The sequence below is a fragment of the Narcine bancroftii genome, chromosome 4, assembly GCF_036971445.1.
Source record: "Narcine bancroftii isolate sNarBan1 chromosome 4, sNarBan1.hap1, whole genome shotgun sequence".
Taxonomy (NCBI): Eukaryota; Metazoa; Chordata; class Chondrichthyes; order Torpediniformes; family Narcinidae; genus Narcine; species Narcine bancroftii.
This window is the reverse complement of record NC_091472.1, coordinates 133032404-133104492: the sequence shown is the minus strand read 5'-3', so window position 1 is coordinate 133104492 and position 72089 is coordinate 133032404. Positions and strand designations below refer to the sequence as shown.

General features: G+C 42.2%; 1 protein-coding gene across 1 annotated transcript; it reads right to left on the bottom strand.

The window, feature by feature from the left end:
• Positions 1-30820: 30820 nt before the first annotated feature.
• LOC138761172 (proline dehydrogenase 1, mitochondrial-like) lies at positions 30821-66876 on the bottom strand. The gene is made up of 14 exons (XM_069932880.1): positions 66472-66876; positions 64348-64556; positions 53973-54007; positions 46381-46530; positions 45121-45185; positions 44363-44479; positions 42848-42927; positions 42083-42164; positions 38629-38721; positions 38200-38346; positions 36020-36195; positions 35124-35222; positions 33807-33895; positions 30821-33204 (listed from the first exon to the last, which is right to left on the bottom strand). The coding sequence occupies exons 1-14, from the start codon at positions 66796-66798 to the stop codon at positions 33017-33019; spliced, it is 1857 nt and encodes a 618-aa protein (XP_069788981.1). The 5' UTR covers positions 66799-66876; the 3' UTR covers positions 30821-33016.
• Between the last annotated feature and the right edge of the window lie 5213 nt (positions 66877-72089).

Below are 72089 nucleotides of genomic sequence, written 5' to 3'. Positions count from 1 at the left end.
TTAAATATCAATTAAAGGTGTAATCCCTTCAAGGTGGTCCATCCTCTCAAATGGATCGTGTGGACCTGCTATCTCTATGGAGGTTGTAAACCAACAAGCCAAATCAAATTTAATTTTTTTATTTTGTACCTAATGATGTCAACTTTCATCTTTTGAAGCTATTTTTACGTGCCTGATCTAGAAGCTCTGCAATGTTGCAAGGTCCCTGTTGTTTTCATTTACTCCCAGCTTTTGACTTTTGTGTCAAATGTATAGATCTTCGTAACCTCTCTAAACGAGTGAAATACTCTCTAAATGATCTCCAGGTACAAAGTGAGTACCCAGAGCTAGTAAGAAAGTGAGTGCACAATACAGTCAATGTCCATTATGTAAATCATATTCCTTTCCTATACCTCCACACTGCTGCATTCAATAGCTACACATTCTCAGCATACTCGTGGGTCAAGTATATTATTGGCTTTCAGAAACATAGTCACCCTTTTTGTATGCAACACATGAGGATTTTCAAACTTGATAAACATCCAAATTTTACTTTATAAAGTGCCTTGCACCACCTTAAGAATGAGTTCTGCTGTGCCATCGGGGAAAGCAGTTGGAAAAAAATAGCATGCTGCTGCGCAGTCGCTCTGGCAGCACTGCCGCTGGTGCAGAGCCATGGAGAGCGAGGAGAGGAGACTCGGCGCTTTTCCACAGGGTTCTACCGCTCAGTCCAACTACCGACAGCTCCCTACAGGCTTTAAATGGCCTGTTAAAGAAGCCAACGGGGGTTCATTTAAATATCCTGCGACTGGTGGCATCCGTGTTTGGCAGCAGCTTCGAGGAGTTGTAGACTCTGGGGAACAGGGAGACCAACCCTCATTTGAGAAGGGGAAGCAGAGGAGACGACCCATGGGATGGTGCGGATCAGTAAGGAGCTCTGTGGCTGGAAGAGGCAGAGGGCTGCTGGCAACTGCAATCAAAGGAATCATACCAGGTTGTGGACTGACAGAGACTGGCTCGAGACTGGCAAAAGGAAAGTCAGGCATTGGAAATGGGTTGCAAAATGGTGCTGAGGGTACTGAAGGGTTCCTGATATAATTGAAGGTTCAGATCTGGAACTCGGGTTGTTAATGGTTTGGACTGAAGTCTGAGTGGCTGCAGAAGCTGCAAGAGGTCTGGAGATGAATCTACGGCACAGTGACTGTGAAGAGAGCTCTCTTTTGCTTCTCTTTCTCTGAGTGTAAGAGGCGCCTGGCAATTTCTGCTGATGGTGAATCTGTTCTGCATTACTGCAGACCAAAGCAGATTTTACATAATATTGAACCTGCTTTATTACTTGACATTCAAGGAATCTTGAATCTATTTTTCCCATGTTTGCCTTTGATCTGAAGCCATGGTCAAGGACTTCATGCACTTGCAGAAGGGAGAATGTGCTGCCGGGTCCAGATTTCTGCTGCTTTTGGTCATTTTGTCTGGGTGTCCTAAGTTTTCACAGAGTCCATGAAGAGTATTTCTTTTGCAGCAACAATACGGACTTCTTATTAACTTACCCATCCTTATTCTCAATTGTTATGTATTCTACGCTTGGACACTGCCACAGTTCAGGAGAATATTGCAATAATAGCTACAAGTCACAGGAGCCTTGGACACAGTGTTTACTCCAACACAAACAGTAAATACTTTTTATTGCATGTGGGCCAAACACAGGATGTCACCCCATCCTCTGATCACATGGCTTTGTTACATAATCCTTGGCAGTTTTCACAATAGGTTTTGCATAAGTCAACATTTCCACCCTGCCCAATTTGATTAAGTAATTCAAAAGTATTCCTTCTTTTGAACTCTTCTTTCATATTTTATTTCTCTTAACATTACAATAAAAAAATATTATTTAGTGAGCTTTATTTCTACAGCTTCTCCTTCAGAAAGTATTGGCCAGAAATTAAACAGAATATTTCAACTGTAGCCTAAGCAATGGCTTCATTTACACAGCCAGAATTGCTGGCAAGACCAGCATTTATTGTTCATTCCTTGTAAAGATGGTGAACAACCATTGTGAGAGTTTCCTGTTCCAAAGCAGTTACGATTTAACTATATTAATATAAAATGTTTGGCCATGTGAGCTTTCTCCACCATTCATCAAGATCTTGGTTGATTTTTTTTTACTTCAAAGCCATTTTCCTCCACTAAGTTTTATATTTGTTTACTTCTTATAAAATACCTATGCAGTGAGAAAGGTTCTGCCTGCAGGTTATCTATAACATTCATACAGCTGTGTAAAAAGCACAATTATATAATTAAGTGTGGAAAGAAAGATCAACTAAGGGCAGATGCCCACATTACATATCACACCATATCCAGAAATCTATCTCTGTTTTGAACGAAACCCATGACTGACTCACCACAGTCCTGTAGGTAGAATATTTCAAATGTTCATCAATGTCTGCGTGAAGATTTTTTTTTCACACAGTAGGTGCAAATGGCCTTTCCCTAATTCTGAAACTATTAGTTCTCGACTCATCACCTTGGGAGAATGTCTTCTCAGTTTCCACCATGTTTAACCATGTAAACATTTTTCAGGTTTTAACAAAATTTCTTCCCATTCATCTAATCTCCAGAGAATACAATTCCAGATTATAAAACCAGTGTAGTGATCCTTGGCTTCATGCGCTCTGTGGCAACTGTATCTTTTTTTTTGGTTGGGAAACCAAAATTCTAAATAGTATTCCATCTGTCATCTGTTGCACCTGCATTTTAGTTTTTAGTGACTTGTGACATGCAGGCTTTTTTGAATGTCAATATTTCTCAAACTCTTGTTAAACCATCTAAATTAATACTCTGCTTTTCTGCTTTGTGCCCCAAAGAGGACTTGGCATTTTCCATATTATGTTGCATGGGGCAAGTTTTTGCCCACTCACTCAGTTTTTCCATATCTACTTGAGGCATCCATACGCCTTCTACCCTATTCACATTAGTGTCCTGTTTCTGTGTCAGCTTGCAAGTAAGATGTTGACTCCCTTCAGTCACATTGTTGAGATAGATTGTGTATAGGTGGGTTCAAGCACCAATCCTTATAGAACTCACTTGTCACAGCCTGTCAGCCTGATAATTGTCCACTGATTCGCATTCTTCACTCAAGTTTAAGTTTATTATCATCTGGCTGTACACACACAATCAGATGAAACTGTGTCACGGTACATTCACACACACAACACACAAAAATCACACATATACACACACCTATGAAATATATATGTGCAAATATTTCAAAATACTTTACTTGTTTCATGTATAAGAGATGCTGTTCATCAATCTCATAGCCTGTATGAAGAATCTCCCAGCCTGGCAGTCCTGAGTTTGATGTTCCTTTAAATTGTGCTCTTTACACATCTGTATGAATGTAGCCAATAACTTGTTAGACTGCTTGCTTCTCACTGTACTAGGTATTTTGTAACAAATAAACTTAAAAGTGTGATGATAGAATGCTAGTGATCCTCCTGACCACTAGAGGGAGTTGAAGACTTGTTGTTGCAGCTTCAGTTGGATTCAAGACGGATGCCTCCACATGATAATGAATGAGTTCTATAGCTAATAAAGAATAGTTGTTTTAAAATAACCCGTTTCTTTTTTTACAATAAAAGTAACATCACAAGGTACTAGAAATGTGCATTGTATCGGAAGTGTACATTAATTGTTAGCAGCAGAGAAATAGAAAGTGTGATGCTGTAAATTGGACTGGAAATGTTGAGCACAAGTAGAGGTTGTTCAAACAAAGATTCATGCAAGCATTGGACTCGATAGCAAACCTGATGCACAGAAGATTGCACTGCTGCTTACCATGGTGGGACCTCAAGCACTAGAGGTTTTCAATAGATTTGTTTTGCAAAGGCAGAAGACTGGGACAAGTTCGACAAGCTTAATGAGATGTTTGATGGAACGTTTGAGAGGCACTTGTTTCATTCGGAAGTGAGCTTTGATACTTATTTAGTAGACATGAAATTAAAAACAAGAGCATGCAATTTTGGATCACTGCAAGATTTAATGATCCATGATTAAAGTGTGTTTGGGATTATTGATAAGAAAGTGAGAGAGAAGTTGCTGCAAGAGACAGAGCTTAGCTGGAGCTGTGAAGATATGCCACACCAGTGAATTAGCTCTGGAGCACACGAAAAATGTTTGGTGAGCGTGCAAAAACCAGTGAAAGCAAAGGCATAGCATAGCCACAGTGTGAATCAGCATACATAAAAAAATGAGATGTAGGAAATGACAAAAAGGTGGAGAGACATTCAATTGTAAATGATGTGGCACTCAACATGCACCAAAACAATGCCTAGCCTATGGAAAAGTCTATAATAAGTGCAAAGGGCAGAATCACAGTGTATAGCAATGTTTTTCCAAAGGGAAACAAAACAGAAATGAAAGCATGCACACTATAGAAGAAACCGCTCTCAGTGATACACTCTTCGAGGGCTTAGTAGTGCAGAAAGATTCTAAACCATCAGAACAGCCAAGCATGAACAGAGTTCAGCAGGATAAATGGACTGTGCCATTTCATACAAATGGAGCAAATACTCCTTTCAAGCTGGACGCAGGGGAAAAGGTCATTTTGATCTGTGAGTATGACCTCAGGGCAATGAAGATAAAGCCATACATCCATGCAAATCCTGCACTGTTCAAAGCCTACAATGTACAGAGCATCGATATGAAAAGTACATGTAAATTTAAGGTCAAAGTTAAAGAGTACCACCTCAGGTTCATAGTAGTCCCAGATGGACATGAATCACTGCTAATAAAGCATGTGAAAACTTAAGCCTAATGAAGAGGGTGCATTATATTAACAGTGCCAATCCACGGAGAAGCGAAGAGGAAATACTGAATCCATTTCCATACATCTTCAAGGGGTTTGGAGTTCTACCAATCACCTATAAGATATTGTTAAAGGAGGACACACATGTCCCGAGGCAGGTTCCAGCTCCATTAAAAGAAAAGCTTAAGCAGAAACTCGACCAAATGAGTCACTAAGGGTCATAAAGAAAGTGGAAGAGCCCACAGAATGTGTGAATTCAATGGTGGGTGTCAAAAAGAATGGCGACCCCTGTGTGTGCATGGACCCAAAAGACTTGAATGCCAAAATAAAAAGGTAACATTATTAGATTCCAACCAGGAATGAAACTACAAATGAGATGGCCGGTGCAAAGTTTTTCACTAAATTGGATGCATCCCCCCAGGGCTTCTGTTAAATGAAACTGCATGAAGATAACACAAAATACTGTATATTTGGCTGATATTACTGTCTGAGAATGCCTTTCAGAATTTCCTCAGCTCTGGAAGTGTTCCACAGGACAATGGCACACACTATAGTAGACATTAATGGGGTTCGGGTGTACATGGATGATGTGACCCTATAGGGATCCACACCTATTATCAAAGCACATGTCAGGCCAAATCTCTAAAAAGAAAAAGAACTGCACACTTAAAAAGTCTGTGCAGCTAATGTTGTGTTTATGCTTGTGTTGAACTTTAAATTAAAATGAATACTGTATTAGTGTGTCATGTTGTTAGATTAAAGATCTCAAGGAAAGGGGATATATTTAAAGGGTGTGAGTGATTCTCCTGACCACTAGAGGGAATCAGAGACTAGTTGTTGGAGCTTCAGCTGAATTCAGGATAGATGCCTCCACATGGCAGTGAATGATTTCGGTAGCTAATTAAAGTATAGTTGTTTGAAAAGAACCCAAGTTTCTTTATTACAATAAAAGGAAACTTAAATCCTTGCTGAGTCTGTCCATCATTTTATTTCTTTCAAGATGTAATATTCATTTTAACTCCATCTCCTTTTATAGATTGGATGCTGTCTGACCCAATGAGTCCCTCAGGCTTCTCTCTTTTAACTCAAGATTCCAGCACTTGCAGTCTTTACTGTTAGTATTTCTGACTTCTGATTTCCTCTATGGCATTCCTGGAATTCAAATGACCTCTCAATATTCCTAAATATCTCAGTTTCTGTTTTCCGTGAGGTAACTAGTCTGTGTGTGTTTTTTTTTTGTATTGCAATATCTCCTAATTTCATGACTTGGAATAATCACTAGGAAAAAAAAACCCAAGATTCTCATCCTCCACATCATTTGTGAACAGCAGGTGACCTCAAACAGACCTTGCAAAACTCTATAATTCACAACCCTGGAGAATACTAATTTATCACCATCATCTGACTGCTATTGCTTTCAGTCCATCAGCTAATTTGCCATTAATTCTATGAGCTTTAACCTTTAGAAGCTCCAGGCAGACAAATTTCATATGCCTTCTGAATAGCCAATTATATCAATTGGATGAACGGTCCTCATCCATTGCTTTAGTACCTCTTCAAAAGGTTGAAGTAGATTACTAAAGCATGACACATGGTGCTTCTAAATCCATGGTGAAACCCTCATGAAGGGTTTAAGAAGTGTTCCATTGCTGAGATTGAACTTGCTTTTCACTTATTTCACAGCCCTTGCTCCTTTTAACAAATCTGCATTTCTAATTCCTTACAACCATTTCCTTGAGTTCTGATGTTCAGGAGTTCTGCTCACTTTTGTCACTCACATTACTCATTTTACAAATAATGTAATCAGATTGCCTTCAGATGAAATTCAACGGGATTAAATTCATCTCGCACAACCTTTAGTTTTGGGTACTATTTCACATCCATTTGAAGTAAGATTAAAGGGATCATATTCAAAATTGGAAGTCCTAAACACTTGGGCCACACCAGACTTGCCATATAGAACAAACATGGGATAATAGTTGGATTCTTTCAGTAATAGCAGTGAGGAAATTCTACCACAGTGCACCAATGGAAATGTGTCTGGACCAAGATGTCGTGAAGACTCACACGAGACTGCAGAACACACAAGAAGTCAAGAGCAGAGGGCTAATACACGCAGATTTCCCAGCATCCAGCACCTGTGCTGGGAAGTGCAAGGTGTTTTCTCGGGGGGGGGGGGGGGGTGAGGGGAATACTCCTTGGGCAGCATGCAAAGAAATCATGTCAGAAAAATAGTAAGTGGGTGTAATGGAAGATTCTAAGACATTTTTTAACCTGCTTTTCTTAATTTCCAGCTCTTGGTTCTGCAGAGCTAAGAAACTTTTTTTTAAACTTGCAGCTTTGGGTTCTGCAAGGCTGAGAACCTAATTGTTTTTAGAATCAGCAGACATAAGCAAAATTCCACCGAGGGGCCAGAGATGCTGTTATCTGAAGAAAGGACATCTGTGTACCAAGAACATTTAATCTTCCTGCTTGTTTTGGTCACAGACTGTCAGAGGCCTAGTGTTGATGCAAAATAAACCATTGTATTCAAAGTGATAAGCTGAAAATTATGTTATTCAATAGAAGCCTAGCACGCTAGCTTGCTTGCTTATCTTTCTTGCTGTGCTGGGAATAGGTGCTTGGGTAAGCAGTTTTTGGGTAATATAAGCCATGGACCCGCTGCTGAAGTTTGAGACTCTCCGAGAGGTGGCAACATCTCTCAGCAAGAAGAACTTCTAGAGTTCAGCCAACGTCCCGGTCGGGGGAGGTGGAGAAGCTGCTACCAGCGCCCTGACAACCTACTACAAGTGTGCAGTCGTTGCCTCGCTTCGGCAGTTGGGACCAGTCCAAGCGTTGATAAGTATAGTTGGGAAGGGCTTGCATATTGTAGTGAGAAATCAGCTTTTGAATTTGTAATAAACATTTGTATAATCTGAACTGCTCTCGGTGTGTGTGTCTATTTTCTTTCGGTAGCTCAAACACTGCGACCAATCTAAAACGAACAAAGTGAGAGGTACAAAGTTTACCCAGAACAATGGGGGATGATTTATTTTGATTTAATTTGGATAATTTAAATGCATTGCTCAATTTTCTTTTTGATGCTTTAGGAATTCCCAAGAGTGTCAAAGCAACCTATCCTTTAATACATAGCCAGGATTGTTAGGGCTATCCCTGGAGGGAGTGGAAATGGAACCAATTCAGAGCACCTCTAGTTTACCTTCTGATTATGTGCAGGAACATCAATGCAGCTCCTCAAAGTTCTTACAGCTTCAATAACCAGCACTGTTCCTGATATTACCTAATATGAGTACTAACATCCATAATACAGTCTCCAGTAATCAGCCACATACCCGATAAAGTCTCTAGTAACTATTCAGATCCTTGACACCATTCTTGGTAACTAATAGTATTCTCATTATAGCCCCTAGTAACCAGCAGGGTCATCAGATACAGCACCAAGTAATTCAGTAGCTATCAGTAACTTTGGATGAGCCCCTAGAAAATAGCAAGACCCCTGCAAAGCTTCAGAGCAACACTCTGAATGAGAGGCTGAGAGATCCTCAACAGCTCTAATGCTTAGAGATTCAGGTGATTTTATTTTAAGCCATAAATTTGAAGAACAACGTAAGAATATAAAAAATAGGAGCAGGCGTAGTCCATCTGGCCCATCGAGCCTGCTCCGCCATTCAATAAGATCATGGCTGATCTGATGACAGGCTTTTCTCCCCCTACCTGCCTTTACCCCCAGATCCCTTATTCCCCTACTATGTAAAAGTCTATGTTTATTGAGGTACCCTGCATTGCATCAATGAGCAGTGAACTCCATAGATTCACCACCATCTGGGAAAAGGAATTCCTCATCTTCATCCTAAATCTACTTTCCTGAATCTTGAGGCTATATCTCTTGTTCTAGTCTCCCCCACCAATCTTACCTACCTCTATCTCTACCTCTAAGATCAGCATATTATATTCCTCCTACAGGGCCTTGATCATAGGGGTTTCCAATTTAGGAAATCCCCAAGTCGACCTGTTCCACTGTTTTCATCTGTCATTTACCTACTCCTTTTCTACCTTTTCTCAACAATCTAGAACCCCCCCCCATCCCTCTCATGTTTCCTACCCCCACCATTTTACAATAGCTATCTCCCCTTCATCTCGACAAAGGCTCCTGACTTAGACTGTTGACAGGCCATTTCTCTCCATGGATGCTGCCTGACCCAATGAGTCCCTCAGGCTTCTCTCTTTTAACTCAAGATTCCAGCACTTGCAGTTCTTGTGCTTCTCTGAAGGGGGTCAGAGAATGTTATCCAAGATTCATTAAAGATATGACACCGAGGAGGTTTAAAAAAAAACTTTCATGTTGAGTCTTGCATGCATCGACAAGATCCCAAAGCATTTCTGGGCAGATATCATGATGTGAAGAGTTTGAATGTAATGACATTAGGCTGTGGAGTCAGTACTTTTGACCATGTGGAAACTGGCTCTTCAGCCCATCTTGTCCATGCTGACCCAGCTAGTCCAAGTTGCCTCCATCAAGCCTATATCCCACAAATCTTCCCTATCCAATTTTCCCCACCTCCACCACTTCCTCCAGTCCAATGGTTTTCAGACTTTTATTTTCTACTATGCCATCGGTGCTCTGTGATTAGTAAGGGATTAATTAAGGTGGTATGTGGGTGGGAAAGGAAGGTTGAGAATCACTGCTCTAGACCCAATTGTTACTGAAATAATTTACTTGAGAAAAATTGTCATTGGCCCATTTCCTTTGGAGTTATGGAACCGTGCACATAACGAGTCAATTAGGTATGATTAAAATAGTGGTTTTCAAACATTTTCTTTCCACCTACATACCATCTTAATCAATTCCTTACTAATCACAGAGCACCTATGTCATTACTTAAGGTGGTATGTGTTTTCACCTTAAATCTAGGCTGTCTGGTTTCAGACTCTCCTCCCCTGAGAGAAATAGTGACATCTATACCCCTTCATGATTTTATAAAGCTCTGTAGAGTCCCCCATAGGTTCTAATGCTCCAGGGAGAAACGTCCCACCTATTCAGCCTTTCCTTGTAATTGAAGCCTCCCATCCCAGTCTCGGCCTCTTGAATCTTTCTTGCATTCTTTCAAGCTTAATGGTATCTTTCCTTTAGTTGGGTAACCAAAACTTCACACAATTCTTCAAGTACTGTCTCACTAACTTCCTGTAAAGTTGTAACATAATCAGTGCTCTCACTGATGAATGCAATCATCTACTTGCATTGTAATTCATGGAACCTGCTCCTTCAAGTCTCATTGTTTTACAACACTCCCCATATCCCTGCCAGTTACTGTGCAAGTCCTGCCGTGATTTCACCTACCAAAGTGCAACTCCGTGCACTTGTCTGTGTTAAATTCCATTTGCCATTCCTTCGCCCTTTTTGCCAGTTCATAGAGGTCCAACTGAAATTTTAGATAACCTTCTCCGCTGTCCAATGACTCTGATTAAGGAAAGTTGCCGATAACCAGAAAGAAATCAATAGGAACCCTTGTGGATCCAAGAAAGGTTAATTTTTGAAATGCTTCAGTGGTGCACCCAGTGAGACAGGCAGGGTTAATTTTGGATAAAAATGGGCAAAGTGCAGTACCTAATTGGCTTTGTGTGTCGAGATGTTTCTACCCCAGAGGCAGAACTGAGTTAAAATAAACATAGATTTTTCAGGAGACTCAAGCCAGCTGCGAGATGGAATGAAAACACCTTAGAGCTCAAGAATAAATGACCAAACTGATGGAAAACTCTCTTGGCCGTCAAACCACATTGGAGAAGGAAGAAAAAAATGTGCAGAGAGACAGCACACAGAGTACTGAGTAAAGTGAACACCAGGGGCACACAGGATAAAATATCAGATCAGCAATGGGTTCAGCGCGGATGAAGCTGATGCATTGCATTGGCAATGGACGACGGGGAACCTGGGGAGCATCCTTGGAGTACAACAGCAACTGACCAGCCACAGTGGATTCTTGTTAAGGAGGTGAATAACTCGAGCTGAAATGCACGTCGTCCCTCTCCAATCATTCCCACTGAATGGTCGGTAGTTTTATGCTTCTCCCCCCTACTTTCACAGAATATACTCCAAGCGCTCCTAAAACATATAACCCTGCTCCTATAATGGCAGGTGCAGATCAGCACCACCTTAAGTTTCCCCTTTAAGGACAACCACGTCAATAGACAAAGATGCAAGCGGAAATATATTCCAAGGTTGATAAAGATTAAACAAAGGTTTGAAACTGTTACTCAGACTCATTACATTGGAAGGAAAATAAGAACAAAATGCAGATGTTGGAAATCTGAAGTTAAAACAGAAAATGATCAGGCAGGTTTCATGGAAAGAGAAACAGAGTTGATGTTTTATCTCAAACCCTTTGATGATGCTCTTTGGTCTGATAAAGTGCATTCGGATATCCCTGAAACTGCTTGGAAACGCCACGCTGTTACAGCGCCAGTGACCCGGGTTCGAGTCCGGCAGTGTCTGTAAGGAGTTTGTACATTCTCCTCATTTCTACATGGGTTTCCTCTTGGGGTGGGGGGGGGGGGTTTCAGTCTCCTCCCTCCTTCGAAAAACATTAGGGGGTTGTAGGTTCATTAGGGTAGTTGTATGGCACAGACTTTTGAGCTGAAGGGCCTGAAACTGTGCAGTATGTTTAAATTAAAAATTGGCGAACTGGAAAAATACCTTTAAAAATTGCTCTTTTGGATTTCTGCCTTTCTAGATTCAGGCAGGGTGCAAGTTCCACTGATGTCCCAATCGGGCTTCCTGATGTTCCTTTCTACAACTGTGAAACTTCCCCTTTTTGACCACACCTGCTTGGTATCACCTGACCACTGCAAAACCCCTGTTGATGTACCTGATGGCTTGTTCCTGCTTTCCATGAACAGAATTCACCTGTGTCACACCTCAATCTCCTGTTGTTCTAATGTTATTTCTAGCCACATCTGACAAAAGTTCTTTTTTTGCTATCTATTAAGTTTGTTTACTATCTTACAGGTAAAAGCATTCACTTCAGGGAATTCATCAGCCAGTTTTAGATAGTCTGGAAATGTGTTATTGTTTTAAAAGAGAAGATGGTTTTGGTGATTTATTCCTGAATCTCAGGATTTTGGGATAGTTGAGTGCACTCTACTAATGAAATATTATATAACAGTATTCTATAAAAATATAAGACATGGAAACAGGAGAAAGCCATTAGACTGCCAGTCAATATGATTGTGGCTGATGTGTTATCTCAGCACCACCTGCTGGTGCTAAAACTGTTTACCTTAATGCCTTTAATTCCCCAGAATCCATTGATCTTTACTGGTTTCGAACACTCCCAATGACTGAGCCTTCTCAGCTCCTGTAGGTAGATAGGTCCGCAGATTCAGAATCCTCCGGATACATTTTAAAAAATTCTTCTCACTTATAACCATATGACAATTACAGTACGGAAACAGGCCATCTCGACCCCTCTAGTCCACACCGATTTAAGAGAATGCCACTAGTCCCACCTACCTGCTCCCTGTCCATAAACCTCCAACCCCCTCACATCCATGCACTCATCCAACCTTCTCTTAAATGACAAAATTAACCCTGTTGCAATCATCTCTTCTGGAAAGTCATTTCACTCAGCCACCACTCTCTGAGTGAAGAAGCTTCCTCTCATATGGGATCCTGAATGGCCTACCCCACGTTCTGGGATTGTGAATCTGAGTCATAAGTGGGAAAACAGGTCCTTTGGCCTGACTCGCCCATGATGACAAAAGTCTTCCACCTACACTCGTCCTGAGGCAACCCAGCCAAACCCATCATCATTCCTGTCAATATGCTCTGTCAATCCCCTCGACCACCCCACCCCAGGAACATTTCAATAATTCCACCTCTCATTCTTCAGCATTCCCCCAAGTTAGGCCTAATCGGCTGAATCTCTCCTTGTAGGACAAGCCTCCAATTCAGAGATCATGACTAAAACTGTCAATAAATCTTTATCAGCAAATCAAATTTCAGAAGTCAAAAGAAGATCTCAGTACATCCTGCCCAAAATAAGGAAAAAGGCAGAGAGCTAGTCCATCAATAATTTAACCCAAAAATAGATTTGTCTTCAGTAAAAACTTCCATGACAGTGGTGTGATTGTCCAGTCTTTTATCAGACTATGTAAAAGAGTGGAAAAAAACTGTCACGCTAACACACTAACAAAGTAATGCCTATTCAACTTATTTCTCAATATTCCCAGCAGAAACAAGATTGATTTTACTTTTCTAATTGGAGATAAGTTAAATCAATATAAATTGATGTCTGTAAATCGATGAAATATTGACGGAAAGGGTGGTGAAAGGAGATTTAACAGTAACTTTCAAAAAAAATTAACTATGGACCAGAAGCCAAAAAAAAGGGGATAAGATAAGGGAAGAGGTATAGCTTTGTAAATAACTGGCATGGAGACTTCTGTGCTGGATGCTTAAAATGGATACAGTATCTAGACCACTCTTTGGTGGGCTAAATAGATGCAATAAAATCATGAAGTTGGGCAAAAATACATTAAAATGGTACCATAGTGTACAGCAGGAAAATGGGAAGTGTACAGCACCCAACATAAGACATGTCAAGAACTCAGAATTACCACATGCTGACCCACTTCTGGGAGGCGTGCTGGAGTTTAAAGTTCTCTCCATAGGCCTGGTGTGAATTAGCTGCCGGATGGGGGTGCAGTAGAGGTGTGAGGAAAGGAGGACAGGGCAATCACCTGTCTAGGCACCCCCCCCCCAACACACACGTGTTATGGAACTGTTGTCCCTCCACCTCCTTTGAGACTCACTGTTCCCCAATCCCCTGAGTCTCTCTGCTCCACATATTCCCCCGAAACTCACTGGTCCCCACACCCCCTGAGCTTCACTGGTCCCCACATTCTCAGTGACTCACCGGTCTCCACACCCCTTTAGTCTCACCGATCCCACTCTCCCCAGACTCAACAGTCCCCACCCCCCCCCCGAGACTCACCAATTCCCAGTCCCGCAATCCCTGAGACTCACTGGTCCTCACTCCCATGCTCCCCGAGTCTTGCTGGTCTCAATACCTGTACTCCCTGAGTCTCACTGGTCTCCAGACCCACTCTGCCCATGACTGACTAGTCCCTGCAATCTCCTTATATTTTACCCAGCTTCCCAGAGAATTTATTGTAATTCTGCACAACTTATTAAAAACAATAATTAAAATTTTGTGTGGAATTAACAAGAATAAATTCCAATGATCCAGAAAAAATGCTCATTCAGCATGGTCAAAGTCCTGAGTCTTACAGATTATTGGACACTATTTGGATGTAATTGGGAGGCATTGTAAATGCACATTCTGGCCACTTAAACCCATTACACCCAAATTTAACCTACATTTTGAAGGGCGAGAGGAAACTGCAACCCCCGGGGGACCCCACGCAGACACGAGGAGAATGTACAAACTCCTTACAGACAGCGTGGGCTTCGAACTTGGGTCGCTGGTGCTGTAATAGCATTGCATATGTACTCCAGACACAATTCAAATCTTTTTTTTACAATCACCATCTATCCAAGAGAAATCCACTTTTATACACAATTTTTGCTTTTAAGAACATGGACAATCAATTTAGTGTCCTGGCCACAGGTTGGTGTGAATCAGAAGCCCTGCTAATAGCAAACAATAATGAAATTCTGTAATTCATCTGAATATTTCTTGCTGACCATTGGACCAAATGGTTTACCTTGTATTTCCGATGTTGATGTCAGAGATATACCATGGAGCTATTTAGATGAGGTGAAACATGAAAGTATACAGACACTGTGATTGTAGCAAAAACACAGAGGAACGCAGCAGCTACTGCAGTGTCCACAGGTCCTAAGTATCTACAGAGCCAATGTTTCAGCCCTGGGCACTCCTTCAAGGTATGAGGAAAAAAGCAAGTGGGCCCCTGAATTATAAGGCTGGGAAGAAGGAAAGAAAGGCAGGGAGAGGAGTGCAGACCAACAGATGAGGGTATAAGGGAGTGTGATGACAACAGTAGCCAGGGGTGGAGAGTGGTTGGCCACAGTCTCAGGGACCCCTAAGGTAGCAAAGGAGTGAAGTGTCTGTTGGTGGTCAGTGGTGATCGGTGGGGTACCTGAGGGGGCCAGATCCTGTATCGAGACTGTGTCCTTGCACCCATCAGGGAAGACAACGTAGGTGTACTGGGGGTTAGTGTGGAGGAGGCAGACACTTTCGACCAGTGCATCAGCCTTAGATTGCCTGACCTGCTTTGGAAGTAGGACGTGTTCTGGGGAGGTAAGCCTGGTGGGCAGCATTGTCCCTGATGCAGACTTCCTAAGGAAAGCAAACGTTTGTTAATGAGATATGTTGCTGGTGGCCGCACATAAAAATGACCAGACGGAGTGGAGTGCGTCTGGGAGGACTTCGTGCCATTGGGAAATGGGGAAGCCCCATGACCTCAGTGCCAGGAGGATGGTTTTCCAGACTGTGACATTTTCCCTTTCCACTTGCCTATTTTCTCTAGGTTTGTAGCTGGTAGCCCTGCTCGTGGCGATGGTCCTGGCCAGCAGGTACTGCCGCAGCTCATCACTCATGAATGAGGTGATCCGATTGCTGTGGATGAAGCTGGGGTACCCAAAGAGCATGAAGATATTGTGGAGGGCCTTGATAACTGTGATCATGGTCATGTCCAGCCATGGGATGGTGAAAAGTTAGTGGGAGTATTTGTCGATCATTGGAAGGAAGTAGACATTCCGATTGGAGGAGGGGAGAGGCCCTTTGAAATCAACGCTTAGGTGCTTGAAGGTGCAGGTAGCTTTGATCAGGTGCGCCCTGTCCGATCAGTAGAATTGCAGTTTGCGTTTTGTGCGGACCTAGCAGTTTTTAGTCATTGTCCTAACTTCCTCAATGGAGTATGGTAGGTTCTGGGCTTTGATAAAATAGAAAAGCCCTGTTACTCCGGGGTGACAGAGGTTATTATGGAGGGTCTACAGTCTGTCCACTTCAAAGTCCCACTGGCTAGAGCATCTGGGGACTCGTTTAGTTTGCCAGGCTGATAGAGGATGTCGTGGTTGTAAGTGATCAGTTCAATTCTCCACATGAGGATTTTATTGTTCTTGATTTTTTACCCTCTGTTTATTATTATCCTCGCTGATCCGTGAGGAGAGTGAATCATTTTACAGTGAGGTAGTGGTTCCAGTGGTGTACTGCCTCCACGATAGCCTGGGCCTCCTTCTCGACTGAGGAGTGGCAAATTTCAGGACCCTGGAGGGTGTCTGAGAAAACGGCGATAGGTCTGTGGACTCATCTGTAGCATGCATGGTTGCCTTGGAGATGCAGTCCTTGATACGGTCAAATGCATCTTGGGCCTCTGCTGGTAGGGGAAATGGTGGCTTTGACTTGTTTGAATATTTGAATCTTGTCTGCATTGTTGGGGACCCATTGAGTGTAATATGACAAGAACCCACGGCATTTATTCAGTACTTTGAGGGTATGTGGGAGAGGTAGCTCCAGCAACAGGGTCAGGGCCAAAGACGCCATTCTCAACCACGCAGCCAAGGATGGCTAGTCGTGCTGTCCAGAACACACATTTGTCCTTGTTATAAGTAAAGTTCAGGAATTTTGCTGCCTGGAGGAATTTATGGAGATTTTCATCATGATCTTGCAGGTCGTGGCTGCAGATGGTCATATTATCAAGGTATAGAAAGGTGGACTGCAGCTTATAGTGGTCCATCATGCATTCATCTCCTGCTGGAAGACAGAGACCCCTTGGTGATGCCATAAGGGACCGGGAGGAAGTGGTAGAGGTGGCCATCTGCCTCGAATGCAGTATACAGCCAGTCCTCTGGACGGATCAGGAGCTGGTGGTACCCCAACTTCAGGTCGATCATGGAGAATGTCCAATATTGTGCGATCTGATTGACCATATCAGATAAGTGGGGAAGGGGGTACACATCAAGCTGCGTGTACCGGTTTATGGTCTAGCTGTAGTCTATGACCATACTATTCTTTTTTCCATTCTTTACCACAACCACCTGGGCCCTCCAAGGGCTATTGCTGGCCTCGATGATACCCTCACCCAACAAGCACTGAACCTCCGACTTAATGAACACCTTCTCTGCCTCACAGTACTCTATACTCCTGGTTGCCATAGGCTTGCAGTTGGGGGTGAGGTTAATGAAAAGAGGGGGGGTGTCGAACTTGAGGGTTGGGAGGCCACAGGTTGGACACATTGCAAATGGTGAGGGGGGTATGGGGCTCATCGAACTTCACTGTAACTTTCTGAAGTTGGCACTGGAAGTCCAGTCCCAGTAGCAAGGGGGCACAGAGCTGTGGCATGACGAGTAGCCTGAAATGTTTGTAAACTAGGTCTCCAATGGTTAGGCTCACTATGCAGGACCCATGGATGGCTGCCTTATGGGATTTGGACACAAGTGTTATCTTGTGTTTGGTAGGCTGTGGTTTAAGGGATAGGCACTTAGTGGTATTAGGGTGAATAAAATACTCTGTACTCCCACTATTGAATAAACAGTTGGTAATGCACCCATTTAATTGGACGTCCATCATGGACCTGTCGAGTTCGTGTAGTGCCTTTTGGTTCAGGGTGATGGAGGCCAGTATAGATGACCGCTCTCGATCCCAAGATGGCCATCCTCACTGTTCTCCCTTGGTGTCATTCATCTTGTTGTACATTCATCTTGTGGAATGTGCAACCAGGATTTCTGTTCATAATCGGAGAGTGGCATTTGCCTCACCGTCCGTGATGGCAGCCCCCATGACTCGCACATGGTGTCACTGGTTTGTAGACGAGATGGTGCTGATCACGCTGTCCGGAGTAGCGACTGTCTGCACACAGCACTGCTAGGTATCGCAGATGGTTTTGACTGACAAACTTCATCCCTTTTTTCTGCACCTAGTGTGTACCACCTCCTTGGCAGGGCAGCGTTTCCTCAGGTGCTTACCCTGTCCTTAGAAGTAACAATTGGGGTGATCACCCGCCATGTTGGCTGAGGTCAGGTCACTAGAGGACTGGGACGATGTCAGCGACCAGTTACTTATAGTGCGGGATGATCCCTTGTCCCAAGGTAGTGGCACCTGTGATGACCAAGTGGCAGCCGTGTAATCATCCAAGTTTTGGAGGGCCACCTCCAGTGTCTCTGTCAGCTCAACCACCCTTTGTAAATGAAGTACCTTTTGTTTCAGGTATCTCTGCCTTATGTACCTGGAGCAGATACCGGCCACTTAAGCATCCCAGATGAGGTCCTCAGCGTTCTGGGTGGCCATCATGGCCTTATAGTCACCTGCTCTGCATAGGTTTCGAATGGCCCTCAGGTACTTGACTCACCAGGTTGCTGCTTTCTGGTGGCCAGGAGGTGCCAGGCATAGAGCTCATTTACTTTCATAGAATACTGGGCCTTCAGGATCTCCATGGCCACCGGCTTCAAACTGTCATCGCTGATTATTGGGAATACTTAGGGCCAAACTGCAAGAAGAGTAGACTCAGTCAGTGATCATCCAGTGATCACATCCATGGCCGCAGACAGAAAGTCTTCAAAACAGCGCAGCCGGAGTTTAAATGTGTTCAGAGCATCAGATGATCGAGGGTCGATGTTGAGCTTCTCAGGTTTCAGGTACTGTTCCATCTTTCTTAAAGTTAGTAAAATTGGCTCGCCATCAATAATCACAAAAGACCGAAGTTGTGAAACTGATTGGCATTTATTAATTATAGACTGGAACAGCTGTCAATCTCATTGACTGATCAAGGCAGAGTGGAAAGGGGAGCATGCAAAGGGCTATGGGTAGGATCGGTCTCAGGAGATGCGTCCAGCCGGCAGCAGCCAATCATAGCACAACAGTTGTTTTCCACAGTCTGTTGGTCTGTGCTCCTCTCACCACCCTTTCATCCCATCCTCCTAGCTCTTTTAATCAGACACTTCCCTGTCTTTTGCTCATAAGTTGAAGAAGGGCTCAGGCCTGAAACATTGGTTATATATCTTTTCCTCCAATGGCTGCTGCAAGATCAGCTGAGTTCCTCCAGCATTTTTCTGCTTATGCCATGTAACAGACCCTACCAGCCCGCTGGCCCGTGTCACCCAGTTACACTCAATTAACCTATGAACCCTTTATGTATTTAGATGACTATCAAAAATGTTTTCTCTGGAACTCAGGCAATATTTATTCTACCATTTCATTAATATAACAACATTGTTTGTATAATGTTTCTGTATATAAATAGGCTGCACATTTGTCACTGTACTTCAAAAGTAGAGTAAAATCCCCGTCATCAGGAATTCAAGCAAACCTCCCCCCCACCCAACCGAGGAAATATATAAATAAATAAATAGAAATTACAAAAAAGTAAAACTTGACATAAAATTTTAAATTGTATAAGTAAATGATGGAGGAAAACATTCAGTCAGTGGAGCGCCCATTTGTGCCCCACCCACAGCAGCTGTTTCATCAAAGATAAAGGTTCCATTATTGCCACATAATGCTACATTTAGAATGTAACATACATGAAATTCTTTAACTTTTGTCTACCATAAAGCAGACAGAGTCGTCACTTCATCCAGCGCCCCCTCACAGAAACCTACAACACCAGTACTAGTCTCCCCTCCAAGTACTGACCAGTCCTGAGCCTGCTTGGCTTTCAAGATCAGACAATCTCAGGCATATTCAGGCTATTAACTTGCTGCAAAGTTGTGTTTGAATAAAATGGTGGTGCTCGGGATGAAGAGCCGGTTGATGTCAATTGCCTTTCGGCAACCGTCCCAAAGTGTCTCTCTATCCCTGCCCATTAAGATTTTTATTGGTACATTATTAAGTATATTGCTAAGGCTTTACCTGTAAACTTGGCTTGGGTGGGTGGTGGTAGGGGGGGGGGTGTGGGCGGGGAGACACAGTTACCATAGTTGTTAGCGCAATTGTTTACAGCAACCTGGGTTCAAATTTAAATTTAAATTTTATAAGTTGTGGGAATTACCTTTTTAAAGTGAACTGTACATAATTAAGGATGAAAATACAGGTACGCAATCCTTTATCCAGAACCCTTGGGGGACAGTGTGTTCCAAATTTCGAGTTTTTCTGGATTTTGGAAAGCCCACCCAAATTGTGCTGCTGTATCCACCCCCACCCTCTTCCAGTCGCCCGGCCATCTCCCCCACCCATGGTCCCCACTTGCCGGATTTTGGAGCTTTCTGGATTTTAGATGTCCGGATAAATGATCGTGTACCCAAACTGACTTTTTTTTCCCAAATTACTTTACATTTTGCACTTTCCCTTTGACTTTTAAACTGTTTACTCTTAATGCAGGTATATTAGTTAGGCATTGTAAAAGAGAGTCTCAAACATCCAGAAAATTTACATATCCGGCATTCACAATCTCCATGGGTGCCAGACATTGTATTTAATTGTGTGGAATGTACTTTTCCTTTTCCAGCAGTAATTGCTTCACAGTAACACATGGTGGCGCCACAGACCATTAGTGAATGTGAAATGACTCAACATATGGGAACCAACCCATCATGGAATAAAGTGGAAAAGAGCTGCCCATTTGCTCTTTATTCATTGGGATTATCACAGTGAGAAACTGCCAAGAAATTGTGGACATGTTAGAGGCATGGCCACCACGATGCACACCCCGAAATGTGATGAAGGCACAGAAATACTCTTCTAAAAATCTGATCCAGATCCTGACTAACAGTAGTTCTCCAGAAGTACCATGGGATGTTTTACATGAAGTACATAAATACATTTTGTATACATATTAGTTAGTTGCATATGAGTATTGCTTACGATTTGAGAGATGAACCAAACATGAATATAAGAATGCAAGAAACAACCGCATGAATAAATAGGCCATTTAGTTCTAAGTCTTTTATAATATTCAGTGAGATAATATCTGATATCATTGTGTCTTTTCGCATTTTTAGAATCTGAAATCTGATTTACCTCCCTGTTGAAAATACTGTAATGAGACAGAAAATTCCAAAACTCATAAACACTTGTGCAAAGACTTTTTTTCTTCATCTTATTTTTAAAAAATTTACTGATACATCACAATAACAACCCATGTGACAAACAAGCCCACATCGCACTGCATGACCAATGAACATATACATCTTCGGAGAGTGGGAGGAAACTGGATCCCCTGCAGGAAACCCACTGGGATGTGCAAATACCTTACAGACAGCACCGGATTCGAGCTCAGCTCACTGGTGGTGTAATAGTGTCGCAATGACCGCTATGTTAACCATGCCACCCTTAAATGCCCAAAATGACTTCAAGATGAGGAAACCAGAATGATTAGGAAGCCAGGAATACAAATTGAGAGAAGGAGAAGTGGGGTATTGGGACAAGGGCGGAAAACTTTGTCACAGGTCAGGGTTATTACAGTTTTGGGGCAAATACTTTTATTTCTGATTCTGCAGCAAGGAATTCAGATACAGCACAGTAACTGGCCAGTGTCAGTGTATGGAATAACTCCCTCTGATGATAAAAGAACCTAGTGTGGGAGATAGAGTGGTCAGATAGCACATTCCAGGGAGGAACGAATTATATGGGTGAAGCTAGAAATGAGGTTTTCTCTGCAGCAAAAATTAAATTACTGAACCTCACAGTTAGCAATCCCTGATTTAACCAAATGGAAGGTTAAATGTTTGGCTGGATAAATGATGAGGAGGTGCTTTCTGAATCACTGGGCCGTACCACAGGAACTTTCCTCACATGGCATACAACAGTGTGAAGAACAATTTCATCAAATAATTTTTCAAGTCAGTTTGTTAAGAATCCTACAGCCAGCAAACTACTATGGATTACTAGCATTCAATGATAGGATTAACCAATAAATATGTAGTATAAGTGTCTCTGGAGAACAGTGAGTGAATTTTTTTATGTCCACATCTGAGATTTTGAAGCATAATGCAGATTCTGAACAAGGGACATTACTCCACTGAGTTCTCGTCACTTGACCATGACTAAATTCTCCTTCTCCATCTGATGGTGTAGCATTACGTGGCAATAATGGAACCTTTATCTTTGTGGAAGCATGTGCTGACCATGAGATCATTCAGAACCCTAATAGTCTGAATACACCTGATATTGTCTGATCTTGGAAGCTAAGCAGGCACAGGCCTGGACAGTCCTTGGAGGGAGACCCCATGAGAACACCAGGTGCTGTAGGTTTCTGTGAGGGGTACTGGATAAAGTGGTGACTCTTGGTCTGCCTTACAGAGGACAAAAGTTTAAAGAATTTCATGTATGTTACATTCTAAATGGAGTATTGCATGACAATAATGGGAACTTTTACCATTCTTGTGGGCTGAATGGGTCGCTTTCACTGTGTCCACTGCACCATCTTGAGTTCCATTTGGTCCATAAGAGACCTGGACATTGCTTTTTGAGACTGCCCCGTCCTTTTCAGGCCCAATCGCAGCCAATCTCTTATTCAACATTCGTCCCTAACTACTGTCGATTGGAGTGGAGAAGTGGGGTTGTGCCCTGGCATCTTCTGTCACCACCTTCCAGTTAAGCAGTCAATCTGGTTAACTTTTGGACAGGATCCCACCCATAATAAACCCTCCCCTGCAGATCTATGGTTCTGGATCTACTGAGCTCCACTGGCCCAACATGTACCCAGCTAATCAGACCATTAGCACAGGGGCCCCCACTACAGTCGCCACCATCACGAGCCTTAAATGTCAAAGAGAATGGTGCAGAATTGAAAATGGTGTGTGTGCAAAACCCAGAGCTCTGAAAGGCAAATTCAAAAGCTGAAAACTATTTCTGATCTTGCAGAGTTTCCTCCTCCGCAAAATATCATATCGGCATAGTTGGGCCATTAAATCTGTGCCATTTCCATGTGGAGCAATCTGTGCATCAAGTTAATGGGTCAAACCTGTTCAAAAGACATAAAAACTGCCTAATGAGGCTTGAAGCAATCTCTGCAATTCTAGGCACCAGCTAGATCATCACTGATTGTCGGTAATTGGGGCGCACTCAATGAGTGCCAGAGTCCAAAGTGGGTGTGATTGAAATATAACAACAGCTTCTATGTAGGATGTTCTAACTGCTGCACTGACGACCAGTGCTCCTTAACACTGTGAGCTTGGACGGTGCAGGATGTATTTGTGTTACTGATGTAGCAGCAGGTTCCATCTGCAGGACTCTCGTTACTGAGAGACGAAGCAACAGCAGGACGTGCACTCCACGTAGTGAATTCTTCTGATGTTTGTGTGGATGCTCCAGGGATTCCCTGCCTGGTGTCTGGGGTCGTTATTTGATTCATATTTAATACAGGCATATATAGATAGAGGGAGGGGGTAGATTAGAAGGGAGAATTTTTTTTTTCCCTTTTCATTATTAAGACTCATAAGTAAAATGAAGTTTAACTACAGATTACGGATCATATAACAGGAAAACATGATCACATCTTAGAAGTTTAAAATATCTTATGTAAGGGAATCTTATATGTATTATTTTGTATAATTTTAATATTCAAAATTATTTTTGCAACAGTACGAGTTGTTTAATTATTATAATTATAGAATTTGATGTCTTGAATGAAATAAGTTGCAGTTATGGTTCTAATTTACAATTGATATGTGATATGTATATGATATGATTTGATGTTTGTTATCATTAGTATATCTTGTGTAAAGGATTTCTGTTAAACTCAATAAAATATTTTAAAAAGAAAGAAGTTTGTGTGCTCTGAAGAAACCTGGGGTGGTGCATTAATAAGACCATGTTTCACACAAACAACTTGATGGGGTTATTAAACAACCCCTTGATAACACTTTGCAATTGCTTTATTTCTAACTATGAGTAGCTGGGGTGGAAAATGACTGGTCCGTTGAAGCATTCTGATGGGCAAACATCTGGTGAAGTAAGTTTTATGTAGGCACGGTAACAAAATGGTGGTCACAAGTGACTTGCGGTTATCTGAACGAATCTCCACTATATTCCCAGTGTCTTGGAACTGAGGAGCAAAGTAGGCAAGGGAATGACCTGACTGAGGGATAAATAATGAGGAGAGGGAAAGATTGGTAGGTAGTCAGAATTTATTTCCCATGGCAGAGGTGTCAAAAACAAGAGGGCGTAGGTTTAGGATGAAAGGAAAATGGCTGAAAGGAGATCTGAGGAGCAAGGTTTATTTCACACAGAATGGTTAAAACTGGAACTTGCTGGCGGAGCAAGTGGTGGAACCAGATACAATTATGATGCTTGAGGGGCATTTAGACACTTAAATGGGAAATTAAAAGGTTGAGATAGACCTAATGTGGGAAATGTGTTTAATGCAGATGGGCCAAAAGAGCAGAATAGAACTGGAGGGCTGACGGGTCTATTTCTATGCTGAACTCTATGGTTCTAACCCCAGCTGATAATTATTCTGTGTTGTATTGATCAAAATCAGAATTTATTGCCACGAGCAGCCTTGCCGCTGGTGCAAATCCATGGGGAACAACCCATTGAGGGAGGCAACAGAGGTTTTTATTTGAAATCCCGTGACAGTGGGTCTGCACCCAAGATGGCGGCACCTATTAATCGGCAGTAGTTAGGAACTAGAGCAGGGCACCAGAGGATGGGAAGATCATGCACTGTCTGAGAAGGAGAAGCGGAGGAGATGACCCATGGGGGACGGTGACCTCGGCAGTGCTCCTGTGAGGGGTCTCTGCAGCCGAGGACCAGCGCATGTGGTGGCTGCTGGTGACTCGAGGCGAGGAACCCACAGAAGCTCTGGGCTGCTGGACACTGCTGTCGGGAGACTCTCGTTGGGCTGCGGACGACTGGAGACTGGATCAAGCGGCCTGGAGGGATTCCAGGTATCAGAACCGGGATGTGAGGAGGTGCCGAGGGTGCTGAAGGGTTCCTGATCATGTCAGAGGTTCGGATCCGGAGCTTGGGTTGCCGATGTTTTGGACTGGACTCTGTGTGGCTGTGTACCTGTGGGGGCTGCGGAAGCACTGGAGGTGAATCTATGGACACTTGGGGTGGGGGGGGGGGCTTTCTGTTGCTTCTCTCTCTCTGACTCACTGTAAGAACTGTAAGAGGTGCTTAGGCAATTCCTGCCAGTGGCGAATCAGGAGGCAAAAAGAAATTTCAACCAATAAAACACTGTTTTAATACTAGAGCAATAAATTGAGTCTTGATGAAATTTGGTGTTTTGTGACAGCATCATTAGTGCAAACAATCCTATTATAAACCATCTTACAACATTAGTATAAATTAAAAAAAATTAAAATAATAATACATGAAAAGTAAGGCAGCGTCTTTGCTTCATTGATCATTCAGGAAGCTGATGGCACCAGGGAAGAAGCCGTCCTTGTGCCGCTGAGTGCTCGTCTTTAGGCTCCTGTACATTTTCCCCGATGGTAACAGAGTGAAGAGGACGTGGCCTGGGTGGTGGGGGTCTTTGAGGATAGAGGTCGCTTTATAAAGACACCGCCTCATAGATCTCCTCAGTGGAGTGAAGTCTGGTGCCTGTGGAGTTTATTCTCGTGCTGAGAGTTGGCACCTCCGTACCAGGCAGTGATGCAGCCTGTCAGAATGCTCTCCACAGACCACCTGCAGAATTATTTCTAGGTCTTGGTGCCTATTCTAAAGTGCCCTTTCTGAGGCTGCATGTGTTCGTGAAGCATTATCAGGTTTTTTTGTGGCCACAATTGTCATTGCATTTCAGTGAATTTTTTGTTGCTCCTGAACCCCTTCCACAGCTGAAACACTAAAGCCAATCAGGTGCCTCACACTCTGACCCCAGTCAGTGACAGTCCTGCACAAGTGGCTGAAAGGGATGGCACAGCTAGTACTGCCACTGCCTCTCATTGCCAGCGTCCCAGGTTCAATCCTGACCAGCGGTACTGTGTAGATTTTGTACATTTCCCCCTTTGACCATGTGCGTCTCCTCCGAGTGTTCCCGTGCATCCCAAAGAGGCTCGATGATTCAATTGGCTTCTTTAAATTTACCACAGTTAGGGATAAAATGAGGGGATAGGGCAAAGAGGAGCAGAATAAAATGTGGGGCAGCAATGTCAGTGTAGAAGTTAGAACCCAGCACTGTCTGCAAGGAGTTTGTACGTTCTCCCTGGATCTGTGTGGGTTTCCACTCGGTGCTCCCGCCCTCCAAAATTTACAGGGGTTGTTGGTTAACTGGGGTATTTGGATAGCATGGGGTCGTGGGCCCGAAGGGCCTGTTACCGTGCTGTATGTCAAGATTAAAAATTTAAATGAAATAAAAGCTGTGAATAATAAAGAATTTCGAGTGTTGGTGAGGATTCAATGGGCTGAAAGGCCTATTGGCTTTCTGATGTAAGTGATTCAGTGACATTCCAATGGTATCTGTGTCCACATGGATGTGTGTGTGTGTGTGTGTGTGTGTGTGTGTGTGTGTGTGTGTGTGTGTGTGTGTGTGTGCACGCGCGCGCACTGTACATTTTCTACATTGAATACAGTGTGCAGTGTAAACAACAATCCACAGTAAGTTCAGATATTGTAACCTAAAGAAACTACTTTAAACAGGAAATAATTGCACAAAAGTTGACATCAGTATAAAGGAAGTACCGATTGTTGCATTTACAGTCTTTCCTAACTTTGAACCTAAATTCCGGGGTATTCTGAAGAGCAGCATTTCAAAATTCTTTGTCTAACTTGCTGTCCAGTAGAAATGTTCCCACAGCAAGCTGCTGCAAACAAGAGATTGACCAGTTAATCTCCCCTTGTGATGTTGGTCAAGATTATACTGTACATTCGCTGGAGTAACAATGGGAAACATCCATCTTTCCCTGAAAATGAAAGTAACTGCAAATAGTGGAAATCTAATTTTTTTAAAAACTGAAGATGGTATCAAAACCATCAGTCTGGAGAAGGCTCTTCGTCTGAACTCTCCCAGCTGAGACAAACTTCACCCCAAGACATTAACTCTACTTCTCTATCTTTCTGTCCTCATTGTTGCCATCAGGAAAGAGGTATCGGTGCTACAAGACTCACACCACCAGGTTCAGGAACAGCTGCTACCCCTCCCACCATCAGACTCCTCAACAATAAACTCAGTCAGGGACTCATTTAAGGACTCTTACGTGTGTGCTTTGATTTTTTTTCTCTGTATTAGACAGTCAGTTTGTTTATGTTCGTTATCCATTTACTGTTCTTTATTTGTTCACAATAAATCTGAAATCTGAGTCTGCTTCTTTCCACAGATGGTGGCTGACTTGCTGAGTTGCCAAGGATTATTGCTTGGATTTCAGGATTTCTCTTGATTATGTTAATATAGAGTGTGCAAATATATGTCGTTTAAAATATATGTGTTCTCATCCTGAAGTTGGAGTAAACAAGATGCATTTGTTGTGGGTAGTTCTTCTGGTCGATCTTGATTTTCCTGTTATATGTCCAATTTGAATAAGACCCAACATATGCATAACACTTCATAAGGTTTCAAAGCTATTGACATCAGGATCATTTGAATTTAGCTTAAAAATGAGGTATCAAAGTGATAAAGGTATCTTATGAAGTATATGAGTTGTTATAAAATTCCAACAAAATAATTTGAGGAAGGAGAACCTGGGCAGCAGGAATCTTTTCTTCCCAGCGACAAGATGCTATTAAAGCACAGTGCGCATGTGATAATGTGTCACTTCAGTGGCATTTGGGTGTTGGCTAAGGCAGGCAAGAGATCCCTTACATTGTTCTAAACCAGTTCATTGGACTTCTGCCGCCCAATTGGCCTTGTGGGTTCAGAAGCAGCAACATACCTTGAGCACTTCTTTCATTAGCTGATCCCAGTTCCCAAGTTACCTTGGATTCCTTTAGCAAAGCCAAGTGATTTTTTGTTTTGTTGTTGTGGTTTTTAAGATAGTGGACATAGGAAGGCAGGGATTTTAAAAAATGGTGGCGCTGTCATTGGTGTAGACCTGGGGACAATGGGGATCGGGGTCCTACTGCCCAGTCTCATTACTGATGCTTCTGAACAGGCTTTCAACGGCCTGTTAAAAGAGGGTGCTGAGTGCAAGGGCTCCTGAGGGGCCCTGGATGCTGAAGACTTCATCATCATGTTGGAGGTCTGGATCTGGGCTTGGATGGAAGGCTAAAGACAATTCCATATATGACATGTCTGGTTTATTACAAGACAATACATACTATCTGATCGGATCCTACCCTCCAAAAATGTATAGGCTTTGTAGGTTCATTGGTGTATTACGGCAACACAGGCAAGTGGTCTGGAGGGGTCTGTTATCGACACTTAAGATTATAATTTAAATTTTTATTTTAACTATTGTAACTAATCATCTTTTCTAACCCTCTTTGTTAGAAACAAGTTTTAAGGAATGGTATAGATTAGGCATTAAAAGTCTGAAAGATCTTTTAATTCAAGGTGAGAGGTTTGGAGGGTTATTGGCGGAAAGTGGGAGGTTTGAGCTAGTGGAGTTGTTCTAGTGAACCGGTGTGGACTCGAAAGGCCGACATGGCCTTTTTCCACTCTGTAAATGGTTATATGGATTCCCTAGATATGGGAATGTTGTCCTGCCAGAAAACTGCTGTTTCTTTCCTGTCACAGGACTAGGTTTTTAAATTCCTTGTCACAGAACTAAGTTTTTAATTCTGTTTGATAGGGGATTAGCAAGGTCAGTATCAGGGAACACTCTGCGCAAGAGAGAACTCCAGTCTCCTGCATTCTCTTTCACGTGGCTTCGCCTGTGAGATGGTGCCACTGTTTTGATGTAGTTTGTTCACAGACTGGGTAGTGACGTTCTTCTAGCTTACACACCAGTGTCATTCACTTCAATACCTTGAGGATGGGCTCAGGCTGGTAGCACATCTTTTACCTCCTATGGATGCTGTGAGATCAGCTGAATTCCTCCTGCATCTATGTTTTGACTCATTCACTTTTCTACTCACTGAACAGCAACTACAATGAATGGATGGGCTGAGAAACACAACCATAGCTACCCTGTATTACATTTGACTGCATGGTTCTGCAGAATAAACTTGTATGAAAGTTGGTTTAAAATTGGGAATTGCTGTGCTAGAATTAATGACCAGTGAGATGCAGGCAGTAAACAACCTAGCTCCACCTTCACTGGAGGCCCAGTTTTGCTCCAGAGAAACCAACATGCCTTGCCCTGCCTGGCAAAAAAAAACAAACTAATAGATAGCAGCATAATTATCCATAGTGTGAAGGATGTTGCCAGGTCTTCAGTTCAGTTACAGGGAAAGATTAAACAGGTTAGGACTTTATTCCTTGGGGTGTGTTATGAGCCCAAAGAACCCCAAAACCTTGCAGCAATAGATATTCACCACAACAAAATGGTTACTTAAACAAAAGTTGTTTTTAATTATCTTTAAACATGGAAACAGAATCAAACTTTAACTTGTCTCTATTAACTTAACTAAACCCAACTTAACCCCCTTCTAATTCTAAGCACACATGTACGTGATGTATGTGTAAATGTAAGAAAAGTACTTTGGTTTACAGTTCAATCTCACTTCTCCTTCTTCCAAGTTCTCTGGTTGCAGGCAATTCTTATACTGTGCCCAGAATTTAACATGTATAAAGTTCACCAGGCTTTGGTGCATGAAAGGTAAATGTTTACCGCTCAGGAAGGTTCTTTGGAGGTTTGCAGAGGGAGATTTGTTGTACCAGGATTTCCACAACTGAGGTACCACCATTAGTCACGAAACTTGCCCCATCAGGTTTCTCCAGATGATAACCTCTTTCTTTCAGGCTACCAGAGTTCCTTTCTGTTCCACTTATTCCAAGAGAAACATCAGATAGATAGCACTTCCAGCCATCTGCCACTCTGGAGCTTTTCTTCAGTTTCAACAACCACTGTTCAGCTGCTTTCAGTGTCACACAAACTAGCTGGGAGTTTTTTCACCTCTCTCTCTCTCTCTCTCTCTCTCCTCCCCCCCACCCCCCCCCCCCCCAATTGAGACTGCTAGAGAGCCCATGTGACTCTCTCACTTGCCACAGTAAACAAAACCCAGGAGTGACCTTTCTGTCCACTCTGTCAAAACCCTTGCAAAGAGCTTTTAACAGCCAGAGCATCTCCTCCTTGTTACCTTAATTATGTCATTTCAATTAGCACCTACTTGTGAAATGTGCACAGCATTCTCCATAGTTTCTGTAAATTCACTGAATATGAATTCTTCAGTATTTCAAATAAGATCTGTTTTAAAATGTGTGTGTGTATGTATGTAACCTACTCTAATTTTACCAATTTTTCTCCCATATATATATATGTGTATATAAAATACAAGTGAAAAAGAATAAGGGGAGATTTGATAGAGATTTACGAGGTTATTAGAGTTATAGGCAGAGTTGATGCAAGTCGGCTTTTACCACTTAGACTGGGGGAGATAAATACAAGAGGTCATAGTTTTAAGCTGAAAGGGGAAATGTTTAGGGGGAATTTCTTCACTCAGAGAGTGGTGGGAGTGTGGAATGAGCTGCCATCTGATGTGGTGAATGCGGGCTTGATCTTGTGTTTTAAGAACAAATTGGATGGGTACCTGGATGGGAGAGGTCTGGAGGGTTATGAAATGGGAGCAGGTCAGTAGAACTTGCGAGATGATGGTCAGCACAGACTAGAGCGGCCAAATGACTTGTTTTCTGTGCTGTAGTATTCTATTGTGTTTTTAAATCACACTGTGCTGACCACGAAACCAATAGATAGCAGCATACATATCCACATTGTGACATAATTAATTTTTAATCATGCTTTGCTGATCAGCGTTGCAATTGAACTAAACAGAGCTCCAAGTCTTGGGTTTTGCAAGGACATTCACATTTTGTGATAGCTACAAATCTCTAATGGGGCAAATAAAGGTCATTTAAAAATAAAGATGGTCAGTGATTGGGCATGTGTTGGGATCAAAAGACAAAAAATAAATACTTAGTAGGTCAATCAGTACCGAAAACATTAACATTTCTGAGATGTACATGGGCATCAGCTTTCCAATTGCAGCAAATTTTCACAGCTGCCCAGCTGTGGCTGACTAGTTTATCAGAAGCTTTGCTTAACATGAATGCTAAAAATGACACACGCTGCAACCAATACACGGACAAATAAAATTTATTGAAAACTTAAAGCAAGATGGAATACATTAAAGAGTACAAAAAAAATCAATGGAAAATAGTCAAATATTCCGCACAAGTTAGAATGAAACCCCTGGCATCAGTATCCCTGCAAAGGAACAGATCCCACGGTCCACATCCAAACCCACAGCATAGAAGAACCGCTCTATTGATACAAGCCTTTGGACATCTAGAGATCCCTCTGGTTGCTTATGTGCTACCCAGGATGATAATGAAAATGTAGATCTACAGTTACTTAACCCCATTTTCCTAATAACACTATCTCATTGCAGCTTCCCAAGATTTAGAAAAATCACCCATCTCTCAACCCCCCCCTCCCTCAACAATTTACTGCTCTGCAGCAGGTAATGTCCCCAATATCACAGCCTCCCACAAAAAAAAATGAAACAAAAGAAATAAACAACTTGCCTCCTTGGGCAGCAAATAACTGTAGCATTAGTGGTCCTGCAATGATCAGGCATAATCTCAGATTTGAGAAGAGTCGCTCTTCCTGTTATTTGCAATCAAGTTCTCCCTTAACCTGCCCACTGAGCGCACAAGTGGGCTAGAGGGGGAGGTTCTTTGTTGTGTCAGAGGAAGAGGAATCCCCAAAGTCTGCCATTGCACCCTGCGTTTCTATTTCAAGCACCATGCTCAACCATTCCAAAACATGCACTGTACCTCAACATGGCAACGAGAATGTAGAACAGCAAGCATTCAGAAATGATCGTTTCCCAACCTTGATCTCCAAAGCAGCTCATCTTGTTCGCCATCCACACGATTTGCACATTGAAAATAAATAACTAAATGATGCTGGAAATTCACTTTTTTTTCCTCCAAAGATGCTGCCTGACCTGCGGACTATTCCCAGCACTTTGTTCACATTACAGTATCCAAAACTCCTTGCAAACAGACAAGGAGCTGTGTCAGGCAGGTCTTTTAATTAAACTAGCCATCGACAACATGGATTACGTCTCTCCGCATCATTTGACCAGTGTTATACGCTTCCTCTTAGAGTAGGTTGCTCCAACTCAACCAAAATCATTCACGTCCAGCAAAATGCTTTCAATTAGGTCAGTGCGCAAGAGCAAAAAAAGCAGCAAAAACTCAGAAGGTAGAACAATGAGGGGAGTATAGGCTCTAACCTTTTGTGCGTAATGAGACATTTTGAGTGCAGAATTAACAAATTATATGTGCCGCAATACATTCAATCAAAATTCAGGTACTTAACAGAACAAGACTAATCAGCAGCTTACATAAGAGGAAGCTGTAATTATTCAGTCCACTACCAAGGCAGACAGTTTAATCAGTGCTCAGTAACTGGAGTGACTTAATACTGTGTAATCCAATCAAGCATCCTTCAAATGCAGTTTGTAGTTTCCATGACTTTGCATTCAGCTGACATTTTGACTCTGGCAATCAGTCCATGATCTAGGTCTTATCCAGCAAACCATAGAAAAACGACAGCACAGAAGCAAGCCCTTCTGCCCTTCTAGCCTGTGCCGAATTATTATTCTGCCTAGTCCCACTGGTTGGACCCAAATGCAGTGGCAACCTCCTGTAAGCGGAGGAACTTCTTGCTCCCCCAGCACAGTGATACCTGCATCAGGCGATTGGATTCCTACACAAGGCCAAAATGACAAACAGCCAGGCCCAACTTACCCCAATGTTTGGAAAGAAAAATCCTGAAGAATTATTTTTGAATTGCTTTAAAAAAAAGTTAATGTCAAGTAGTGAGCATCTAAACAGCTTGCAGCTTATCAGTGTCACAGGATGAGTGCATGCAGTGTCTGTGCTTACCTGTGCTTCTTCCACCTAATGTTATGCAAAATTGAGCAGGAAACAGGTCACCACCCTGTCATACCAGTCTAGAGTTTAAATATTAACTTCACACACTGTACTTTCATTAACTGGCTCGAGGTTATTCAACAGAAGTATGAAAAAGAACCATCAATCAAAACAGGGTGAGGCCCAGTGGGGCCTCATAAACTGTTGGCCCAAGAGGCAGAGTGATTATTATTTACTGGAAACTTTGCTTGAGGGGTGACCCGATACACGGGAGTTGCCTAAATTGAGTCACAGCACAGCCCTGCCTTCCTTTCAATGTGCTGCATACCTCAGAGACCACACAAACTACTTGCCAACGGCTGTTCTGGAAACCCGATTCCAAGGACTTCGCTAAAACACAGGTTTGCACAGCTCCCCCTTCATAGTCCTGCGTTTCAGTTCATTCCACAAGAGCTGCCGTTCCCGCTGAGTTCCTGCCACCATGCCTTTGTTCTCTTGTGCACGCCTGGACAGGTAGGGAAGAACTTCTTCCACTGGACCGTAGGGGACGTACTTGTACACTGGGTACCCAGCCTGGCCTGAGAGGGAGATAAAGAGGATTAGCTTGTAAAAATCAGCCCCAGCCAAGCTTGTCACATTATTGGGGAGACTTCAGTATTGTACAAATTTGCCAAAATGATTGCATCCCAGATCCACCGTTTAAATTCTCTAACATATCTCTAATTCTTTGAAGCCTGATGATGGGCCCAGGCCCAAAATGTTGGTTATCCTTTACTTCCTATGGAGTCTGCATGACTTGCTGAGTTTCTTCAGCACATTTGTATATTGAGCACAACCCCAGTATCTGCATATTTTCTTGTCTAACAGTATCTAACTCCTTGTTGATTTGCCCTCAAAGAATTAAATAGAGCTCAGTTATGTTTAAAAGGCACCACTGAATTTAATGCAGAGATTGATAGGTTTTGATTAGCCAGAGCATCAAAGGTTATGGGGAGAAGGCTGGGAAAATGGATCAGCTCATGATGGCTGAACAGCCTATTTCTGCCCTTATAATCTTATGGTCTTATAACCAACTCGTCTCTTCAATCTCCGCACCAGAATACAGCATCAACAGTTTCCAGAGCAGGACTTGTATCCACAACCACTGCCTTACCTGGTAACGGGTTTAGATCTTACTCACCAAGAGGGAAGCTGATCTGATCAGACATGCCCAACAGTTGGCCAAAGTAGATTTTCCTTGAAGATGGGTGGAGTCCTAGATCGTGCATCCTGCGAGGAAAAGAACTGTGTAGTAATGGGTATACACAACAGCACCTTGTGAGGTTTACTTCAGCAATGAAAGCTAGGACAATGCAATACATTGACTGTGGCTTTACAATCTTGAAAGATTCCCTCCATCCACTGACTCTTGGGTTTCACAGCCAAAGTCCTGGGCATAATACTGTTCTTTTATAATCCAACTGCAATGAGAATACTAAAACCAAAAGGAAATGTACGAAGATATATAGGTGATAAAAATAATGAATTGCATTTTGTCAGAGGAAGGACCAATGCAATAGCAACAGTAGATAACATCTCCAGCACCAATTGCATCTCAGAATCAAACCCCATCTGTTACCGGTAATCGTTTTTGGAAGGTTGTGTAGAATTAAGTGCTAGGTTGGCAATGGTGGGGGAACTGCATTTGATTCTGGACACCATCTCCCCCACACACATGCACGCACACACGTAAACAAAGAGATTGTGTCAAAGGCAGTGCAGATGAGGTAAAAGCAAGACGGGGAAAGCATGCTGATATTTCCTTTGCAATAAAAGAGGAAATAGGGGAGATCTCTAGAATTTTTATAATTATAAAGGGGACAATTTAAAATAAATAGAAAAAGTTAAGGAGGGGTGTTGGACAAAAATCTTTGCAGCTAGGGATTGGAAGAGATGCTGAAGGGACCCCTTATCACAAGCAAAAATTACATGAACACCCTCTTGGCCCAATAAATTAGACAGATCAAGATCTGGGTGTGATTTTGGACTAGATAGCTATTTCACAACTGGCATGGGTAAAAGGACCATGGCGGCATTTTACTGTGTCACAAAGGCTGACAATTCTATGATCTGGAATGTGAGGGAATGGAACCCTGTATCCCGAAATGGGCCCAAGAAAGTGTGAAGGAAATGACCACCATCTCCCAACATCCTCCAATTCCAATGACTATCGATTCATGCCGGGCACGAGAGGGAGAGAAACAGTGGAGAGGGGGAGATTTTAAAATAAACAAAATATTTGCAGCCACTCATTTTTAAGTTGACAAAACTTATCACAGTGACACCTAACTGGTGTAGTAAGGGGAAAGAATCAACCACAAACTACCAATCACTTAAACTGACATAACTTCTATCAGAGAAGGGGTACTAACTCAGCAATGTAATGAAGAAGACCGCATCCCATTACAAAACTAGAATGTTAAGCTGTATGACTGACTGCTGTGCTTGTCCTCATTACCTGTGCAGGGTGTAGGTGACTGTTTGTTCATTGTGTGAGGCCACCATTACATTGGCCCTTCGATTCACTTTAATTTCATCCAGGATGTAGTCCAAGCACCTGTAACACAAGCAACAGAATATCAGGAACCCCAGGCAACTCAACAGCACTCGGCCTTCTCTCTCTTATACATGCACACCACAACACTACTGGTGGGCTGCCGTTGGTGGGATCCAATGGTGCAGTGCACCACAACTTCAGATGATAGCAGGCTATACAAAGGATTCATTCCACCTCAACCTGCAGAGAAGGGAGAGCCCTTGTGGGTCACAAGTTCTAAGCTTCTGTCAAGGCCCAACTTGGAGGGTGTGGAATAGAAGATGGGCATAAGGCTACATCCAACCCCTGTGGTGTGAGCATCTGGTACTGCCTTGCTCAGCATTGAGCCGCTCTTTATTGGTTAATGATCGAGTTAATTCACCAATCCAGAGCTGAAGTATAGATTGACAAGGAGGACCTGCTCAGGGACAGGTTAAACCTTCTTTCTTTAAGTCACAGTTCCTTTGCACCTCATTCAGGATTCTTCATGAGGGGGAAGAACATTTGCCACCCACCTGGGAAATTTATGAACAAGGAGTTTGTGTGGTTTTTCTCCCTCATTCTGAAGATATATAGGGTCAGGAGGTTAATTGGACATGAGTGTATTTGGGTGGCATGGTTTGACGGATTGGAAGGGCCTGTTACCGTACTGAATCTCCACAAGTTGACTGTCTGTTAGTGTCACTTCGGGAACTTCCCTGACACCACCATTACCACAAGCAAGGAACACCCTCCCCAGATTTATGGAGAGCACCCTCTCCCCGCCTGACCGAAACAAGCTCCCCTCACTTGACTCCTCCTTTGCAGTTAATGAATACCTGTGGTACATGACGTTTGTTGCTTCATAGCTTTCGTTGATGGGATCCTCATAACCTATCTCCTTGGCACGTTTTCGTTCCTGATCCATGTACGCTCCCCTCACCAACTTTGCCCCAAAGTACCAGTTTTCTCGGCGAGACAGCTCCACGTCGACAGTCACGTTGTCGTAAGAATCCTGAGAGGAGATTGGAATGGGGGGGGGGGGGGGAGTCAGGGACGGATTTATTCCTTGGATGTAGACACTGTTGGCGAGGCTAGTTATTACTGTTCTCCTCCAAACCCAGCAACTTGCTTGTCCATTTCAGTGGTCATATAGGAACCAACCACATTGATTAATCTGGAAGTTGTACAGAGCCAGATCAGGTAGCGATATTGTTTCCTTAATTAGGCAGCAATATTGTTTCCTCAAATGAACCAAATAGTTTCCATGACAGGAATAAAACATGAGAGTCTGTAGGGACCATGAGTGTAGTAAAACCAACATTTCGGGCTTGAGCCAAGGTACGAGCAAAATGTAGGCAGGCACACAAACAAAATGGTGTGATGGGGTGGGGGGGAGGGAGGAGCACAGTCCCACAGGCAAGGGAAGGCACACCAGCAAACAAGGGGAGGACTCTGTGAATGTAGAGGTATGGAGAGCCGGAGAAAAGAAGACAGAGGTCTGGGGAAGAGAGGATGGATGGAGAGTAGGCTGGCAGAAACCAGAGAAGTTGATATTAATGCCATCTGGTTGGAGATTTCCCAGACAGAAAATTAGACATTGCTCCTCCAGTTTACAAGTGGTCTTGGTTTGACAGTACACAAAGCCACAGACAGACATGTCAGCGAGGGAACGGGGCGCAGAATTTAAATGGCTGGTCATTGGGAGATTCCTGTCTCTGAGGTGGACAGAGCAAAGGTCCTCAGCAAAGCTATCCCCCAGTCTGTATTCAGTCTCTCTGATGAAGGGAAGGCCAAATACTTTTCACAATAGTTCAACAGTTTCATGTTATAGCATGCTATTCCAAATATTTTAACTTAATTAAATATTTTAACTTAATTAAATTAAATGACATGTCTGCTGTGGGATTTAAGCTTCTTGTCTTGGATCAAAAAGCAGGTTTCAGGATAAAGGGCCAGTAATTTGACATCTGCATGGACCTCGCTGCATGCGTTTTGTTGAAAGCTTCCCTATCATTGTCCTTGGTACATTATTGATTACATACAGCCTTCAACAAGGATGTTCACTAACTACCTCACACATCCAATCGTCCTCTGGAACCTGCAGAATATTGAAAGAGTCAGATATAGTAGATGTGGAGAAAAGGTTTCCAGAATGGGGAGAGTTCAGGTCCAGATGGCACAGCTTTGGAATAAAAGGACATACCTTTAGAATAGAGTTAAGGAGAAATTTCTTCAGCCAGAGGGTGAATTCATTGCCACAGGCGGCTGTGGAGACCGTCATTTAAAACAGAGGTTGATGGGTTCTTGGTTCATAAAGGTATCAAAGGGAATGGAGAAAAGGCAGATGAATGAGGTTGAGAGGGAAAATACATCAGCCTTGATTTAAATGGTGGATCAGATTCATTGGTGCAAATGGCCTGATTCTGCCTCCAAGTCTTGTGCAGGTGGAGGCATTTAATTTGTGTGACTGTCTCCATGGTTCACATGGCTGCACATAATGGTTGTAGTGCCTCTCTCGCACCCAATCCAGGCTGACACTTGTGCAGTGCCACGAAGGAGGTGCTAGTTCCTAAAAAGAGGTCCTGCATGGAAAAAAAGACCCCGTCTGTCCTCTGAGATAGATGAGAGATCTCACGGAACAGTTGGGAAAACGAGCAGAAGAGATACTGGCCAAAGTACACTGCTCATTGAAGGAGCTGGGAGATGGCGCACTGGCTGTTATGTTACATCCAATGTTTACAAGTCAGAAGTAGCTTGGCTGTTACATTCACGGGGGGTGTAATCCTGTCACAAAACCTACTGGTTAAAAACATGTTTTCGTTCTCCTCTCTGAAGGATAGCCACTACTCCCAGGTTGGGTGATTTATATCCATCATTGAACAAAATCAAGGCAATTCCTTCAGTGATTAGAGGGGCATGTTAAGGAGGAAGCGCTCGAGAGCATCAGGAAGTCACGCAATGTTCTCAAAACTGGGAAGTAGGAAAGGGAAGCACAGCGTGCAGTTTCTGACCTCACCTTCAGGTAGCACTGGTAGGTGTTGAAGATGGCCGGCTTCTCCTTGTTGAACTTGCGCTGCATCTCCAGGGTTAGCCTGCTGATTGCTGGCTGGAAATATGTCTGCTCGGCATCAACCATTAGGCAGACCCCCATCTCCATGGCTTTCTGTGGTGGGTAAGAGTGTTCACAGGTTACCATTATGGTCTCTCTCCCAGAGAGTCGCTACGCTGCTATAGTCCAGAAATAAACTTCTAGTGTTGCCACAGAATGATGCATCTGGTCACTTCAATCATTACTAACATTAGCACCTAATTTACTAGGAAGTGAGTTCAAGGCTTGTGGGAAAGAACATTTTTTAGGCAGGAGAAATGCACTGTGATTCAGGCATCTGGCAAGTATCACTACTTAAAAATAAAAATGTTTCCATCATTTTAGACCTTTTCCTACCTTTGCCAGGACATCCATTCTCTGCAACATCCTTTTCATCTGCATTTCTTCCTCCTCTGTGAACTGTAGAAGAAGTGGCTCAACCTTGCCCGTCTACAATAAAACAAAACACGTATGTTACTCCATCCTCCCCAGCCATACAGTCAAAAAAATCAAACAAATTCAAATAGCAACATTTCAGCCATTGTAAACTGCTTTACAAACGTTTACTGAACCAAATATAGATGAATTTTGGTCAGGTGACCAAACATCAGTTTTTCAGGGATGCCTTACAGAAGAAGGTACATTGTCTAGATTAGATAATATTCCAGCTTGGGTTTTTATAGAGTTTAAAGGATCCCCAGGATTTTATTTATAAATGGAATTCTAAATTGTTAGTTGCAAATAGGGAATCACCTATTTTGAAACATTTGATTGAGTTGTGGAATAATATTGATCATGAAATTGGTATGAAAGGTTTAATATCTAGAAAAATGCCCATATGTCAAAATAAGCATTCCATTTTCAATGGATAACTGCTTTTTGAGGATTTGGAGACGGGTTGGTATTAAGAAGACTGAGGATTGCTTTGAGAATGGGAAGTTTATATATAACATTCAAATGAATTAGGGAAAATTTTAATGTACCTCATAATACTTTTTTTTAAATTATCAAGTTAAAACTTTATTATCTGGTAAAATAGGGCCTAGTTTGATGTTACCTAATCAAAGTGAATTGCAATTATTGATTTGTAATACTAAGTATAAATAAATTTATTTCTGTAATGTATAATTTACTTCAAATGAACGTCCCCAAAATTGCATAGATCAAGATTAAGATGGGATGTAGATTTACAGACACAAATAAATGAAAAGGTTTGGATGGAGCTAGGTAAGAATAATATGACTAAAATTATAAATATAAGATATAGGTTGGTCCATTATAATTTTTTACATCAATTATATTTGACTTCACAAAAATTATATAGATTAAATCCTACTATATCAGATATATGCTTTAGGTGTAGATCTGAGATTGGAACTTTTTTGCATTCAACTAGGCAATGTCCTAAAGTTAGATATTTTTGTACTTTTTTTGAACGAATTACAGGAGACAAATTCCCACAGGATCCGATGTTATTTTTATTGAATAATATTAAGCTTATAAGACTAAAATTAAAAATGTATCAAATTGAATTTGTGTTAATTGCTTTAGCAGTTTCTAGGAAATGTATAGCAATATCATGGAAGTCAGAAATAGATATAGATGTGGAAAGATGGCATGCAGAACTTCGTAAAAAGTTGTATACCATTAGAGATGATTATGTATAGTCTGCAAGATAAATATCAATTGTTTTGGAAAATATGGCACCCAGATTTACAAAATGTGGGCTTGCATGCTTAATAGACTCTCTGAAGATCTCACTTCTTGGTAACCTCCAATATTAGAATTTATGTGATAAATGTTTTATTCCCTTGGCATCTTCCGGTTCTTCTTTCTTTTTTTTTTTCTTTTAAGGTTTGGGGGTGAGATGGGGGTGGTGGAGTTATACATAGCATGTAAAATTTTTTGAAATAATTTTTGAATTGAATGTATTGCAATTATTTCTGTGGTTAAAAAATTCAGAAATAAAATGATTTAAAAAGAACGATGAAGTAGGAAGATGCCAAGTTTTGTGATGGCAGAGACAAGAAGTGACAAGCCCATGCATTGTGCTTTGATCATCATTCAACCGTGATTGACAAAATGTGATGGTCTTTAGGTGGCCTGCAAGGATGACTTCAGTCTATTTCACTGAGTGAATGCATCTACACCCCTAACACTAATTTAGGGTAACCTAACCTTGGCTGTAAAAGTGATTATAAAAAAGCTGAATGCATCTGAATGCACCACTTCACGTTTCAACAAACTCAGGAGTGCTTAAAGGAACCCTGTGGTGGGTGTTTTACTACAGTATTTGGCCCAAGCAAAAATAAAAAGATCATTCATATCCTAAAATCAGCCAGACAACTGGCGAAAACAAAGCACATGAACGCAGAGACAGCTTAGTTAAAAAAAAGGGCAGAAGAAAGCTGGAAGGTATGAAGAAAAATATGATCAAGATATGTGGATGTCATTGAGAGAAAATAATCTTAATGATGCCCAGGTAACTGCACAACCCCTCAACTGGGATTGTGTCCCATCTAATTGTGGCCTTGTAAATTCAGAGATGATAGAAAGCCTGCTCCCACCTCAAGACACGAGTCGGGTGAGGGGGTGGAGGTGGGGGAAAGGAGGCGGGGAAGAGGATTATGTTCTGGGAGATCTAAGAGCTGTTGGTGCCCAGGAGAGACTTGACCCAGGAAAATGCACATCATGACTGTTTTCTACCAGGCAACAATCCTGTTGTTGTCTTAAACACAAACATTTAGATCATTCCAGTTTTTTTATTCCAATTACATTTTCCCTGGTACCTGTTTACATCAATGGTCTGCAGTATTGGTGTCCATTTTATATTTACAAATCTATTCTCCATCTTTCAAAAAATAATTTGAACTGAATCTTGATCTTTCTTATGTTTTTGTTCCAGTGCAATAGTACATTACATGACGACCACTATTATTTAGGCAACTTCTAGTGGAGAATTTTCCCTTCTCACCCTTTAGTACAGTGGAATATCCCACATCCTGCTATCACTGATACCTAGATATCTCATAGTCCCTTCAACTATTTATACCTATGTATTAAAATAATACATAATATAACCGAGCCATTCACAACCCTTTTTTTTGGCCATTTAGGACTCTACTCAAGATCCCTGTGAAATAGTCAAGTTTAGTTGGTTTCTCATGTACTTCACTGCTACCGATTACATAAAACACAAAAACAAATCATGAGAAAGAAACTTCACACAACTGCCAGAATAGATGTTGAATGTGATTTTATAAAGTTCATGGTCTTTTTGAAAGCAAAGCATTTAAAAGCTCTCCTAAGATTTTTTTGCCAGTAAGTGCTCCCTATGAATGACACAAAGAGTAAAGAATGAAGATATAGCATTTTACAGGCGTGTGATGAACCCTCTGTATTCTCCAACCACTGAGATGGCACCTTCAGCTGGCATAGGCAACTATGTTCTCAAATGGAACACTGTTCTTGTTTTATGTCATTCTTAACTTATTTGAAAAGAATCAGTTCCTTAGAATCTGTTTTAATCATTCTGGCAAACATCTCTTCCAATAGCTCATTTCCATTTCAGAATCTGGCATAAACCATGAGAGGAGCATCGCTCTCTTGCAAAGTGGATTCGCCAAATTCTAAAGAGAATTTCTTGGACTTTAACTTAATGACTACCGTAATTGTTTTTCAATTGCCCTTTCCATCTTATCAATTCTTCTAGAAAGAATGGAATGACTTAAAAGAATTGCAATCCAACCATCAATGCCAGCTATTAAACCCATCCTCTCTATGTTGCCTTGTCCTATTTAAGGCTTTTTACCTGCAGATTTGGAACCACAAAGAGTTTGGCAACTTTTGTGCGGTTGTCAATCAAATTATTCCAGTCCAGCAGGTCCACGGTGCTGGAAACAAAGAGAAAGAGCACATGAGGCTCAGTAACCTGCTGGTGGGCATGTCTCTGCCAATCCAAGATTGAGGACATGCGTGTCAGTAATTTCCCTATCATCCCGTTCTGTTCTCAACTTCATCATTCTCAGTATTCTTCATTTACCTCCTACCATGTCCATTGGTCTTGCAACACCAGAGGTGGCTGTTCAGCCCATCGAATCCATGACAGCTTACGAGGGAGCAAACACATTAACCCCATCTCCTCTCTCTCCTTATTATCCCTACACAGTGTGAGAACATTAGTAGAAGTGGGGGTCAGGTCGGGGATGGAGAATGGAGTGAGGTTATCACGTGCAGGAGCAGTGTAACTGACCATCATGTAATAGAGTTCGACCATACCTGTCAGAATACCTGGATTCTGATTGGCGGAGGATACCCCTTAACGCTGGAGGAACCTCTCACGTGACTCATTGATAAACTTGCCCACGCATTATACTTTCTGCACTTGAAAACTCGCATGTCCCCCACCAGCCGCCAGGCAGGATCTGTGTAATTAACGTTAACGTCAGCGCTGAAAGGATACCACCCAGAAAACCACCAAAGAATATTCTAGAAAAGCAAAGGATGTCAATAAGCAGCACAAAGACCTATATATTGAGCAAGATGCACTGAAATTTGCGTCAAACCAGGTGCTCACCCAGACAGTCCAATCTTCTCTCCAGTGAACCAGTGAGTGATCTCATCCAGGGTACCAATCCCTAGTCTAGCCAAAGTCTCCTGTGCCACAGAACAAAGAGAAAATGCTTTAGATAGCCTTCAAACCAGGTCTGAGCTCCCCTCTCTTTCTTCGACATTCAGAACCAAGTCTTTGGAACCCATTTCCCTGCTGGATTTGTAGTTGCTGCGTTTCTCCTCAGCCTTGAAAACCTGACCCACAAGATGAAGGAGCAGAATTAGGCTATTTGGCCCAATTCGTCTGCTTCACTATTCAAATCATGGTGGGTATATTTTTCCCTCTCAACCCCATTCTATTGCCTTCTCTCCTTAACCTTTGACACCCTTACTAATGAAGAACCTATCAACCTCCACTTGAAATCTAGCCAATGACTTGGGACCCACAGCCATCTGTGACAACAAATTCTACAGATTCACCACCCTCTGGCTGAAGAAACCTCTCTTCATGTCTGTTCTTGAGGGATGTCCTGTTATTCTGAGGCCATGCCCTATGGTCCTGGATTCTCTCAGTATGAGAATTTTTTTTTAATATATTTACTTTTCCCAGAGGGTGGAAGCAACCTCAGTAAATATATTTAAGACAAGATTGGATCAATTTTTACATAGTAGGGGAGTTAAGGGATAGGGATAGGGAAAAAGGCAGAAGGGCAGAGTTGAGCCGATCATTGATCTCACTGAATGACAAAGCAGGCTTGTCGGGCTGGATGGCCAAAACCTGCTCCTGTTTCTTAATGCTTAAGTAGACGTACAGCATGATGACGGGCTCTTTCCGTCCATGAGCCCGCGCCGCCCAATTGACCTGCAATCTCGGTACGTTTTGAATGGTGGGAGGAAACGGAGAACCCTGAGGAACCCAATGCAGACACAGGGAAACCAGACAAACCCCTTACAGGCAGTGCTGGATTCGAACCCCAGTTGCTGGTGCTGTAACAGCCCTGCTGCCCGCCTCTTCTCCACTAGGACGCAAGCTCGACAAAACAGGCATTAATAAAAGTTTTGTGTTTTTACTTCAAACACAGTCTCTGCAGATTTTCGTGTTTTACTACTTAATAAAGGCACAGTTTGATAAACATTATTTGTCCCTCCTCACCCAATGAGGTAGCTTTACTTGAAAGATTTAATTTTTCATTGTTTTGAAGTATTGAATTATGCTATACATCTGTCTTGCTATTAAGTTATCAGCACAGGGCTCAACAATAAGATATGCCATCTAGCCAAGTTGAAAGCAACTGAAGAGTGCAATGTCCACCTGGTTTTTGACCTGGTGGCCTGACAATGGGATTGGGAAGGTTCCTGGAAGTGAATTACTGCTGTCCCACTGGACAGCAAGTATCTCTCTCTTGTTCCTCAGAACCATGTGGTAAAGACTGCAACAAACTCCCACCATCTCTCTGAATCATCCTGCTCCTGGGAACAGGCTTGCTTCCTTTCCATCCCAAGCCAGTACCCACACAACCCCTTTGATTCAGGTACTCACCTGCAAATGCTCCAAATCCAGCTTTGTGTCCACAGCAGCCTGGCCAGCCAATCCCTGCTCGGCAGCCAACTGACGGAAGAAACTGCGCCATTTAACCAGCACCTCAGAGAACTGGAGCTACGAGGGATAGAGGGGAAAAGCTCAAAAGTTGCTCTGGTCACGTTAGACTGGAATCAATGAACCTCCTTGGATCTCGTGCCAAAAGCCCCAACTTGGCAATTAACCTCAGTCGAAGCTGGCTTCACCCTCAGTAAACTACCCAGTCCCTAGAAACCAGGACAGTAATGACCAAATAATGAAATGCTTCCAAATGAGTAAAAGAGGACAGTTTAATATCCATTCAGGAACATTACCCAAGGTAGTTGGGTCAACATAGCCTCTTCACGTAGGATGACTATGCCAGCCCTGGGAATTCTATAATGTTAGGAGACTTTCCCTCCAAAATTCAAAATGAGATGAGCAACCAACTCATGATCTTCAAACAGTATGATCCACACAAGGACACATTCCCCTCATGGGACTGTGGAATGTATTGCCTGAAGAGATAGTAGTGGCAGATACTCTCAAAACACTTATCAAGCATTTAGACATGCATATGAATGTCAAAGGCATGGATGCTTAGAGACACAATGCAGATAAATGGACACAACAGCATCGCTCTGTCTCTCTGTCTCTCTGCCTAAAGTTATTCAATATCTCCCAATAAACCCCTGGCCCAACAGCTCTCCAATTGTTGGAAGAAAAATCTGATATCCTACCAGAAACTGTGGTCTCCCAAGTGCTGTCAACTTGATGGCAGAAAATCCATCCTCAGAGCTGCCACCTGCAGGGTACATTGAGCAAAAGATCTCTCAGGTCAGGGAATTCCAAACATCAACAGAGACACCACCAGGGATAGAGGTAGAACAGCCAGTGAGGAGCTAGGCATAAGCTACAGGGTCAAAAGCGATCCAGGCTCCATGTACATGACAGGGGCAACAATATAACAGCCAGTGAGCAATGGGATCAGGGCCAGATTAATGCCAACTGATGTCTGAAGCACAGCACAACAATGGTTCCCCCTTGGCCCTTCCATTGTCTAACTGGCAAGACATTAAGACTCAGTAAGTGCTGGATGTGAAATAATAATTAAAAATTCAGTTTTCTTCCAGGCCAGACTACTATATTATATTATAGCTATATCAAGACACAGACCATCACATACACCTACTTGTTGTATTTGTATATATATGGTTTTTTTTTCATTTATTGTGGGAGATCCCATTTGTGGGGCCCCGAGTTCAACTGCATCATGGTAAATCTGGCACTGGAAAAATCTCTATGGTGCTCACTTCCCTAGGCACGTGCTTATCCAGGCCTGATGGGATGTAAACTGCATGACCAAGGGCAACACAGTCCCTAAGGACCCTGGGTGCGTGTTCCAGCAAGGAGCAGGCTATAAGCAACAGGAAAAGGAATAACCCAGACAGGGTATATGCTGCAGAGATGTAGAATCTCTCCAATCTGTTCCACTGTAGAGGGGTTGTTTATACAAAGTGAAGCAATGTGTATTAACTTCAAAGCTAATGGCAACTACCCAAAAAAAGACTGGGGTGGAACGCTGTTATGAGAAAAGCTTCTGTGTCGTTCCAGGAATAGAAATAATCTCTTTTAATAGACAGGTCAAATGCATGGAACAAAATCAAACCAGAGGCAGTACTGCCCAGAGCCCTCAATATTCATTTTATAGTTTGTGTGTGTGTGTGTGTGTGTGTGTGTGTGTGTGTGTGTGTGTGTGTGTGTGTGTGTGTGTGTGTGTGTGTGTGTGTGTGTGTGTGTGTGTGTGTGTGTGTGTGCATGCGTGCGCGCGCCACACACACACACACACACACACACACACACACACACACACACACACACACACACACACACACACACACACACACACACACACACACACACACACACACACACACACACACACACACACACACACACACACACACACACACACGTGTGCCAATAAAATATTTTCATACCAGAAGCCACAATGCACTTCAAGAAGGTCTCCAAGTACTGATCACACTTGGACTCATCTGCATAAAAGTATGTCCGGGCACTAATGACATTTTCTCTACGGTCACCAAACCGCCGATGTGGCTGGAATTTCTTCTCTCGTTGACGATCTCCTGCAAGGATAACAAACTTCAATAGAATTGACTAGAAATAATGCCACCTGCAATGCCTGGGCCTAATCTACAGGTAGCAAGCACAAACCATCTCAAGATCGCAAGATATATGAGGAGAAGTAGGCCCATTGGCCCATCAAGTGTGCTCTGTGATTCTATCATGAGCTGATCCATCCTCCTACTCAGCCCCACTCCCCAGCTTTCTCCCCATAACCTTTGATGCCTTGACTAATTAAATACCTGAAAACCTCTGCCCTAAATACACACAACAACCTGGCTTTCACAGCAGCCTTTGGCAAAAAGTTCCAGATTCATGTCCCTGGCTCAGGAAATTTCTCCACATCTTTTTTAAATTGACATCTTTTTATCCTGAAGTTGTGCCCTCTTGTCCTAGACTCCCCTAACATGGGAAATATCCTTGCCACATCTACGCTATCCAGGCCTTTCAAAGCTCAAAATGCCTCTATGTGGACCCAGAGTACACTCCAGGACCTGACAATCATTCTTTATATGCTAACCCTTTCAACCCTGGAATCATTCTAGTAAATCTTCTCTGAACCCTCTCCAATACCAACATGTCTTTTCTCAAAGTCAACATGCAGTCACAGAAAAATAGGAGTGGCAGTCGGCCAGTTGGACAAGCCAACCTGCTCCATCTTTGGCTGTGGACTCAACCCCACTTAACCACTTTTTCCTCATGACCCTCAATTCATCTGTACTATTGACACCAAATCACATTGTTCATCTCATCCATTCCTCATATCCGTTTCCAGTTTTTAAGTATTTTTTTTAATTATAATTTTGAGGGTTTTTCAAAGCCGTATCCATCTCTTCATGCGTTAACAAATTCGAAATCCAAGCCACTTTTTCATCAAAAATTCTTCCACGAAATAACAGATCATTTTGAAAATTATTTTAAATCTGCTCATTGATTTTTTTCAACCATTTGAAATGTCTCCATGCATTCTATTACCATTCTATTACCTTCCCTGATAGCATGCATCTCTTAGCCTTCTCTAATGAATACATCCATCACATCATTAAAATGCCATGTCACTGGAACAAGACCATACAGGTAGAAGCAGAATTAGGCCATTCAGCCCATTGGGTCTGCTCCACCACTCAAATCATGGCCAATGTTTTTCTTCTCTCAACCCCATTTTCCTGCTTTCACTCCATCACTTTTGACACCATTGCTATGAAAGAACCTCAACTCCAAATTCACCCAATGATTTGGCCTCCATAACCGCCTGTGGCACCAACAAATTCCACAGATTCACCAGCCTCTGGCTGAAGAAATTTATCCTTATCACTATTCCAAAGGGACATCTTTCTATTCTGAGGCTGAGCCTTATGATCCTCAACTCTCGCATCTACAATCTTCGGACTCTTTCAAAAGTCTAATACTCTCAACAAGTGACTGAACAGCATGAGTTACCAGAATCTTGCTCTAGTGCTTTAATTACTGTAATCCCGAAAAAAGATAGAGACCCATTGAAAGTGTCTTCGTATAGACCTATTTCTTTATTGAACGTCGATTATAAAATTATAGCAAAAGTGTTAGCAATCGACTTGCCAAGTATTTACCTAAATTGATGCATGTTGATCAAAGAGGTTTTATTAAAAACAGAAATACTTCAGATATTATTCTTCGATTGATTAGTCTGGTCAATGCATATCGACAGCAGCCCAAACATGGTGGTTGCGCTTGACGCAGAAAAAGCTTTTGATAGGGTCGATGGGATTTTTTATTTAAAGTATTGGAGAAGTTTAAATTTGGCCCTTTTCTTATTGGCTGGATTAAAGCTTTATATACGAACCCCACTGCTAGGGTGGTGACAAATGGTCAAGTCTCATTATCGTTTAAATTGACGTGTTCAACTCGACAAGGTTGTCCATTGTCACCAGCTCTGGTTGCATTGGCTATTGAACCGTTAGCTCAAGCAATAAGGCAGAATGAATAGATAAGAGGGATGAGAGTTATGGATGAAGAGTATAAGATTAATTTATTTGCAGATGATGTTTTGATATATTTAACAATCCCAGAACAATCATTGCCACATTGCGGGAATGTTTATTACAATATGGAACATTATCTGGATATAAAGTTAAACTGGGACAAAAGTGAAATTTTGCCAGTTGGAGAAGGAGACTATTCAGAGTATAAAAACATTATAAAACTGAAATGGTCTGATAAAATCAAATATTTAGGAATAATTGTAAATGCTGAGTATCAATCTTTATATGTTAAATTATGTTCCTTTATTAAAGCAGATTTAATTAAGTGGAAAGATCTTCCGTTAACTTTAATTGATCGAGTTAATTGTATTAAGATGAATATTTTTCTTCGTATTCAATATTTATTTCAATCAATACCATGTTCTCTTTCAAAGGGTTTTTTTCAGGATTTAAATAAAGTCATGAGAGAATTTTTATGGAAAGGTAAATTACCGCGGGTAGCATTATATAAACTTACTTGGAAGTATGCATTAGGTGGGCTTCAATTACCCCATTTTTTAAATTATTATGAAGCAGCCCAGTTGAAATTTATTAGTAGATTGATGGATTTGAACCAACCCATGAGTTGGGCTAAAGTTGAGATGGCTTGTATTTCTGAAGTCGAGGTGTATCAATTTATATTTCGATGGAATGTAAACTTGTTGAGGGAATATAATATGCCGATATTAAAACATCTATTAAAGCTATGGACTTTTTAAAAAATAAGATTTTAGGATCAAAAGGTAAATTGAAAAAGAAATAAGCTGATTGTTATATAATGGAGTTAAAATTGTCAATTTACCTTATATAATAGTCATTTAAAGAGTTGGGATTCTAAGGGTATAAAAACGTTACAGGATTGTTTTGTAGAAGGACAGTTTCTTTCTTTTAATTAATTGAAAGAGCATTTTGATATTGCTGAAAATTCTTTATTTGTTTATTATCAACTTCAAGCTTTGGTGAAAAATATGTATGGTAGAGAGATGATTTTACCTGTATTGACGGAATTCGAGTCTTTGATTTCTTCTATACCAAAAAGGGGTTATATCTCTGTTATGTACCAAGTATTACAAGATAATACAGATAATCTGGAATGGGAAAAGTCTAAGTTTAAATGGGAAAATGATTTAGCTTTTGTTTTCCTGAAGACTACTGGGCAGATACGTGTCATGATAGTGTTATTAAATTGACAAATGTGCGGTATGAAATGGTTAATTATAACTTTCTACATCAGTTGTATTTAAACCCCAGAGAAATTGAAAAAATATGGTTTTAGTAATTTGGATTCTAGTTTTAGATGTGGTGTATGTACTGGAACTTTTTTTACATGCTGTTTGGTCTTGTGTGTATGTACAACCATTCTGGGATTAAATTAAGTTAATTTTGGAAAAGTTACCATTAGATCCATCTATTTTTTTTTTAATGGGTTATATGATTCCTTTAAAGGGATTAGGGTTGGATAAATTTCATATTGCATTTATACATTTAGCATTGTCTGTAGCTCGAAAATGTGTAGCAAGTGCATAGAAAGATAACATAGTGATTAATATAATGCGATGGCATAATGAATTGAAAGCTTGTATTGTTATGGAAAAAATTACATATAATCTGCATAATTATTCTTGTTTTTGTTAATAAGTGGTTACCATTTTTGGAATATATGCATTTAGATATATTTTGATTTATTATATATTCTTAGTTTCTGTTAATATATTTTTGGCTCTCCTTAAGAGAGCTGGCTGATGAGGTGGGAGGGTGGGTGGGGATTTGATTTAACTTTTTGGGGGTTTTTTATTACTTTTTTTTCTTTGTTTTAAATATATATATATATATTCATATAAAATTTTCTTTATGGAATGTATTCTTTATTACTATTAATGATCCTGCAAATAAATAAAGTTTTTAAAAAAGTCACTGGTATGTAAACAACAATCCATTAGTGAAGTCTCATGGGCACTCTCCATACCAGTGTTTTCTACTTTAAGCATTTTAACTGATTGAATTTCGATATCTTGCTTTTTAAACAATAATAATGTATTATTTTTCATTTCCAATTTCTTTCAGAAAGCAACAACTCATGCTGTGTTAAGGAGCCAAAATGTAGCAATGTTAAAACATGCCCAAACCTTCATTCCTTACAGGCTAATTGAATACATGGGTATCCAAATTATACACAATATTATCCTGGAGGGAGAGCATCTCAATGGTTAATGCTAACACGAGTTCTGCAAACATTTTTTAAAAATGTTGCACAGTACTTTTAAAATGTTTGAGTGTTTTATGAAACAAAAGGAAACACTCAGCAGGTCAGGTAGCATCTGTGGGGTCTCACTTTATTTTGATAGAGTGATAATAAACTTGAACAGCATGGAGCCTTCCCCCCTCTTTATATGAGGATCTGGAATCTAATAACAGAATAAACTGCAGTGCTGGCTTGGAACAACACAGAATGTAATAACTACTTTAGAAAATAATTTTACTTTACAATAACAATGCCATCCATAATTTAGGGCAGGAATGAGTCAGTTATGAAAGAAATGCTGTTTTTTTTCTGAATTTGATTCAGATAGGATGCTATCTCCAGACAAGTATTGAAGAATGTGTGCCAACTGGTTGTGACAGAGTATATAGGTATGTTTTTGGGAGATAAATTGGGAAAGGTTTGTTCGAATAGGTCACATACAAACACTTTAAAACAGATCTTATTTAAAATACTGGAGCTCTGTCCCATGCTAGACATATCGGGGCCAACAGTCTTTGCAAGAGCTTTGGAGAGTGCCCATGAGACTTCACTAATGGATTGTTGTTTACATGCAAGAGAAGAGGACTGGCTGTCTAAGGTTTCCCTTGGAATAAGAGAAACAAAAAGGCACTCTGTGGTGACCTGAAAGAAAGTGGTTATCGTCTGGAGAATCCTGAAGGGGGCAAGTTTCGTCAGCAAGACACTGAGGTGACTGTTGGAAGTACATCAGTTGTGGATGTCCTGTAACAACACATCTCTCTCTGAAAACCGTCAAGAACCTTCCTGAGCGGTAACCATTTACCTTTCAAGCACCAAAGCCTGGTGAACTTTATAAATGTTAAATTCTGTGCACAGTATAAAAATTGCCTGCAACCAGTGAACTTGGTGAAATGAGAAGTGATTGGACTGTGAACCAAAGAACTTTTCTGAATTTACACACACAATACATATACATGTGCTTAGAATTAGAAGGGGGTTAAGTTAGGTTAGTTAAAGTGTGATTCTGTTTTCATATTTAAAGATAATTAAAAGCAACTTTCGTTTAAGTAACCATTTGTCTTGGTGAATATCTATTGCTGCTGGGTTTTAGGGTCCTCTGGGCTCATAACAGTATCAAATGCCCAAGAATTCAGAAGATGGCAGAAAGTAACAAAATCTAGCCAAGTCTATCATGGGCATCAGTCTCCTGTCCACTAAAAATGTTTATGTGAGACACTGGCTCAAAAGGACAGTCACCAAAAGGACCCCCATCACCCTGGTCACCACCTCTTCTCACTGCTCTATTCAGACAGAGGTACAGACCTTCAGCTTCAAGAACAGTTTGTAACCCAAATGCTACCTGGCTCTTGAACGCCCCACCCCATACCACTCTAACCATAAACTGACTGCTCCAGAACCACTAAAAGATTTAACTGCACAGCTGGAACATCACTTTAAAAAAAAAATTCTTGCACTAACTGCAACTGTGAATATTTATCCATACTTTGATATTTATTATCTCTTTTTCTGTCTTGGCACATTGTAGTCATTCAAGTTTTACTGTAGTAGTACATAAAAATGCAAAAATGCTGGAGGAACTCAGCAGGTCTCACAGCGTCTATAGGAGGTTCAGGTCTGAGCCCTTCCTCTTGTCTATTACAATCACAGCATCTACAGACTTCTGTGTTTTACTCTGGTGTATTTTACTGTGATTGCAGCAAGAAAGAATGTCAGTCAGCACAATGTACTTATGCATTTGAGAATAAACTTCCATTGACTTTGCTAGTGCAAGCCTTTACAAGGCTTCCCACTCTCACAAAGATAAAGGTTCCATTATTGTCTCATAATACTACATTTAGAATGTAACATACATAAATTCTTTAACTTTTGTCTACAGACAGAGAGTCTTCACTTTGATATTTATCCACTTTGTCCAGCGCCCCTCACAGAAACTTGGCTTTCCTAGATGGTCTCCCCTCCAAGTACTGACCAGGCCTGAGCCTGCTTAGCTTCCGAGATCAGACAATCTCAGGCATATTCAGGCAATTATGCTTCATATCAGTGATGATCCTCAGTGTTAATTAGTGGGCATGAGAATCAGCTGAATATTTGACCTGCTGTGGAACCTAAACAAGTTCAAACATGCACTTTCCAACAACCTGCACATGATTAATGCAAATGGTGCATCTTGGCCTTTATCACAGAGGGCCAGAGTACAAATGCAAGAAAAAAATTACTGCAATTCAAAATTGGCTATGGCAAGGCACTATATTACCCTTGATGAAGGGCTCAAGCCCGAAATGTCATTTATGTAGCTTTATCTTTGCTACATAAAGTATACTGTTTGACCCACTGAATTCTTCAGCATTGTGTTTTTACTATATTGAGGGTTGTGGATTTCTGGTTTCCTTACAATTCAAGGAATAATCCACTTCCCTGAGAGCTCAAAAAGCATTCACTCAGTTGATAGTTATCTTGGGAAGAAAGACTGAATAGGATTTAAATATTTTTGGAGGGAAAATCAGAAGAATCACCTTAGAAGAATTTTGGAAGATTCTGAAAGGGCTTGGTAAACTATATATTGGAAGTGTTTTTCTTGCCTATTGAATCCAAATAGTCAGTATGTTTATGATTGAGTTGGAAAAACAAATCTCTTTATTGAAAGTTACCAATTATTGGAATTTTCTTCTCATTTGCTAAGTGCACTCAAGTTTTTAGACACCGAAGGCATCAAGGATCATGGGATTAGATTGTGAAAGCAGAAATGTAATCTTGCCACGTGTTAATTGACCAAGTTCAATGGCCTACTAATATTTGTTATGTTCTTATAGAAGAAATTTCATCACCAGATTTGCTCATCTCCTGTTCCACATCCCCACCAAATAAACTTAGATGCACCACTGTTCAGGTGTATGGCTCTTGGAAGTTGCTGATCCTTTAGGAAAAAGTTCTGGGCATTTGGCAACACACTAGAAAGTGGTGGGTAAAGGAGAGATGGCCCATGAATTATCCAACTATTCATTAAAATAATCCCCAAGGAATATTTTAAATAACACAGATGTTATTTAATGGTGATGACAGCTAATGAAGCAGGTGGGAGTAGGTATAGATGAAGGGTTTGCCTTAAGCCATCACCTTGGAAATGATGGCATACACTTCCAAGGTCTCCAGTTTAAACCCTTCCCAATGCAACAAACAGACAACTGTAGATAGTCAGTCTTACCTTCAACAACTTTCACTCCAAGAGACTCACAAGATCTAAAATAAAATAATAAAATATAAAATTAGCAATTTAAACAAGGGTCATACTGAAAAGACTGCCTAGCAGACTGGAAACAGACAAGTCTTAGAATAGGAAAGAGGGGAAATGAGTAGATGAATGATCTGCAGTAGAGACATTTTATCAACACACAGAGTGGCCAGGGAAACTAGAACAGACACACAAGCACTAAACACACAGGAGATGCTGGAATCTGGAGCAATAACCTGCTGGAGGACCTCACCACATCAAGCAGCAGAGAAAGGAAGAGAACTGTTAACGTTTCAGGCTGGAATCCATCACAAAGATCCCATCTTGAAGCACTCCCATCCAAAACACTGACAATTATTTTTCACCCATCCATGTTGCTCGACCCAGTGTTCCTCCAGCAAATTGTTTGTTGCTCTAACTAATGTAATGAACTTCTTGTCGTATACATCGTACAATGTACATATGCGCTGAAATTCTTACTGGCTGCAGTTGAACAGGTACCTTATATAAAAAAAGACAAAAACCTGTAATAGTATACTTAATTGAATTAAAGAGACAATAAGTAGAAAGTTACTAAATGGTCACAATTAAGCCAGCGCCAAAAATGTGACTTTGGAATTGTGCAGACAATCCATTTGTGCTGTTGGAGAAACAAGTCGAGTTTTATAAAGGGAGGTCCGAGAGCCAGCTGGAAAGAAACTGTTTTTGAACCTGGAGAGGTGTTAGTCTTCAGGCTTTTGTAACTACCACCAGAGTTGTGCTGCATCGTTACTGAGAACCTTTAAGAGTGGCAGGCAAAGAGTTCAACAGAGACAGGAACTAAACATTTGCATCAACAGTAAAATTAGGATCATTTGAAGTATGCCACCATGAACTAGCTGGGTTTTGTTCTGACTGCATCTCCTTGAACTGGCAATTGGTACAGTAAAACGCCTGGTATCCAGCTCCTTCTTTCTTTGGCTTGGCTTCACGGACGAAGATTTATGGAGGGGGTAAAAAGTCCACGTCAGCTGCAGGCTCGTTTGTGGCTGACCAGTCCGATGCGGGACAGGCAGACACGATTGCAGCGGTTGCAAGGGAAAATTGGTTGGTTGGGGTTGGGTGTTGGGTTTTTCCTCCTTTGCCTTTTGTCAGTGAGGTGGGCTCTGCGGTCTTCTTCAAAGGAGGCTGCTGCCCGCCAAACTGTGAGGCGCCAAGATGCACGGTTTGAGGCGTTATCAGCCCACTGGCGGTGGTCAATGTGGCAGGCACCAAGAGATTTCTTTAGGCAGTCCTTGTACCTTTTCTTTGGTGCACCTCTGTCACGGTGGCCAGTGGAGAGCTCGCCATATAATACGATCTTGGGAAGGCGATGGTCCTCCATTCTGGAGACGTGACCCATCCAGCGCAGCTGGATCTTCAGCAGCGTGGACTCGATGCTGTCGACCTCTGCCATCTCGAGTACCTCGACGTTAGGGGTGTGAGCGCTCCAATGGATGTTGAGGATGGAGCGGAGACAACTCTGGTGGAAGCGTTCTAGGAGCCGTAGGTGGTGCCGGTAGAGGACCCATGATTCGGAGCCGAACAGGAGTGTGGGTATGACAACGGCTCTGTATACGCTTATCTTTGTGAGGTTTTTCAGTTGGTTGTTTTTCCAGACTCTTTTGTGTAGTCTTCCAAAGGCGCTATTTGCCTTGGCGAGTCTGTTGTCTATCTCATTGTCGATCCTTGCATCTGATGAAATGGTGCAGCCGAGATAGGTAAACTGGTTGACCGTTTTGAGTTTTGTGTGCCCGATGGAGATGTGGGGGGGCTGGTAGTCATGGTGGGGAGCTGGCTGATGGAGGACCTCAGTTTTCTTCAGGCTGACTTCCAGGCCAAACATTTTGGCAGTTTCCGCAAAGCAGGACGTCAAGCGCTGAAGAGCTGGCTCTGAATGGGCAACTAAAGCGGCATCATCTGCAAAGAGTAGTTCACGGACAAGTTTCTCTTGTGTCTTGGTGTGAGCTTGCAGGCGCCTCAGATTGAAGAGACTGCCATCCGTGCGGTACCGGATGTAAACAGCGTCTTCATTGTTGGGGTCTTTCATGGCTTGGTTCAGCATCATGCTGAAGAAGATTGATAAGTGAATTTGCCGGTGGCTTGGGATTGTGTAGTGTGGATTGGTCAACGGACTGCTGGGGGGGGGTGCCAGTTAAATTTTCTATTTTTTTTTTAAACCTATTTATTTTCTGCTTTTTTTTTGCCAGTTGCTTGAGGCAGCCGGTTGCTTGAATTCTGGATAACAGAGATCTTACTGGTCAATAAGTGCCCTAAAATTCAATGCCAGAAATGTGGACTACCCAAGAAACTAGACTTCTCGAAAATTCTCATAAGTGCCACAGTCGCACTGCGGCAACGTGGAAGTCACGGAAATGTAAGAAAAAAATATTTATTAGTTTTTTTTCTGTACTTCGTATTTTATGTGCAAAGATGTTTCGTTAATAAATAATCAAAGTTTACATATTTATTCTCCTTAAATTTAAATTTCAAAGTATTGCCCGAGAATCCAAAACTCCAGACTGATCCAACCTCTAAACAGTTTGGGTTTTAGGACTTTTACTGTATTATTGATAGCTGCAATAATTTATTTTCAAAATTTTCCTCAATGCAAGATTACAGAGATGCATCAACATCATTATCAGCTGCTTGTATTTACAGGGAGGCTGGAATGTTGGGACAGCAGTTACTCCATTTCAACTATCCAGGACCTTGTGCAACTCAGATTTCAAGTCATATGACAGCTCTTGGGCCAGATCACAAGCACCCACAGGCACAAGGGTAGATTTCAATTTTACTAAGGGTGGAACAGTTCTAAAGTTGTGACCAACAATAAGTTGAGAAGGGAAGTGACACAGGATCTAGAACTGTTTTAGCTTGAATAAGAATTGGGAAAAATTTAGTGTGCTTACAAACTAAGCGACTGAAATCACAACTTTCCTCCTACAATCAAGATTGTTAATATCTAAGCCAGTCACTTAAAACTCCCTGAAAGATTCAATCTTAACCCAAATTATATTTGGTTACTTGCATCTGTTGGATTTAACCTATTGTTTGGTGTCTCAGACAATCCTAATGGGAAATATTTAACAACCCCAAGCCAGACTACATTCCAACTCAAGGGTGTTAAGAGTAGTGGGGAGGAATTTGCACAGAAAGTTCTCTTATTTAGCTACCAGTAATAACATTATGAATGGTAATGATCTGATCATGCAGGTTAAGAGGTTCAAAATGGAAGTCTCTGAATTTCAATAGATTTTCTGAATTACAAATAAAGAAAATATGTTGTTCAATCAATTATCAAGTCTCATCCTCTGGTACATAGTCTGACTCTGATCAGAACAGCTGTGTCAAAACAAGCTGGAATATTTCCCATGGAAATCCATTTGATCAGCCCTATACCCAGTGACAGAAAGAAATGAGTGCATGTTATATTGATTTGGACAAAAACATTTATATTCCTTCCAACCAGGCCAGGTGTGATATCAGTAGATCAGTTCAGTTTCCAGAGACTTTGTTCTGAGTAACATATGCATGTGTAGATTCTTCAAAATCCCCTTATGATACAAATTTAACCAGTTTTAATATTCAATTGATTTATTTTTAAAATGTACACTTAGGTAACAAGCCCTTCTTATACACGAGCCTATCCTGGCCAAACCCACCTATTAACTGAGAAGTGTTTTTGGAGGGTGAGAGGATACCAGAGGACTCAGGAAACCCACGCAGACATGGGGAGAATGTACAAACTCCTTTCAAGACAGTTTTGGAATTAAACCCAGGTCGCTGGGTTTAATTAGTGCTGTCCTTTTTGAACTTGAAGTTTTGAACATGATTAATGACAGAACATTGACAAGCAAATTCCAAAGATTTTCAAACTTTTAACCAAAAGTTGATAATCACATGGTTTGACTCTGCTCTCTGGAAGACCAATAAACTCCAAGTGGGACTTCATAGAACCAGAAAATATCAAACAACAGAATCCTACCTTGAAGTGTTAAATAGCCATACAAATATCACAGCAAGCAAATTCCATATTCTAAGTACTGAACAGGTATCAGAAGTGACAGCCAAGCATTTGCTCATGGATTTAAACAAGTGGCAGTAAAGGTCAGAAGCTTTAATACTACCATCACGAGCTATCAGCCCCTATTACTACACTTGACACTCTGGCGAAGAAATTTACCAACAACTAGATATACTCATACTCACCCTCTGAGAACCCCATCTGCTCCTCAATTCTCAGACCCTGATGTCTCCAAATTTCAAGCACACTTGATGAAAGAACACAAATGCTTTCATCACCATCAATCTAAGTTCATTAATCCCACCGTCTAAATGAGTCGCAATGAAATTAGAAACAAGTGATGAAGTGCCATCTTATTATTAACAGTGAGTTTTGAAGATAAGGGGTTCTCTTTAGTTTAAATGATGTGTTTTAATGTTGATTTGGGAACAAGGATTATTGATTAGCTGCGGAAATATGTATGAATCCATGGTTAATCTACGTTCCTTTCTCCCAACCTCATGTCACACCAATTGAGAACTAAAACTAAAGCATTAATCTTCAAAACCCATCTACTTATTGTGGAACCTTCTTAGTTTTGACCTCCCCCTCCTGAGTGCAGCCTTCTGTGCACCTCTACCTCAAATGTTAGCCCCCTCAGCCTTACTCTTTTAAAGCTTCCATCTTTGTTAAGCTTTAAATCATTTCCTAATGTCTGCACATCTTCAAACACTACCACCAGTATTTGTTCATACATAGTTCCAGTGGTTTTCAAACTGCCCCCCTAGACTCACATAGCACCTTAAACAATCTCTATGCCACAAGTGCTCTGTGATTGGTTAGGGATTACTTAAGGTGCTATGTGAGAGGGAAGGGAAGTTTGAGAACCACTGCCTAGACCCAAATTGTAACTGAAATATTTTGCTTGAGAAAAACTGTTATTGGCCCATTTCCTTTGGAATTCTGAAACTGTGCACATAACAAGTCAATAAGGTACAATTAAAACAGTGGTTTTCAACGTTTTTCTTTCCACCCACATATCACCTTAAGCAATCCCTTACTAATCACAGAGCACCTATGGCAGAGGGAATACTTAAGGTGGAACTTGAGTGGGGGGGTGGGGGGCAAGTGTGAAAACCACTGGTTTACACATAAATGCTGGAGAAATTCTTCAAATCATGCAGTGTTCTTTGTGTAGCAAAGATACATAAACAATATTTCGGGCTTTAGCCCTTCACCAACATGTGAGATGAAAGCAGACTAATGCCTGAATAAAATGGTGGGGGGAGGGGGCAGGGGAAGGAGTGCAGGGCTACAGGGAAGGACAGACAGAGTAAACGTGGATAGGCTTTTTTCAATTAAGAGTGGGGGAGATTCAAACTAGAGGGCATGGTTTAAGATTGAAGGGGGAAAATTATAAGGGGAACATGAGGGGAAATTTCTTTACGCAAAGGGTGATGGGGATGTGGAATGAGCTTCCAACAGACGTGGTGGAGGCGGGATCATTGGTTACATTTAAGGAAAGACTAGATAGTTACATGGATAGGAGAGGACTGGAGGGGTATGGACCGGGTGCTAGTCAGTGGGACTAGGAGGGTGGGGATTTGTTACGGCAGGCACTAGTAGGGCCGAACTGGCCTGTTCTGTGCTGTAAGTGGTTATATGGTTATCATAAGTGGATAGGGGTGAGAGGGCACAAGAGGAAAAACGACATGATAAGGGGAAGGGATAGGTCTCTGAGTAGCGAGGGTAGAGACAGGAAATTGGAGGTCTGTGAGAAATGGAGGGTTTGGGAATCAGTGGGGAAGGTTGGAGGATCAAGAAGGTTGGAGGTTCCGATTTAACCATCAGAACAAGGAAGAATCACTGCAAAGAATTCCCATAGTTCCCGGAGTTGTTCCTGCTGGGAAATATGACGGGCATAATTAAAATCCAATTTGTAATGGTCGCATTGGCAGTGGCCGGGAAGTGCATAGCAGCTACCTGGAAGTCTGACTCCAGCTGGAATATTGCATGCTGGATTACAGAAATGCACAGCTGTGTTCCCCTGGAGAAGATTACCTATAATCTCATGAAAAAGTACAGTATCTTCCTTTAAATTTGGAAACCATATCTAAATTTCATCAGTGCACAGATAAAGGATGGGCTGCCCTGCCTCACAGCCTAGCACTGTCCCATCCCAGTTTGAAAAGGAAAAACAAAAGGCCATGGATAGCCTATTGGCCGCCAGGGTATAACAAATCTGCATATCCCTGATTTATGTTTTTAACCTTTGTTGTGAGCACATTGAATATCATATGTTGTGTGGTCCAACGTGTGTGATAAGGGAGGGGTAGAAAAATGGCTCGGACTCAACAGGTGGACCTTGTACAGAAATTATGACTGTAACTTTTGATGAACATTGATCACTGTATGAGTTCGAGTTTGAAAACTGATAAATATTTATAAAAAAAAGAACCACTGCAAACCCCCCCCCCCACCCTCCCCCCCCCCCCCCCCCCACCATGTCAGAACCCAAGCATGACATGCAGGCTGTCTTCAGGAGACTGAATCCAAGGAAAGCATCCCAACTGGATGGAGTACCCAGCCGAATACTGAAAACCTGTGCTTACCAACTTGCCAATGTATTCAACGGTTCAATCTGGTAAGGTATGGTACCCACCTGTTTCAAACAGGCCTCAATCTAATCCGTTGTAATCTGCCTAAATAAGTACCGACCAGTGGCACTCACATCTACTGAAGTGTTTTGAGAGAGTGGTGTTGAAGCATATCAGCTTCTGTCGGAGCAGCAACTTGGATCCGTTCGAACTTGCCTTCCGCAGCAACAGGTCTTCGGCAGATGCCATCCCTCTGGCCCTAAACAAGGTCTGTTGACTGGCTGCATCATGGCCTGGTATGGGAGCATCACTGCCTTTGAGCGGAAAGCCCTGTGAAAAGGTAGTGGCACAACCCGGTACATCATACACTGCCATCAAAGAGCAGCAGCAATCATCAAAGATCCACACCACCCAGGGCATGCTCTGTCCTTGCTGCTGCCTTCAGGACAGAGGAATAAATGCCAGAAGACTTGCACCACCAGGTTCAGGAACAGTTGCTACCCTCCACCATCAGACTCCTCAACGACAAACTCAATCAGGGACTCTTTTGAGGACTCTTACTTTGCACGTTATTTATTGTTGAATATTTATTTTCTCTATTGCAGTTTGCTTACATTTCATTCTTTGTTTACATTTCTCTCTTTTCTGTATCTTTTCTTGAGTAAAGTTTTTCTTAAACCTGAGTAGAAATTCTGCATAGCCCACTGTGAAAGGAATCTCAGGATTGCATCTGATGTATGCACTCTGACAAGAAATCTGAACTTTAAACTTGAACATAAATAGAACCAATTGTACTCCCAAGGAATGTTAAGAGAAAGGATCAAAAGTAGCTGCAAGACCATTAGGAGTTGACATTTCTTTTCAACAAAGTTGTGCTTTGTAGAATAACAAAGCTACATGTAGAAATGCAGTTGAAGGATACCTTAAAACACCAGCTGTGAGAGGCAGAGGCACAAAGTTAATCGAAGTGCAATGAACCAAGAGAAGGAATAAAATGTGATAACCAGCCCATCCTAAACCTCTAACAATAATGTCAATGGTACTGAAAATGAGTTGAACCAGTTTAAATGAGTGATTTCCCAAAATATAGAAGAGTGTTGTTCTAGGATTGCACTAGGTTGTTGCTCACACTTGAGTCTATTGTGCAGACAGAACATTACTGAGAACATAAAAGAAAACTAACCACTACACAATTACCACAGTTAAAGTTTAAGAGAGTAGGATAGCATTTTCTAGATTCGATGTTGGAAAGTTAAAAGGCTTGTGCCTTTCAGCTGTTCAGCAGAGTCCCGTTTCTCCTTGCTTCTTATACCCCCATTCTCCCCAACCCCTACCGCAGCACGTTAAGAAATGAGCATTATTTTACTCTGACAAAGTTTAAACCTTCTCCATTTCCTACAAAGGCTTTAGGAAATTATCCAGGGTGTTATGAACCAAGTATAAAATGATTACACAGAGGCCTCACCATCCTGTGCTCACCAAATGGAAATTCAACCAAACATTTACATATTTCAAACTGATGACTACCCATTGCATGATATTTACCCACTCATCCCTAATTGTTACATTGCAATCGTTGAGCCAGAAAACAAGGAGTAACTTGGTTTAAGGCCACAAAAATGATTGTCCTCAAGTTCTGGAAAGCTAGTTTTTAATCCAAATGGAGCATCCTTATTTTTTATTGAAAAAACAGAAACACGAAAGCTGAAGGATGCTGGAATTTTATTTTTATTCCCCATTTTGTGTTTGAAATTCACAAACATGGTGACTAGCAAAATGTTAATTCTGAAATGAATGGTAGACAAATCAGATTAGAACAGATTTAGCAATTTGCCTCACAAAGGGGTTCTCTTCATATTATTTCTCTCTGAATCTCTCTAAATAGGCAGGTGGGGACAGACAGGTTAGTTGGATTCATATTTAAAGCACAACCAAGCCACATATCCTTTTAATAAGAGTGAATACCAAACTATCAAGAGATCGAAGGCTACATTGTGGAAAGCTACATCATTGGACTTCCAGAGTTCCATAATTTCTGCAAATTATATGAAGAGTGCTTATACTGAAAGCGTGATTTCTCAACTTAGAGGATCTGGGATGCCTTTCAATATTATCCTCAAGCACAAGTCTTACCCCATTCCTGATCACTGGATAGTCCATTAATTTTGTACAACCATAGTCAAGAAACAGCTCAAGGAAAAATAAGGTAATGATGAGAATCTGTCACCATTGGGCAGGACATCCACATACTTGATCTTGGATGATTTTTTTCCCCTTATCTGACTAGGTAATTAGGAATTTCACTTGACATAAATGTAATGCACACATGACCACAAGGCTCATTCAATGATTTGCTCCTCTTTTGAAACAACTAACAAAGGATACATCTGTCATTATCAACCTCTCACTGTGCATCTTCATTTAAATGCAACAACACACCACAAAAACACTCATCCAAGGACATATTTACCAATGTTATCCACATTGGTGAAAGTATGATAAATATTTGTTAGGCATTGTATCACACAAGAATGAAGGTTGCAAGGGCAAATGGAATCTGTAGTTTGCTGTCCAAGAAGTTTAGTTCTTGAAAAGCAATTAACTGGAAGGTGGGGGGGGGGGGAAATTTCTGTGACATGTAATTTAATACCTGTTAGGTCTGCTTTGTTCATGAATGAGTGAGTCAAACACCAGACTGAGTCGAAATCAAGGTTCTTTGTTCTTTATTGCCGGATTGTAACACTTGCAACTAACAGTGTTAGTTGGAGAAGGCGCATTCTGCCATTATCAGCAAGTGGTGTTTTTTATATACCTTAGGATACGTACTTAGTAAATTATCATACCATGACATTGTCCAATGAATAAACTGTTGCTGTCCCCACTCTTATCTTGAGAGTACAAGGTCACAACTGCATCTTGTTATGGCCCAGCACTGGGTGACTCCCTCTACATTCCCAGCTCATGATGTTTTTACCTAACATGCCTCAGGTTTTTTTTTTTTTTATAAACACAATATGCCTTTTTTTTAAAATGGTACAACAAAAAGAAAAAAAAAAGAATTTAACTTTTTATGGAAGAGGCCTATATGACTGATCCAGCATTGCTTTCTCATTGAGCAGGGTCTGGAGCCATGTTCCGGAGTTGAGGGCGGTGGAGCAAGTGGAGCAGTAGACGCTGCCCGTCGCTGTGACATCATCCATACACGGCAAGAACAGAAAGCGGCCTACACCCGAAATACCAATTGAAGAGCAGGGAAGAGTGCTGGTGGAGATCTGTTCGAGGAGTCTTAGGACTTAGGCAACGTAATTAGCTATATTACGGCATACGGGATTTTAAAAATCCTGCTTCCGAAAGGCCAACATGGCCTGTTTCCACTCCGTAAACGGTTATATGGTTCGTGGGTTGATGACATCATTGTGACATCATCAGCCCATCCCTTCGCAGCTGCTTTCAGTCTCTGACTCTACCCCCTAAGGGGATCGGAGTCTGCCTCCTGAATGCACCCTGGGAGCTTTCAATATCCACCTTTATATTCGCTGTTTTTTTAAACTATAAAAAGGCTTCATGCCACTTCCTCATTTAAAAGCTTCAAAGTGTTTCATTTAAGACAAAATATCCATTGTTCTGAAGGCTTAAGTTGAACAATATCCCCAAAACACACGCAGCTTCTTCTAACTAATGTCTTTCTTACCCTCAAATGATCAAGCACTATTTGAGCCCAACTTACTCCATTTCCTTCTTCTCTGCTTCCTCTTGGGTCAAGTCTTCTTCAACACTATAATCAAGGATGGAGCCCACACCAAACCTACGATTGCGGCGAATCAAGGGTTTGATGTCTTCTTGGTCCTCTCCAGCTACAAACTGTCCATAAAAGGACATCTTCATGACCTTTCTGAAAAGCCATTTCCCCAGCAAGGATCTGCTCAGATCGATGAGCTGTAAAAATAAACCAATGCATTGTAGAATCACAAGCAAGAATGCACTACAGATCCCAAACACTCTCTAATACAACCATGTTTTCTACTCCAGAAAATAAAATACAAGTATGGGTTTACAAGAGGGACTTAACATCTCTCAAATTTTCATCTTGACACAACTTTCAGAGGGATCTGGTTGATCTTTTAAATAATTAAAAATATGATTTTAATGAAAGAGAACAATTTTTATGAAGCTATTTGCTCATGAAAAATTAATGAGGTATTTTAATTTGTTCATAATTTCTTTGGTTTAGTTTTGAGCTTACTTTCTGAGTGCCAGGTCAGTCGCTGTAAACAGTGTCTTTTATTCTCTTTGGCTTGGCTTCGCGGACGAAGATTTATGGAGGGGGTAAAAGTCCACGTCAGCTGCAGGCTCGTTTGTGGCTGACAAGTCCGATGCGGGACAGGCAGACACGGTTGCAGCGGCTGCAGGGGAAAATTGGTTGGTTGGGGTTAGGTGTTGGGTTTTTCCTCCTTTGCCTTTTGTCAGTGAGGTGGGCTCTGCGGTCTTCTTCAAAGGAGGTTGCTTTTTATATAGCAAAGGTAAAAATACTTAACTGGCATTTCAGGCTTGAGCCCTTCATTAAAGTATGAAAACAATAACATGGTTGTGCTATTGATTGTAAAATATGTGCATAATACTTTAATACACTTGATTTGGAATTAGAGTAATGGGTGCTCCCTGTTCACTGATCAATGTGTGAAAACAAATCCACTGCTGTGTGTATTCTGTGCAGCTTTCACGCGTTTTTCATTTTAATGTTGCCCAAGGCAGGACTGCGAACATTGCATGAGACCAACAGCAGCCCTCTCAGTGGCCACTCGATACAACAATCCATGTCAGTGAAACAGCAGGCACCTCAGCCTAGTTGAAGTGCCATCCCTCAGCCTGTGGCATCCTCAATGCCAGTGGAAATGGGTCCCTCAAGGAGTAACAATCCTGAAACATAAGCCATTTCTAATGGAAGCAGATACTCTCCAGCGACCTCAGAGCTCACCAACAACAATGCACAACATAACCCACCCCCCCCCTCCTTCCTCCCCAACACCAGTGGAATGAATTCTTCTCCATCCAATGAAGCAACTTTGATTTTATTTTTGAGACTTGTGCAAAGCCTGTAGTTCAAGGCCATTTCTAAATGCCAGCGAGAAGGAGGTGGTGAGACACCTGCTGTAATTGGCCACTGCAGCCACACCACAGTAAGTGGCACTGAACCAACAAACAACGCAGGTGCCAGTGCAATCAAACCCAAGTACACTGCCAAGGGGCATACCCATTGGAACCAAAGCTCGGGCCAACCTCCTCACACCAGATTTTCTCTTTGACTGGTAAACAAAATACTTTACCAACTTTGAACATCCACGAGAATGATTAGTGACACAGAACTTTTAAAAAAAGACGATTTAACAGGGCAAATCCATCAGCTCCATTCCCCAATCAGAATATCTTCAGTGAGCTATTACCGTCAGCTCTCTCAAATGAAAGCAAACACAGAGCTTGCAAACCGTTGTGAGACCCGGCTCCTGACACCTGAGATCTGGGTGGGTGGGGGGAGGTACAGTCCGGCCCAAGCAGTGAAATGCTGCGGCCCCGTGGAGGATTCTCTCCCATGCTGACGACCCACCAGGCTGGGACACAGATAACACCGGCCACTTCTTGGAAAGAACCCGCTTTAGATAAATCAACTCCACCCCGTGGCCTGGATGGGTGAAACAATAAAATGAAACTAACAGCAAGCGACATCAGACGTCTCCGCAATTGTATCTAGTCCACGCGTTACAATCGACTGTCCTTCAGCACATGGTGAACTGCACATTTGTCCCACTTGCCTGATCCCCTTGCCCAGAGGCCGGGGCTTATGCCTCCCACCTACCTCCTTGTGTCGGTCCACAAGGACGTCGAGAGAGCAGAGCCGGAACACTAACAGGCTTCGCACCAGCTCGGCGCTGTTCTTGCTGCGGTACGCCTCGCGGTGGTCTTGGAAGTCTGGGATGCCGGGCAAGACGTGGGTGGAAGCGGCAGGGGAGCGCGGGACGTCCCGCGAACGACGGTGACCGTGGCCCCGAGCTGGAGCCTCCTTGGGCTTCGGCGCTGCGGCGGTCGTGGTGGTCGAGCGGAGTCGCCGCACGCGGTGGCTGCCGACGAGGAGGATCCGGCTGGGCAGCCCAAGCCAGGGCAGCGGTGATCGGAAGGTCGCCATCTGAGCAGCAGCTCGCAGGATCGCCCGCTCCCACGTTCACCAACACAGCGCTCTGCAATCTGCTACATCGAGCCGATGTTGTCGCCGCTCGCCGACCAATCAGATGCAGGGGCGCTGCCCTCCCATTCAAAAAAAAGAAGCCGAAGCGCGCCGCCCCTCGCTGCTGGGGCTTGGGTGCAGCGTCCCGGGCCATAAAGGGCTGTCTCCACTAGAGCAACAACGAGCAAACCAGAAGCTGGGCAAAGCGATAAATGACTAGGCAACTATGACGGGTTATATTCTATTTCATGTTATATCTATAAATATGTTTTTAAAAGCGACAGATTGGGGGGACGGGGGGGAATAGAGTAGGACTCCCCAAACATCAACACCACACAAGAGATCTCATTCGAAATGGAAGAGCTTTGCCTGAGCAGAGACTTCGTGTCTGCAGTGACTTTACAGAAACACTGAAGGATGCCTGTGGAGATTCACCAGTTCATTGGACTGATGCTGTGGAGTTATTGTTTTTGGGGGGGAAAGGCAACAACTGGCCAGGCAAAAACTGGTTCCGGTGCCCTAATCTGTCTGGTGGCAGTTTGCTGTTCGAAGAAGGTCATGTGGTTTTGCAGACCAGAGGGGGGAAAAAAAGCCAAACAGGCTTTCTGTAAGAGAGAGAAAGAATTCATTTGGAGCCTAATGGTTAATCCACTGCTGCCTGAAATGTCCACATTTCCCTTCCCCTGTCAGATGCTGTTCAATCCACTGAGTTGCTCAGGGTTCTAGCGTCTGATAATGTTTATTATCATGCATATTCTACAGTGCACAAATGCACCAACATTCTTACTTCTTGCAGCTGAATCTGTATATATTCAAAAGTGTTCAAAGACAGGGCAGCATTTTGCTGAATAGAATAGAATAAAACAGAGTAGAAAAGATATGAGCAAATGGATTGGGTGAAACAATGACTGAAACAGGCTTCATTGTAACTTTCAAAATGGAACGAGATCTCCACTCATGGATGGAAAGAGAATAAAAAAACAATGGAGCTGATCTAATTGGTGGGTGCCACTGATCTCCTATGCAAAGCATCCTCCACAAGTGGCATTCACTTTGATTGATTTTGTGATTATTTAGACAATAGTCCCAGAAATGACAGAAGGAAAACCCCGGTTGTGAAACATAGTAGACACTTTCAGGTGGCCAAAATCCCCCGATGTAAAGCTGCATATTATGCCCCTATGCGGCTGTCGGGAGGCCACTTGAATGCGCAGGAGGCGCATGCAAGGCAAACTTTGTAAACCTCCTCCAGGAAGGATAATTGCTGGAGCACTGAATGCAGCCACCTGAAAGCGGCTGCTAAGGGGATGACAATCAGCTGGCAAGCATCTGACAGCCCCCCTCCCAGCTGCCCCTGCCCCCTTTCAAGGCAGGGGCAACCGGCGCGGGCTGTCCCCACACTGATCCCACTGTCCCATTCTCTCCCCACAGCCCTATCACTCCCCACACTGTGGGGCGGCTGGCGTAGACTGTCAGTCAGTATGCGGGCAGTGGGATAATCATCCCCCTTGTGTTCACTGGTTTGCCCTCTCTGGGCTTCTGTATCACTCTGAACTGCCACTTTGAACTGGTCCATGTTTTCATTACACTGTGTCTGTTTCTAGCTCCTGCAGGGCCTTGTTTCTTCTCCGGTGGGTTTCTGCATCGTCCAGTGTCTGGTTGGGTCCGCTGTGGGATTTTACAGTTCGTGTGGGATTCCTGCTTTGGTTATTTGAGGGGGTTAGGGTAAGGTTGGGTCTGGGTTAGGGTGTCCCTGTGATCCCTCCTGTGTGTGCTGGCTTGGGGAGTCTGCATTGCCCAGTGCCTGGGTCTGCAACGGTGGGGTTTAAGGGCTTGTGTGGGATTCTTGTTTGGGTCATTTGGGGTGTTAGGGTAAAGTGGGGTCTGAGTTAGGGTGTCCCTGTGATCCCTCTTCTGTATGCTGGCTTGGAGAGTCTGCATTGCTGATCCTGCTGTGCCACTCTCTCCCCACACCCCTATATCAGTCCCCACCAGTAATGCTGTTAGTCCGTGTTGGCCGCCTCACAGTGTGGGGACTGATATAGGGTTCTGACGAGAAAGCAGGACAGTGGGATCAATGTCCCAGCTCTGACAGCCAGCCATCCCAACCCTGTCAGCCGAAAGGACAGGAGCCAGAGTATGCTCAGAGGTGCCTCCCGTGAAGTTGTCCCTTTCAGATGGCCAGCGCTGCGCTTTCAGCGCTGCCACCTGAACGACCATTCCACAGGTCTGAATCTGCTTCTGCAGGCTCATTCTTGGCAGAGAATGCACCTGAAGAAGCCTATACAGTCAACACCCTCCATGAAACATCTCAAATTATATATATGAACATAGAATACAGTACAGACCCTTCAGCCCTTAATGCTGTGTCAACCTAAATATTCCTACCAGGAAAAAAAACTAAACCCTTCCTACCTCATAATTCTCTATTTTTCTTCCATCCATGTGCCTGTCTAAGACTGTTAAATGTCTTTACCATTTCAACCTCCACCACCCCCCGGCAATGCATTCCAGATACCCACCACTCTCCAGGTGAAAAAAACCTTCCCCTGATATCTCCCCTAAACATTCCTCCTTTCACTTTGTACAGATGTCCACTGGTGCTTGCTATTCGCCACCCTGGGGAAAAAAGGCTGTCTGTGCCTCTCAGAATGTTGTAAATCTTTATTAAATCACCTCTCATCCTTTGCTTCAGCGAGAAAAGTCCCAGCTCTGTTAACTTTGCCTCATATGCTGCCCTATATACTTTCTGAAAGTAACATGATATTTGCATATAAATGAAACCATTCACTTCCATTGTCTCGAAGGGTGCAGATGAAGTACTCTGAGAATTTAAGAATGCCAATAGCATATAATTTTTATTTTAAATATATTTGCATAAATATAAACAGGACCAAATTAAAATGAATAATTCCAGGAAGGTAGCGCCAGTAAGAAATGAAAAATAGAAAATTAAACAAATTCACAGATGTGGAGACCATTGAAGAGTAGTGTCACAGTGAGAGGGACCAAATTAACAGCCATTAGAAAGCATCAATCCTTCAGCAACATTTACTACAATAATAGATGAAGGGTCCAGAATTGTATCGAGCGCCCACTGAAATTTAGGTCGTTTTGCAGTTGTTGATGGTTGCCTGTCCACATTTTGTGCATAACTTGATGAAGGGCTCAAGCCCAAAACATTAGTTATATATCTTTATTTTTGCTCTATAAAGAACACTGCTTAACCTGTTGAATTTCTCCGGCATTGTATTTTTACGGAGAACCATCTTTCATGAAGTGCAGGGTACAGGAAAAGAATGCTGTGCTGTGGTTAAGAGGTGTCTGAAGCAGATTTTATCATAAAAGAGGCCTACACGACTTACTGTGGTGCTAGCATGGACCTTCTGACATGTGGTTAATATTTGTTTGCTTTTTCTCTTCAATTGTTAAAATGCATTTGAGAGCACAGACTGGTCATGCTTTGACATCTAGATTATTTTCTTCATGGAAAGCCCGTTGACACCAATAAATGATGTTTGAGGCAAATGTCAATGGCATCAAGCATGAAGGTCCACAAAAAATGGGAATTGGTCGTCCTTTACTTTTCCTGTCGACGTTGAGTGGCCTGATGGGTTTCTCCAGCACGTTTATCTCTGAAGGGTCTCTAGCTCATCTTTCTCTTCTTGTTGGGGGTGTTGGACTAGTGGTGTGTGTCTTTACGAGCAAACAAAAGTAAACATATTTTGTGTGTACGTACATCACAGTAATGGAACCTTCATTCAAACCTTGAAAACACTGTTGAGAAAGATGATGGAATGGCTGACGTTTCAAGTAGAGACATGGATGCTTTGAGTGCCACCAAGTAGAAATATGCAAGTGTGAAGGGGACAACACAGTTGGCATAGTGGTTAGCTCAATGCCAACAATCAGGATTTGGGTTCTAATCCTGCACTGTCTGTAGGAGCTTGTACGTTCTCCCCGTATCTGTGTGGGTTTTCCCCAGGGACTCCAGTTTCCTCCCACTCTTCAAAACATACCGGGGGTGTAGGTTAAATTGGGTGGTACAGACTCGTGGGCCGAAATGGCCTGATACTGTGTCTGTATGTCATTGAAAATCTACACACTGCTGACACCACAAATTGAGTGTAAGAGAGCTTGGTTACACAAACAGGAGTTGAGGTAAACTAGTTTAACTTCAGCAGAACAGTTTGCTTGTTCATGGGCACCAGGCTTTGACAAGGATGTCAAGACTTTGAAGAAGGGTCAGCTAAGTTTTATCTGAATGGAACAAGTGTTAAGTATCATCAGAACACTGGAGAAGCAAAGATAATTGTTCTTGAAACAGAAGAGAGCAGGAGATGCGAATGAGGTGTTTAAATGAGAAACTGCTCCCAATGAGAATTAAATAAGTGCTTCACAAATCGGGCCATTCCCCTCACCAGCAAGTATATCCCTTTGGATTCTGCTGAAGGGAATGACCTATCTGCGCAAGGCAGCAGCCAGACCAATAGCACCATGATCGGCTGTGAGCCTCAGAAGGGAAAGGAGAAGTCAGGTGGAGCGCTAGTCATCGGGGATTCAATAGGGGAATAGGTAGAAGTATCTGTAGTGGCAGAAGGGACTCCAGAATAGTGTGTTTCCTTCTAGGTGCTCAGGTCCAGGATGTCTCTGAGCAGGTGCAGAATACTCTTAAGGAGGAGGGTGAGCAGGCAGAGGTGATGGCACTTAGGAGAGAGTGCGGTAGAGGTCCTGCAAAGTAAGTTTAGGGAGCTAGGAAAGAGGCTGAAGAGCGGAATCTTCCACTTAGTATTCTCTCGATTACTCCTGGTGTCATAAGTAAAAGAAAGTCAGAGCAGGAGGAGTGTGCAGGCATATGTGTGGCTGAAGAGATGGTGCAGGGGGCAGGGTTTTATGAGCGCTGCTGTGTCAATAATTCTGATGCAAAGTCCACAGACTACAACAGGCTTTAGTTAGCTTAAACTTGAACACATCACTCTCAGTATCTTGCTGGTGCCACATGTCTGACTGTCCCTGAAGGGGCCGGCTCAAGTCTTTATATGGGTCGGTGATTGACAGCTGGCAGGTGGGGCCAGCCTCCCAGGTTGCCTACCTGCAGGTACAGTGGTTGCCCCCTGCAGTAGGCCGGAAAGAGTGGTTGTATCACCACATTCACCCTTTTCTTAAAATGAATCCGGGGGGAGGGGGGGCGCAATGTTCTCGGTACCAAGTAGTATCTACAAGCTCAGGCGGTCTGGCAGTCATCTGTGCTT

Excerpts from the sequence above, each read along its gene's own strand:
- LOC138761172 (XM_069932880.1), bottom strand. The coding sequence starts at position 66,798 with ATGGCGACCTTCCGATCACCGCTGCCCTGGCTTGGGCTGCCCAGCCGG. Across the intron at positions 45,186-46,380 it reads GAAGTGCATTGTGGCTTCTG|GTGGCAGCTCTGAGGATGGA; the intron begins GTATGAAAATAT and ends TGTACCCTGCAG. Across the intron at positions 33,205-33,806 it reads TCAGATCAGCTTCCCTCTTG|GCCAGGCTGGGTACCCAGTG; the intron begins GTGAGTAAGATC and ends TCTCCCTCTCAG.